This window comes from Lactuca serriola, chromosome 4, assembly GCF_051521515.1.
Source record: "Lactuca serriola cultivar US96UC23 chromosome 4, Lser_US96UC23_V15, whole genome shotgun sequence".
In the NCBI taxonomy this organism is placed as follows: Eukaryota; Viridiplantae; Streptophyta; class Magnoliopsida; order Asterales; family Asteraceae; genus Lactuca; species Lactuca serriola.
Genome location: NC_136411.1, coordinates 64,344,407 through 64,416,495, shown reverse-complemented (window position 1 = coordinate 64,416,495; position 72,089 = coordinate 64,344,407). Strand labels below are relative to the sequence as shown.

Here is a 72,089-nt window from a genome sequence, read left to right as displayed (position 1 = left end):
GCTCAATAAATATCAGTAAATGCGGAATAAACCCTAATCACTTCTTTCACAGAAGAGATGTGTGTGAATTACACAGCCTCCTGCTCTGATACCAATTGAAGAGTTAAGCAACTCTTTGATCGTTTAGATCTTTTAACAGGTTAATCACTAAAGCGAAAACAGTAATATAAAACACAAGAATGAATCAGAATATGTCGAATGATTCAATTGATTCAATCCTCAGCAGAGCTCGATAAAGAACTTCCGCTGTAGAGGATATTAGGGTTACAAAAGATAAAGATCAAATTACTAAAAAATAACTTCCAAAATCTTACGTACTAAGATGCATGCAAGCACCTATAAATACAAAACCCTAGAAAATAACTCTCGGGTGGACAGGCCCATACCGGAGACTAAATGGACTAAATAGCAAGCCCAAGACGCAACACCTTTCGGACCTAACAAATGTCTAAGTCCATAACTATAATTGGTATATACTTGACCCGACCCAACATGGTCCATTTGGGTTGCATGGCATCATGCATTTGGATAGACTAAAATGAGAGAAATAACACTTAAGGTTTATTAATATATTATAAGTTCTAATATATTAATAAGATTATTTAATTAGTATTGATCAAGAATTAATCTAGAATTAATTAAGTGATCAAAAGAAGACTAATTAAATATATGGGTTGATTGTGTAAATCATCCATACTTATATAATGGGCTATTGCTCCATGGATTATCAAGTTGGGCTAAAACCCATAGGATGCTCCATGGTGTATTTGAACCCATGGATCCAAGGAAATAGAAAGCCATGACAATTAGGGTTTACCCTAATTGTGACTAACTATATAATGATCTTATTGTTGAAGAAATTGGCTACTAGTGAAACAAGTGAGGGCAAGCCGATTTTGAAGTGTTCTATTTTTCTCTCTAAGTTATTCCAAATGCATTTGATGTTGTGTGAACCATTTGAGGTGTCACACTTGGGGCACTAGGCTCTCAAGCTACATGGAATCAAGCACCAACAAAGAGGTATTTCATTCTACTAGATTTTATATTATTTGTACTTCATAATATGCTAGTTAGGATAAATACCTTGGAAATTTGATATTTGCATGTATAATAGAGAAAACATAGATCCAAGGTATTTGCATGTACACCATAGGAGTGTTAAAATGCTCAAAACCCAACAAAGGCTACCCTAGCCTATGCATCACAATGCGCCACTCACTGACCACATAACCATTCCAACAAAAACCATGATCCAAAACATCAACCCAAACGGTCTCTACCAGGTCCCACCTGTATTTCCATAATCACACGGGCCTTGCCCACGGGTCCCACCCAGTGTATACCAATGAATGGGCCATGCTCACGGGTCCCAGCCCTACTAGAGCTAAATAGGCCCAACCCTGCCTCGGACCCCAATGGTCCTCATCCTAAGACAGATAAATGCTCTTCGGCAATCCTGTATATCCTGCCCAAGGCACGAACTGATCCTCCTTCATACTCTTGACCACCTCAACGACAGTCTACCTCAAACTGGTGAATGTTACTATCCCATCGTAGAATTACAACACTTTTATCCTATTTTTCAATCCAGTGAATGCTACGGCCATCCCGCAGTCTTACAATCAATCTAACCAACCATGGTTACCACCCATGGTCTTACTACACCTAAATCATATCAAACATAATCTCACTGAGTCAAACCTGCATCTGACTGAATTCCAATCAGGTGTTCGGGTCATGCTTCGAACCCCAAAGCCTTCATCAAACAAGAACGGGAAGCGAGGCTCTAACACAACCCTCAACCTGGATCCATCCACAAGACTGATATACATCACAAAGAAGACATTGACCAGCTGTTGGAAGTTTCATAAACTTCTAGCTTACACAACTTCAATCCAAACGGCCACTTGAGTCGTCTCTCCTCCATACTGGGATGTGAAACTTACCCTAGTTCTCCAAAAGATCTAGCTCCCATAATTTTGAACGATTCTCCCCCAATTGGATTTATCAAAGCTCTCCCATCCCACAAAATTTGAGGATTCCCAACCCATCTTACCTTCACATTATATGAAACGATGATGACCTGCGCTTACCAATACTAACATTCCATTATTAGTGAATCTCGATGATCGCCCAACTATTGAAATCCGGATGAATACTCCCCGAACTCTTAGCAAGTCCGATAACCCCAATCACTTTCCTTGATACCACACCAAATCCTTAAGTCCCTTATGCTGGTAACAAAGACCATAATCATTTCTTTGAACTGGCGAATCTTCACCCCAACTCCTCATCCTCTGTAGAATCTCGAAATTCTAACCATCACCAACCCTTGTGATACTAAAATTCCCCTGGTACTTCCAATGAACCAACAAGCTCATGCGATTTCCACCTTCATCTTCTTGATACCATTCCTGCCCTAGCAATGGTAGTGATTAGATCCAAAAGTCATGTCGAAGTACCTGAGATGGAACCTGAGCTGGCCCAACCACTAAGCATGGACAATTCGCCCTGGTATGACATGGCTGATAACAACGATAATACAATTCTACCTCCAGAGTGCATTCTTGGCGGAAGCATAATGTGATATAATATCTTCATAACTAGTAGCAGTTCTAGCTAATAGTTGCTTAATCTTTTAATGAAGGCTATTGTACTTTTATCAACTACCTCGACCATCTCTTTCTTCAATCTTTCGACTGAAGTTTCGTCGCTACACAAGACATGGTTCTCAGAACCAATCAATTCACTTCGCATATTTATATTAATCGGACTCGATTCTTTATGACCACTAAGGTTTGAACAAAAATCAAATTCTTAGTCATCACCGAAACGAAGGTAATGACATATTCGGAAAAAAAAACTGAATCAATTTCTGGCTTCTTGGTAACCTTGTGACTTTCCCTGATCCAAGTGTGCTTCTTGTGCTTCCAGTAGTATAGGCCCCTACTACTATTCACACCTACTCATGCTCGTCCCAAGTTTTGTCTCGCAGTTTTCCAATTCACCATTCAAAAGTTTTCACAAAGCAACTTTTCACACCTGAGTGTGTTCAAACAAGTATATACAATAATTTTTTCCGGGCTCAACTAGGGATTTCACATTTTTATCAAATATCTTGGATTTCTTAAATTCACCTTCTAGAATTCTTTTTACGCATATGATTGATCTAGAATATCCTAATACTTTTCCTAGGTCGATAGGAATTTTACTTCCAAATTCTTCATATAATTTCTTTCTCGAGTAGTGTCTATTCTACAAGACACACTATACCAGAATTTACTCTAGTAGTGTGGACACAAACGGTCTCCAATTATCTGCATCATCTTCTAACTCATGCAAGTCACCATGCACATTTATTTATTTCATTATCCTTTCATGACATCGTCATTCCTTTATATGGGAAAATTTTCCTCTCATGGGTGTATCTTTTAAGTCTACTTCTGTGACAACCCGAAATTTCTATTCTGTACAATCCTTCAATACAATAGAAGTCAGAAAGGTTGCTGCTAAGTTTTAAACTTTTTGGAACAAGTTTGGGTATTTTAGGATTTACACTTTAGGGGATATCAGGAGAGAGGATGCCCTAGAGTATTTTGTGCATCTTAAAAGTTTCAAAACTCCATGATTTTGGAGTTTACGGCTCAAATGATATTTTTGGACCAAAAACTCAACGGACTATATAAAGGGCACATAGCCATTCATTTCTTCCATTTCATCTAGAGAAAAGCCCGAATTCTCTCCCAAGGATCTTCAATCTTTTGCTCTGGATTGTAAGTACATCTACCCTAGAGTGTTTTAAAGCTTACTACATGTATAGATATGATAGAAATCACTCAAGAATCACAAGAAGAAGGAGTTTACGGCCCAAGATCTTCTTGGACCGTAAACTCTATTTTGGGTGACAAAGTGCTCCCAACTCTTCTCTTATGCTTAGGAACTTGTATGGAACCCTTCCCTGATGGTTTTAGCACATGAAAAGCACCTTAACACCCCCTTTTTTATGGGTTTACGTTTTGGGGATCTCCCAAAACCGTAAACACCCCTAAGGTGTGTAAAAATGGCACTAGTCCCTTCACAAGCATAGGAAACTAGTCTAGAATTATTCCTTGAAGTGTTTAGGACTTGAAAACATCATAGAACCATGTTCCATAGGAGTTTACGGAAGCAAACTCATGGAGAAATGTTCCATGGGCCGTAAACTCCATTGAGGGGTGTTTTGATGCCACAAACACTTCCATAGGCATATACTTCAATGTAGAAATGATTCAAGAGACTTACAAGACTTCAAAACAACTCATGGTTAAGAAGACATGAGTTTACGGCCGTAAACTCAAGGGTTTACGACCATAAACTCAAAGGGTTATGGTCTTTAGGGAGTAAACTCATATTAGGGGTTCCCTTGAACCCTAAGCTCAATAGCTTTGTCCTACAAAACTTAGATGCACTCCTTAGCACTTATAACACTTATATAAAGTGTTTAACATGTCTTAGGATGTCTTAACTTTGTTAATTAGTTGTTTAAAAGCTAATTGGTTACATATATGTGATATTATATGTTAAATAGGATCATAGAGTGTGTACAAGTCTTCACTTGACACCTAGCATCCTATACAGTCCGTTCATCCCAACCACTTGCTACAGGTGAGTTCATACCCCTAATCAATGATTTAAATATTTTTAAATGCTTTTATGGGGGGATACAAGTTGAATCATGCTAGTTGTTATATTAATCACATGTGATTAATAAGTAGCATACAAAAGGGTTTACTACTCTTATAGCTGTTTTACCAAGCACTTTACTTCAAATGGCTTTCCAAAACATTTTTACTCAGTTAAAACTCTTTGTTAAACTGTCTTGCATACTGAGTGTACCTTTTCAAACCCTGCTATAGTTGTGATTTAAAACAAATGTTTTCCTTATACTTTACACTGTTCTTATTAAACCAACTACTTTCAAATCGTTTTACAATTTGACATCAAGTCATCCTTTCTTAGATACTAAACTTTTCAATGGTTTTACAAACTTCTTTTATGCTTTTATATTGTCAATTGCATGCCTAGATATGTATAGTTATATAAGTAATGTTTAAAGGACTTAGGAAGGCTAATCCGCTTTATTTCCTTTTCCCCGTTGGGATGTGGTCTTGTAGGGTATCGGGTATCCGTCCGAAGGTCGTTTAAATATCAGTTATATATCATGTGTACATATATAGTCATAAAGGTTCTTCCAGTCAGTTCAATACCCTTGGGTAGCAAGGGTATACGTCCATGTTCATACGTACCAGTTACATTACTAGTAAGCTACCATAGGAGCAGTTCAGGATAATACTAGAACTATTACTAGAACATGGAATCATACAATGAGTCAGTTCATTCATGAGTCTATACATGCTAGATAGAGAGAGAACACACATTACAGCTAGCACACGCAGAACATTACAGTACCTTACTATACATGCTAGACAGAGAGAGAACACACATTACAGCTAGCACACGTAGAACATTTCAGTACATACAGGCTAGACAGAGAAAGAGTACACTTTACAGTTAGCACATTCATTACATGTACTTTCATGCAGTTATGTGAACCATTAAACGGGTCATGGCACTTCCTGCCATGACCGTTTTTGTATCCCGAATCTCCTTAATTGGGGAGTGTATGAGTTTGCGTATAGATCTATACTGGATTGACTATCCTACACCTTGTTGCTCGCTACAGTGGGACTTGGAAGTCTACGGATGCCAAATGTCATTTCTTACGGCGTCTTACATCGTCGTTTTACTAGAGTCGGTAGTAGGATACAGGTCGATCACATGTTAGTTTAAATTACAATAGATTTAAGGTAATTAGTACGGTTGTAGTTATTTGATACTACACCATAGTACTATTTCATTTTCCCATTACATTCACTTCGTGAACATTCACACGATGCACGGTAATGTGGAAACTATATTTTTGGTTAATGATAGTCAGATTTGGGAAAATACACACTCTTACAAGAGACACACACAGATACTAGATGCCTTGGCAGAAGGCTACTTTCAGTAGGAAGCATAGGGCTTTCTAGGATGTTCAAGAGGTTTTCATACTTATATTTCATACGTACAAATACTTACATTTCATACATAAAAATACTTACATTTCATACGTACAAATACTTACATTTCAGACGTACAAATACTTACATTTCATACGTACAAATACTTACATTTCATATACGTACAAATACATTCTTACAAATTAAGACACTAAAATACTTATGATCTCACCAACTTTAAAGCTGACACTCTCTTTCAAAATAACTTGTATCCTCATGTCAACAGTAGACAGGTACCGATGCAAGGTTTAGAGAAGATGGAGATCTTTCAAGACTCATCTTTCATTTTGATTTATACTTTAGTTTCTATTAGAAATATCAGAACACTTGTATTAAAATTATATTATTAATGCAATGGATGATGTTGTTGCTTGTTTACTACTATTCATTGTTGTGATACTGTACATGACGTCCTCCGCCCTAGAACGTTTCCGCCGTTCATGGTTTTGGGGTGTGACAACTTCATAGAAATCTATCCTAGAAAGTCTGCATTTTAATTGCATCTCAGTATGTTCTACTAGCTTCGACTTGGTTCCATATCATTCCTAACAGCAATATCTCTTCTCATACAACACTATGAGTGTATATCTTCTTCAACTATATATTCTACCTTACTCTGACTAGTAAGTCATTCAGTCTTTCATAACCATCCTAATTATGTATGTTAAAGTCGGCTTAACACACTATGGAACTTTTATAAGAATGTGATAGAATTCAATTGTCACTCGGTATTATTGAATACTAAGTCTGAGCATCTTGTATAGGGTTACATATCAGCTCTTACCATACCACTCGAACTGCATACTACATCACAATGTTAGGCAAGATCTTGGCCTATTGAGTCTGAAGACTTTGTTACCCTTTCCTTTGATCTTCATTGAATTCTTCTAAATCTTGCACAACATCAATTTCAATATTGTCGAAGTATTTGTCACCATCTTCAACTCTTCTAACTCTGTAAGCAATCACTGCTTCAATCTGGTCAGCGGTGGAACAACTTCATGGATTACACCAAAACATTCATCTCGTCCGAATGTACATTGAACACTAAACATTCCTCTAAAGGTGTTATTATTTCATCAAACATAATTTAAATGTACATCCCCACTCTATAGGTATTAATACACTATTTATGGTATTACTTGATAGGTTTTATTTTACGATATCCCTTGACTGTTTATTGATGTTAACTATCGTAAGTCTCCTTATCACTTCGAAAAAGTTTCATGCCGATGGAATAGAAGAAACAGAAACAGTTATATCGACACGTGGATGCTTTGGAAGAGAAAGAGTGGCACTACGTATCTCCAGGTCGTGCTCGCACTTTTGGGTATTTTATTTATCTTTTAGTACATATTAGCATATAATGCATCTCCCTTAAAGTATGCTAGTGCACACTATAGTATGTGAGGTATTCAACCTAAAGTATACTAGGCACACATCGTAACATCATCACTTTGTAATTCAAGTTTAAGCCTAGAAATCCTTACAATTCCTAGTTAGCTTAAACTAATGCTCTAAAAATTTTGAAGTAGCTCAATACCTTAAAATATTAAGATTTATCATTATCCAATACTCCCCTTATTTCTTTCTTATGGTTTGTATCCATATACTCCTAATGAATCCATTCATATATTGAACTTCTGACGGTTTAAGTCTAAATACCAATCCATGGTATTTAGTTCACTTAAACTATTGCTTTGATACCATGACTGAAAGAACCTTTTTTCATACTTAACATTATTACTGCAAGTTACTCCAAAACATGCTATGTGCATATTTATAAACAATATTTTACATTGATAGTTTAATTACAAAAGACTGGATACAAACCGACTAAGTTTTAGTGTATTACATAACTACCCAATAAATTATAATGTTATACATACACGATCACTAAATACAAAAGTAATATTATTAACTATTCTAAATCTTCCAACAGTATGTGTCTATATTGGATCCTTATTACCTGCAATAGTTAAACACTAAGAGGGATAAGCGGTGACGCTTACTGAGTTCAAAAAATAGATACAATATAACGTTATGCCATATATATATATATATATATATATATATATATATATATATATATATATATATATATACCAATATGACAGAAGCAAAGAGGAACAAAGAACAACAAATGCATATGTGAATCATGTGACAAGCTTTCCATATCAATTGATGATTTGATTCAAAGATATATAATCAATGAGACATAATAATTTCAATACTTGACATACATCAATAAAGCTTCGGCCCAAATGGCACAGAATACATACAATTTCTTATTAACATTTTGATAGATTTTGCAGGCTTTTAGCCCTATCTAACCTTCTGCCAATGCCATAGTGGTAGAAGTCATTCTCTTACGAGACATGCTCTACACAGCCAACAGCTACATACAAATACCACAGTGATACTAGTCCTTTCACTGATCACATGGTCAAAGGTATAGCTTTGCTATCATAATAATACGGGATAATAACACGGAAAAACACATAGCACATATAACACACAACATACAATTGTTCCTATATATTGAACTCGCCATGAAATAACCGGAGGTTAAAATAGTAATTTAGGCAGCACTTTGTTTCTATAATTAACTTTCTTCGATGAAAACCGGGAGCTTTATTGAAAACCGGGCCTTGCAAGGGTTGAGCTTCAAACTGAAAAGATAAATTTCTCAAGGTCTTCGGGCACTTCAGGACGTTTTTCAGGTGTTAGATATGATCTCGGTGCTTCGGGGGTTGTAAAATAGCTTAAAAGAGGGTTTAGGGGTGAAAATTGTAAAATTTGGTAACACTAACCGGGAGGGTTCGCACCTCCCTTATATAGGTGCGAGGCTCGGATCCGAAGGAAGGAGGAATGGGACATGCGGGAGCTTCGCAGGCGAGGGGGGTGGGAGGCGTCGGAGGCTCGCAGGCGAGACGTAGCTCACTTCGGACACGCCACGGATGCGACACGCGTCGAATTCTCACTGGGCCGCGCTTCAGATGAGTCATCGGGTCGGACACGGGGCAGGCTCACTAGGAATGGGGCGACGTGGCCTATTCCGAGCCATGCATGCGAGATTTCTCGGAATTTGAGCCCAAATCTTAAAAAACTCATATCTTTTGCATACGAGCTCCGTGTTTGAATTTCTTTATATGCACGCGTAGGTGAAATTATTCTCTACAACTTTCGTTTAGACTCTGTCGGCTAATTTTGACTTTATTTTTAATATTATTATTTTTAACAGACTGAGAAAAGAAAATCCGTTAAAAATTCATAACTTCTTCATCCGACGTTGGTTTTCATCTGTCTTTTTACCGTTGTACTACTATTGATGAGACCTTCGATTCTCGTTTAGGTTGTGTCGGCTCAAACTCACTCGATCTTTATTTCAAGTTTTTAGTTGTATACTACTATACCGAAACTTAGAAAAATCGAAACTTCCTCATACGAAGTCAGATTTGGACGTTCTTTTTATGAAAATTCTCGGTTTAACGAATATTACGACTTTCATTTAGATCGCTAAAGCTAATAAGTAGTTTATCGAAAACTCACTTTTTACGCTAAATAGTTTTTTATCGGTTTTGTCGCGGATCTTTGATTGGTCATAACTTCTTCGTTATAACTCGGATTTCGATGAGATTTTCGCCTAAATGTTTATAACGAAATAATCTACAACTTTCAATAACATTATTTTTATTTATTTCCAGCTTTATATTTTCGTTAATTTCAATAGTTGACTTTTGATCGGAATCTCATAAGACTTTCAATATTTTTCAAGTGATTCTAAACATAGTTTTACTTCAATTCTTCATAAACTATCTTGTTAGAACTCAATACAAAAAATCATATATTATTTAATAATATTCATATTTAAACAAAACACGATAACTGAACGTGTATGTTACACTGATATGTCTGAACAAAGTTCTTCAAGCGTCGGAATTGGTAAGACATTTGTCACCCTATACTTATCGGTCTAACTGTAGCGAACAACTTAGGAATGGGGTTGTCAATCTTGTATAGATCTATACACAATGGTCTCGCTCTCCCTCCAGGAGACTCTGGTCATAATGCAGGATTTATGGTGTATGCTAGGTAGTTATGGTGAAGAGAATGTCTCACAAGAGCATTAACAGATTTACGTGAACTATGACTCCTTTTTCTTGTAAAACGAAATAAGTATATCTTTAAACAATTTTATGTATCTTCTAAAATGTAAGTGTGGTTTGTAACTTCCAGACTATACCAATTATAGTTTATCTTGTTTGTTTGAAACTATGTATATAATCTTTTATATTTAAATATGAGTGTGTATTTTGTCTATTATCAAAATATGAAATTAAAACATAATACTTTTGGGTTAAAACCCACTAAATTAGTAAATGGCTATAATGTAATTATTTTTGCTAGAAAAACAATCTTTTAGAAAAAGTTTCCAAAAACTATGTAGTTTTACAATCATAAATTTTCTTATGGTTTTATATCATATATTATGTTTAGTTTAACAATATTTATACCTAAAACTAGTATAAACCATAACTTATGCCAATAATATTTTACTTTTAACATAAAGATCAAAACATGAAATTATTTTTGAGATAAACAAAATTTTACTTGTATCCCCCCCCCCCTAAAACATGAAAAACCTTGAAAATGTGGGGGTGTGAACTCACCTTGAAAGGATTTTTGGGTTGATTGAGATGATGGTGTGAATATCTTCAAGTCTAAGCACTTGAATGGTTTGATGAACTTCTTGGTGATGTTGGTATCCTAAGGCTGTAACAGAGAGTAATATGTTTGATTGATATGAAACTAGCATAAATATGTTATAAACACTAGAGGATTATGAAAATACTTACTCAAAAATCTAAGGATGAACTTGGAGCTTAGATCTTTTGAAACTTGGAAGGAATTCTTAAGAGAAGAAGAAAGTAATAAAAGAGCAAACTGGTGAAATGGTGGAGTTGTGAAGATAATCGCGTCCATATAATAGGGGGTAGAGTTGATGTGATATTTCTTTGGATAACTGAGGGATAAAGGCTTGGAAGTTCGCTGGGTAAAATGGGATAAAGCTAACTCATTCTTCCCAAGGTCCTATCAAATCCTACATAGAAAACCTCACTGGAAATACCTTAGGATGACTAAAATCACGCTACCCCTTGGTGATTTCGGTACTAATTCCCCCATGAAACATGATTTTGGCCTTAGTGGAGTTCTCCTTAGAATTTTAGGCCTTAGTGGATCATTAGTAAGTGTTTTCAGTTTTGGTGGTTGTGATTTCGGTCGTAAAGTGTTCTAGGAATGTGATTTCGGTCGTAAAGTGGTTCTAGGAATGTGATTTCAACCTAAGTGGTCCTAAGCAAACCGAAATCTCAAAGGGTGGGGTACTTATGCCAAAGATTATACAATAATGTTTTAATACGATGATTTATGTTTCAAACATTTGGCATTACTTGCCCTTTAAGTGTTTACTAGCAACATGCTTTTTAAAGTATGCCTATACCCATATATATATATACTTATACAACTATTTGACTATTATTGCTTTGTTAAAACTTGTTTACCTTCAAGAGGTTGTCATAAATATGATTTCCAAAGTATATATACCTATATACATATACTTATGCATGTTTGGTTTTCAAGGTTTTAATTTAAAAAGGTTACAATTTAGACCTTGTGTGACATCCCCATTTTCACGGCCAGAAAAGACCGATTTTTTTATGCTTTGTTTGAAAATCAGAGTAACATTTTAAATAAAAGTGTTGCGGAATTTGTCCCAAAACAAAATATGATAAAGATTTATCAAAAGCATTTCCATAGAAATGTATTTCATTAAAAAGACTCGGGGTGTCATGTTTGATACAGATCATAAGCATAAACAATACAACATAAGCTTTACTACATTATTACATAACTACATGCCTATATCCGTAATCCCTCATCCAAAACATCACATCTATGCTCGAGCGCCACTACCTGTAATACATAAAACTGAGTGGGTCAGGATTGGGAGCCTGGTGAGCACATAGGATTTTCAACCCACAATAAAAAAAAGTTTATTAAATTCATCAATCAACAATAACCCGATTACCGGTTCCCATTATCCTCACTTTTATGTCCCTAAACACCTATCATAAGGGACCTAGCCTAAGGATCATCATCGGGATGGACACTACTGCTAAGGGATTCCTCAGCAATAAATGTCCTTAAGGCAACCATGTGGGGGATGGAGTACACCGATGAACACATCGTTCACAAACACCTACAGGTTGCGAGCCTGCTAGCGTTCCACTGGACTGTCTAGAAGAGTCTGTGGTCGTCATCCATACTCCGCTAGATGACAGAATCAACAACATCAACATCGAGGCCTCTCATCATTTTATCACACATCACCTATTACATCTACCCATGTTTTACCCCCAACATTTTCGTAGATATAAAATACGTATACAGTTTAAATCATTGAAAACATGTATAAAAACGTTCATCCAACATAGATAGCAAGTATTCAGATAATATGCACACATAGCACGTAATTTATATAAAATACTTCATATCTATGTGTAAGCTGAAAGTAACTATGCACTCACTTGTTAAAGTGATGATTCCAAAATCGGACAGCGCTTGCTTCTAACTATTCTATTTTCCTTCGACGAAACCTAGCATTATTATCACTAAATTTTAGTCTAATATTTACCGTGACCAACTATTAGTCTTAGTATTATTATTATTATATAAGCGTTAAACAATATTTTTCCAACTACTATGTACAGACAGGGCCAGACATAAAACACCGGAGGGCAGGACCATTTTGGCATATAGCACTTCTGAAATCCAACAACCCTATGCGGCCCTTTAAACCAGATTCCCCGTACCGCGAGTAGTTAAAAAAAATATTATAACGACACTTATATAAGTTATAATAATAGCTCAAATATTTATTATAAGTTCATAATAACAATACTAATTTTAAATATAAGCTATATTAAAATAGGGTAAGCATAACTTACTTACAAGGGGGTTTTAGCTAGGAGTCGGGCTCTACAGGGGCAGAACTTCGTCGCTGAATCTTTCTAAGAAAGATTCGTGCAGCGCTTCAACGTTCACCTTACTATACTAAACTACAGAAAGAGAAGTCGAATCACGAGGGACCGAAATGCTCGGGGGATAAGGAGAGAAAGACTCTTGAATCAAGAGAATGGTGCAAGAAATATGAGAGCCCAAGGCTCTTATTTTTACTAATTGAATTTTCAAAAACTACCCTCCATAATTACTTAATGACCTTTTAGTTATATAAACAACTAAACACCCCTCTATAATACTATTTTAAATGGATTTAATGATATTTGTACTAAACTAATGTCGAAAGAACTCAACATTAGTCTTATAATGACCGCATCGTCGATACCTTTCTAATGATATATACATATGTATATATATGTGTACGTATGCATGATTTATACTTTATTTTAATACGTAAATATGCTATTATAATTTGTAACTCGTTCATATGAACTCCGTTTTTGACGTTCTTTATATCCATGCGTAGGTGGAGACGTACTCTACAACTTTCGTTTAGACTCCGTCGACTAATTTTGACTTTATTTTTAAAGTTATATTTTTAACAAGCCGGGACAGGATTGGTCCGTTAAAATCTCATAACTTCTTTATACGAAGTCAGATTTGGGTGTTATTTTTATGGACACTCTCAGTATAACATATTATACGACTTTAGTTTAGATTTCTAAGGCTAAAAGTCACTCTATCGTAAGTTCACTATTTACGCTTCGCGATTTCGCGCCGGTTCCGTCGTGAAACTTCGACGGGTCATAACTTCTTCGTTATAACTCGGATTTCGGTGTTCTTTATATCCCCAGAATCCTTGTTTCGACCACTACAACTTTATGTAGAGATATCGGGCTTATCTCACACTTTAATTTTGACGCTTATTTTTATTCTTTATTAATTATACATTTATAATTAAATAATAAGCACATAAATACACATAATTCACATAATACTCAAATATTTCATCTTTATTACTTCAAAAAGAGTTACAATAGTTGACCTAGACTATTACATTGTCAAAAATGCTTAGCCCCGAAACCCAGGCGTTACAATTCTCTCCCCCTTAGGATGATTCATTCCCAGAATCATGCATTAGCAAACCGATGTGGGTAGCGACTCATCATGTCACTTTCTGTTTCCCAAGTGAGATTCGGCCCATTCGAATGTTTCCATCGGACTAGCACTAATTCGACCATCTTGCGTCGTAACTTCTTAGTCTTACGGTCAACGATTGCCCCAGGCTCTTCAATTAGCCTCTTGTTCTCATCCATCCTTAACTCTGAGATCGGGATTATGTCGGGAACTTCTCCCGTGAATTTCCTCAGATAACACACATGGAAGGTGTTATGAATACCATCGAGTTCTTCGGGTAATTCCATTTTGCAAGCTTGGTTCCCAATCTTCTGAAGAACTTTGAAGGGTCCAATGAACCTTGGACTCAACTTCCCTCATTTCCCGAATCTTATAAGTCCCTTCCACGGTGAGACTTTAAGCAAAACGGAATCCCCAACTTCAAAAGTCATTGGTCGTCTTTTCTTGTCAGCGTAGCTCTTTTGACGATCTTGAGCTGCTAACATCCTTTCCCTAATCACTTTTAACTTCTCAGTAGTCTCATGGACTATCTCTGGGACCATAAACTGCTTCTCTCCGGCTTCAAGTCAACAAGACGACGTACGACACTTCTGTCCCTACAAGGCTTGAAAAGGCACCATCTTGATGCTCGAGTGAAAACTATTGTTGTAGGAAAATTCTGCCAGAGGTAAGTGCTCGTCCCAGTTCCCTTGGAACTCTAGGGTACATGCTCTCAGCAAATCTTCCAATGTCTGAATCGTTCTTTCGCTCTGATCATCAGTCTGCGGATGGTAAGCCGTACTCAAACATAATTTTGTACCCAATTCCTCTTGTAAACTCCTCCAAAACCTAGACGTGAAACGACTATCACGATCTGATACAATCATAAGAGGAACACCGTGAAGTCTTACAATCTCCTTCACGTAAGCATTTACAAGCTTATCATAGACCACTTCTCGTTGGATGCTATGAAGTGTGCACTCTTGGTGAAACAATCCACGACTACCCAAATCATGTCGTGTCCGTTCTTCATCCTGGGTAGTTTAGTCACAAAATCCATGGTGATGTCCTCCCATTTACCCATGGGTACAGGCAAAGGTTCCAAACTCCCATACGGTTTCTGATGTTGTTCCTTAACTCTCGCACATGTCACACACTCGGTCACATACTTCGCAACATCGAGCTTCATTGTCAGCCACCAGTAGTAGGGTTTTAGGTCCCTATACATTTTAGTGCTACCAGGATTAATCGAGTACATGGTCTTGTGTGCTTCTTCCATCAGAAGGTCTCTTATTTCTCCCGTCTTAGGTACCCAAATCCGATCTTGGAATACCTTCAGTCCTCGACTGTTTGTACCGAACACTAATGTTTTGCCCAAACGTTGTTCTCTTCGGTAATTCTTCTCTAAAGCTTCTTCCTGAGCTTTCCTGATACTTTCCACAATCGTCGAGACAACTTCGGTTCTCAACGCTCTTGGCCTTTTCCTTTCAAGGTTGACTTTCCGACTGAGAGCATCAGCAACAACATTTCCTTTACCGGGGTGGTAAAGTATCTCAAAGTCATAGTCCTTGAGTAACTCTAACCAGCGTCGTTGCCTCATGTTCAATTCTTTCTGATTAAAGAGATACTGGAGACTCTTATAATGCCTCTATATCTTTAGAGCAAATACTACCGCCGCCAACTCCAGATCGTGAGTGGGGTAGTGAACAACTTGCACTTCATGTCGTAGAGATAATGCCTCTATATATTTAGAGCAAATACTACCGCCGCCAACTCCAAATCGTGAGTGGGGTAGTTCTTTTCGTGCTCTTTCAATTGTCGAGATGCGTATGCTATCACCTTTTCTCCTTGGGTCAGAACGCAACCCAACCCGACTCCAGATGCGTCACTGTAAACTGCGAAGTCTTCAACTCCATCGGGAAGAGAAAGTATTGGTGCTTCACATAACTTCTTCTTTAGCTTCTCGAATGCCTCATTGTGTTTCTCACTCCACGTATACATAGCTCCTTTATGGGTCAAAGCTGTTAATGGAGCAGCTATCGAAGAAAAGCCTTGGATAAATCGTCGATAATATCCAGCTAATCCTAGAAAGCTTCGAATCTCCATGGGACTCTTTGGACATTCCCACTTCATCACAGCCTCGATCTTTGCGGGGTCAACCATTATCCGTTCTTGGTTAACTACGTGACCCAATAACTGGACTTCTCGTATCCAAAAGTCGCATTTGGAGAACTTAGCATAAAGCTTCTCCTTCTTTAATACTTCCAACACTTCCCGTAGATGCTTGCCATGCTCCTCTTGGCTTTTTGAGTAGATCAGAATGTCGTCGATGAACACTATCACGGATTTATCGAGGAATGGTTTACAACCCTGTTCATCAAATCCATGAATGTTGCTGGAGCATTGGTTAGTCTGAATGACATAACCAATAACTCGTAGTGTCCATATCTTGTTCTAAATCCAGTCTTCTCAATATCCTGCTCTCTTACCTTCAGCTGATGATATCCTGACCTAAGATAGATCTTTGAGAAGTAGCTCAAACCTTGCAGCTGATCGAATAGGTCATCAATCCTCGGCAATGGATACTTGTTCTTCACCGTTGCCTTATTCAGCTCTCGGTAGTCTATACACATTCTCATACATCCGTCCTTTTTCTTCACGAATAACACCGGAGTTTCCCAGGGTGATGAACTAGGTCGAATGAAACTGTTGTCCAACAGCTCCTGAAGTTGCGTCATGAGCTCCTTCATCTCCGTCGATGCTAATCGGTAAGGTGCCTTTGCTATCGGTGTTGTGCCTGGTAACAAGTCTATACGAAACTCCACTTGCCTATCAGGTGGTAATCCGGGAAGATCTTTGGGAAAGACTTCCGGATAATCACATACGACCGGTATATTTTGCACCTCTTTCTTCTCCTTCTTAGCATCAATTACGAATGCCAAGTTTGATGCACATCCTTTAGACAAACATTTTCTGGCTTTCATCAAGGAGATGATTCCAGAATTCACTCTGTGTTTGTCCCCGTACACCATAAATGATTCCTTTTCGGATGGGTTTACCCTTACTATCTTCTTTTGGCATTGGATCTCAGCATCGTTGGCGCTAAGTCAATCCATACCCAAAACGATGTCGAAACCGTTTAGCTCTATGGGTAATAGCTCCTCATGGAATTCGTTTCCGTTTAGGTCAATGACGATGTTCCTAATACGATTACTAACAGGTACGAATTTGCCACTGGCAACTTCTACAATCAGGGCATTATCAAGTTTTTCTACAGGCAATGCTAATTTCCCACCAAATTTATGCGACTCGAAGGAGTAGTTGGCTCCGGAATCAAATAGTATATTTGCAGGCAAACCATTTACAAGAAAGGTACCTGAATCGACGCCTGCTGCCTTCTTTCGTAGCCTCGAGCGTCATCTGGAAGGCTCTCGCCTTCGGCTTCGGTGGTATGTTGGGTCTTCCTGCCTCCGTCTTCTTTGGGCAATCCTTTGAAATGTTCCCCTCCTCGTTGCACTCATAACAGACCTTCTTAATGAACGTGCATTCGTTGGCATAGTACCCAGGCTTTCCATACTTGAAACAAGTGACTCCTCCATCACATTTCCCCTGGTGCTTCTTCTTGCATTTGTCGCACCATTTTTCTTCGGTTCCTCCTCCTTTCGAACCAGACTTCGAAAATTTACCCTTCTTACCGGACCTCGAGGATCCGTCAAATTTCCTTTTCTCTCCCACCTCCGCTCTCTCCAGACCCTTCTCTCGTATCTGGGTCTCTACATTTTTAGCAGCCCAGATGGCGGCTTTCAGAGTGGTATATTGCTTGACCATTGGACCAAAGTCCGCTGGTAATCCGAGGGCAAATTTGTTAACCTTAGAGAGTTCAGTTGGGACGAGGTGAGGAACAAGCTTCATTTTCTCAGTAAAGCTTGCAGCGTATTCAGTAACGCTCATTCTTCCCTTCTTCAGATTCTGGAATTCGTTATTAATCTCCAGAAGATCCTGCTCAGAGCAGTATTGCATCTTCAACTGTACCAGAAAATCCTCCCATGACATCTTGCTTGCTTCACCTTTGGGCATTGAATCAGCTAGTAGCTTCCACCAGCTTAGTACTCCAGATTTCAACAGAGGAACCACGAGAGCGGTCTTCTACCTGTTGCTACACTCGCAACTCTCAAACATCATCTCCATTTCAGAGATACAGTTCATGACTTCCACCGGTGTCGGGCTTCCAGATAGACTCGGTGGCTTGGATGCCATGAAATCCTTGTATTTGCATCCACGTCCGTCATTTCCTCCATCCTGGTGGTTTTGCCTAACTATCGGTGGGTTGGCTTGACCAACATTCCCACTGTAGTTTCCTTCCTCAGTCTGCCCTTCGTTCAACTTAGGCTGTTCGATCTGAATAGTCGCTTCATCTCGATTTTGCTGGAGCAAACGTCTGGTTTCCTCCATTTGACGATCCAACATCGCCTGGATCATCGCTTGTACTCCGGCCATCGTTATTGGCTCAGCAGCGGCTTCCACAACCGGTATTTGCTCAATCACTGGGGGTTGGTTTCTGTTCCCATTTGTATTCACGTTTCCGCTACGGGTCCTTGCCATCTTGATCTATACACCGAATAAGGTGAATTTAGATCTCTATTTAGGATAGACGTTTAAATCTTCCTTATCACTCTGAAACGTTTACATGCTAGTTCTAATATCGTAGTCGTACGTTTAGATTCCTAAACACATAAGGTTTCCAGATCCGGTCGGCAACAGACCATAGATCCGAACAATTAACAGCATATCAGACACAAAGCATTTAGCACATAAAAGCATTTTAGGCATAATTCCTAAAATAAGCTAGTGCTCACACCTCACAATCATCGCTTAGCATTAAAAGTTTAAGTCTAGAAATCCTACAAATTCCTAGTTCGCTTAAACTCATGCTCTGATACCAACTGTGACATCCCCGTTTTCACGGCCAGAAAAGACCGATTTTTTTAATGCTTTGTTTGAAAATCAGAGTAACATTTTAAATAAAAGTGTTGCGGAATTTGTCCCAAAACAAAATATGATAAAGATTTATCAAAAGCATTTCCATAGAAATGTATTTCATTAAAAAGACTAGGGATTTCATGTTCGATACAGATCATAAGCATAAACAATACAACATAAGCTTTACAACATTATTTCATAACTACAGACCTATATCCGTAATCCCTCATCCAAAACATCACATCTATGCTCGAGCGCCACTACCTGTAATACATAAAACTGAGTGGGTCAGGCTTGGGAGCCTGGTGAGCACATAGGGTTTTCAACCCACAATAAATAAGTTTATTAAATTCATCAATCAACAATAACCCGATTACCCGTTCCCATTATCCTCACTTTTATGTCCCTAAACACCTATCATAAGGGACCTAGCCTAAGGATCATCATCGGGATGGACACTACTGCTAAGGGGATTCCTCAGCAATAAATGTCCTTAAGGCAACCATGTGGGGGACGGAGTACACCGATGAACACATCGTTCACAAACACCTACAGGTTGCGAGCCTGCTAGCGTTCCACTGGACTGTCTAGAAGAGTCCGTGGTCGTCATCCATACTCCGCTAGATGACAGAATCAACAACATCAACATCGAGGCCTCTCATCATTTTATCACACATCACCTATTACATCTACCTATGTTTTACCCCAACATTTTCGTAGATATAAAATACGTATATAGTTTAAATCATTGAAAACATGTATAAAAACATTCATCCAACAAAGATAGCAAGTATTCAGATAATATGCACACATAGCATGTAATTTATATAAAATACTTCATATCTATGTGTAAGCTGAAAGTAACTATGCACTCACTTGTTAAAGTGATGATTCCAAAATCGGACAGCGCTTGCTTCTAACGATTCTATTTTCCTTCGACGAAACCTAGCATTATTATCACTAAATTTTAGTCTAATATTTACCGTGACCAACTATTAGTCTTAGTATTATTATTATTATATAAGCGTTAAACAATATTTTCCAACTACTATGTACAGACAGGGCCAGACATAAAACACCGGAGGGCAGGACCATTTTGGCATATAGCACTTCTGAAATCCAACAACCCTATGCGGCCCTTTAAACCAGATTCCCCGTACCGCGAGTAGTTAAAAAAAATATTATAACGACACTTATATAAGTTATAATAATAGCTCAAATATTTATTATAAGTTCATAATAACAATACTAATTTTAAATATAAGCTATATTAAAATAGGGTAAGCATAACTTACTTACAAGGGGGTTTTAGCTAGGAGTCGGGCTCTGCAGGGGCAGAACTTCGTCGCTGAATCTTTCTAAGAAAGATTCGTGCAGCGCTTCAACGCTCACCTTACTATACTAAACTACAGAAAGAGAAGTCGAATCACGAGGGACCGAAATGCTCGGGGGATAAGGAGAGAAAGACTCTTGAATCAAGAGAATGGTGCAAGAAATATGAGAGCCCAAGGCTCTTATTTTTACTAATTGAATTTTCAAAAACTATCCTCCATAATTACTTAATGACCTTTTAGTTATATAAACAACTAAACACCCCTCTATAATACTATTTTAAATGGATTTAATGATATTTGTACTAAACTAATGTCGAAAGAACTCAACATTAGTCTTATAATGACCGCATCGTCGATACCTTTCTAATGATATATACATATGTATATATATATATATGTGTACGTATACATGATTTATACTTTATACATATGTATATATATGTGTACGTATACATGATTTATACTTTATTTTAATACGTTAATATGCTATTATAATTTGTAACTCGTTCATACGAACTCCGTTTTTGATGTTCTTTATATCCATGCGTAGGTGGAGACGTACTCTACAACTTTCGTTTAGACTCCGTCGGCTAATTTTGACTTTATTTTTAAAGTTATATTTTTAACAGGCCGGGACAGGATTGGTCCGTTAAAATCTCATAACTTCTTCATACGAAGTCAGATTTGGGCGTTCTTTTTATGGACACTCTCAGTTTAACATATTATACGACTTTCATTTATATTTCTAAAGCTAAAAGTCGCTCTATCGTAAGTTCACTATTTACACTTCCCGATGTCGCGCCGGTTCTGTCGTGAAACTTCGACGGGTCATAACTTCTTCGTTATTACTCGGATTTCGGTGTTCTTTATATCCCCAGAATCCTTGTTTCGACCACTACAACTTTATGTAGAGATATCGGGCTTATCTCACACTTTAATTTTGACGCTTCTTTTTATTCTTTATTAATTATACATTTATAATTAAATAATAAGCACATAAATACACAAAATTCACATAATACTCAAATATTTGATCTTTATTACTTCAAAAAGAGTTACAATAGTTGACCTAGACTATTACATTGTCAAAAATGCTTAGCCCCGAAACCTGGGCGTTACACCTTGCTTGATCCAAATCTTCCGGGTTGTCACACCGCAGTCTTACAACACTTCTACACTAACTACCAACCAAATCCTTACCGCTCACTCATTGATTCGAACACATCCATGGTAGAGCACGCACTTGATCCAACACTCAAGCTAAACTTGATTCATCACTGGAACCCCACCCTGGTTTTCGCAAATCCTATTATCAAGCACCAAGAAAACACAAACCCAAAGTTGGTAAGTTTCCCGAACTTCCTGTTCAAACAATCCTCAATTTAAACAGACACTTGGGTCGCCTTCCTCCCCGGTGGGGATGTGAAACTCATCATACTTTCACAACCGCTCCAACTCCTGAATACCTGGACGATTCTCCCCCACTTTGATTCGACTAAGTTCTCATAGCACACAAGAATTGAAGGATTCACAATCCCTCTTACCCTCCAATGATCGATCTGCTAACAACCAGTACCTACCATTTCTAGTGATCCATTACTAACCTTCCAAATACCGCACAACCCATGAAAAACTAGTTTAATACTCCAGAATCTCAGCAAACTGATAACCCCAAATGATATTACCCTCAAATCTTGTTGGATTCCCACCCCATCGATCACATATAACATGAAATGCCTATGACATGCGCAAATCAAATCTAGCGTTCCATTACTTGCCACACTCAACGATCATCTAACTCCTGAATTTCGAAAGAATACTCTTGAGACCTTAACCAGTCTGATAATCCAAATCACCTCCCGCGTTACTATACCAATTCCTTGAGTTCTTATACAGGTAGCCAGGAACCATAACCATTTCCCTGACTGACAAATCCTCATCCCAACTTTCATTCTCGGGGAATCACTGAATTCTAATCGTCTACAACCCATGCGAACATAAAAATCTCCCAACATTTTCGATGAAAAAACGACTCATGCAACTGACACCACCTTCTTCATGTTACCGCCCCTCTCCTAGAAACATCATTTTTGAACCCCAAAAGCTCCTCCATAGAAAACTGTCGATCCCACTAGATCAAGGATAAAACAACTGAACCCTAACTTTACTGGAGAACTAACTTGCTAAATCCTAGCCATATCCTTCCGCACAATGCTCCTGAACCGATCTCATCCACAACCCAGAATAGCAACTGAACACTTGGATTCTGCTATACAAGAGACGACCCCACACTACACCACTAGAGATTCATAACATGCTAAAGACATAAAACAATTCCCAAAGATATAAACCCACGACAACAGAGCAATGACCCCAAGATAAATCTTACCCAAATCAATATAAAATTCCAAGAAACAAGAAAATTTAGACAACCGAAAGGACCGCAAAAGATAACATACTTGCCAAATCATATGTTAGAGCACGGGCCTACCTTGGCTGACACTGCAATGACCGACTCTGCCTTACTGGGCTCTTTCCCTACCCTCACAACTACCAGAGATCTATAAAATAGTCGGAGCACTCACTGCTTCCCCCTTCTCATCGAACAGACGGCCCACTTGTGGACCACCGGTTGTAGAGAAACATAACGGACTTGCCCTCTAAGGAGAATACATGTTGTCATGATCAAGCCTGATACTCTCGCGGCAACCCAAACCCTTGGAACAACAAACTCCTTCGTGTAGTTTCCCACGCACAATGCACTGAGCCCGGTCCTGCTTACCTCTCAACCCTGATAAAAAAAAAATTTGGGTCTTTTCAGGGTCTTGCACCTTGAAATACTCACAAACTCCTTGATGGCATCCCACAACATGTCATGATACCTTAGCTTCTCCATTTCCTCAATTGTTGCGTACTATGGAACCAATAAGGCCCTCTCCCAGAAATTGGCAGTGATCTCTGCCACAATCTTAGTAGTTTGGCAGAGGTCCTGAAACTCTCGCACAAACTGTTGCACCTCAGTCACTGGTGTGAACTCAGCTCAGAACCTGGTCGAAAAATCATCCCATGACATAGCATCGACAGCATCATCACCCAACTCACTGTTAACCTCTTCCCACCAATCTCATGTCCGGTCCTTCAATAGACAGGAAGCATATCTGACATTCACCTCCTCGGGGCAGAAACTCGTCTTGAATGTGTTAGCCATATCCGCTAACCACCTCCTACTAACAGTAGGATCCCTCACCCCATGGAACGTAAGAGCTCCACAAGCACGAAACCCCCGGAAATAAAGAGTGCGAGCTCCAACAATAGCCATAACCTCAGCACGGAACACGCCCAAGCGCATATCCAAGATCTTTTAAAATACAGTAAGAGATCTCCGATGAGATGAACTCCCGTAACCACTCGCTAATTGGCTCAGCACCTGCGCTTGAGCCAGAACCCGACCTAGATCCAGAACCAAAACCTGAACCACCTCCCTGAGTGCTCACCTCCAAACTGAAATACAACAAGCCAACTATCAAAACATGCCTAAAAATCCTTTTCCCATAAGCTCCTTAGGTTCTCCAAGATTCTTACTGATTCGAGTATGGATCATGTGCTTTCATTAGTACGGGCCCAATACTACCTTCCACACCTATCCATACTTTCCTCAGCAATCATCCCAAATCATCTAAGTCACTTCCCCAAACCAATGCACCAAAACTCACTAAACCACACCACTAAACCCACTGTAGCATATCCTAGGCTCTCCTAGGTTCCCGACCGCACTCTGCGATCATCTACTGAAGAACTCCTCATAATGCCGGTCATCCACCTCATGAATACCATCATATTCACTTAGTAGCTGACTATCATCATCAAGAGTCCCACAAAGCACAAAACAAGCAGCATTCGTAAATTAACGCTCCAATCCATAGAACTATCACATAACAGTCAACCCACACACCACCACTTATGCTTGAAATTCCACCCTTACTGCCTGTTGCCTTATGCATGCAAATTATACACAGAACAAGATCAAATGGACTGTCGAATAACAGACTTTACCCTAGAACCACAACCAGACAAGGAACCGGAAATAAGGCCAAATCAATTATTCTAGGGCTATAGATCTTAACCATACACAATTTTTAAAGCATACACTTGGCAATTACTGATTCCAATAGATATTCCCATCTCAGCATAACATCCAATTCACCCAATGCAACAAGATTTCACATATCATGCCAAACTACCACTAACTAATCAGCGCTAGCAGGCAACTCTACCAGCTCATACAATATACATACAAAGTCATCTCTCTTAGCATTCAATCATGCAAGAACTAAGCAAATCCTTATCCCTAACTAGCATGCAATTCATAGATTCATAAATCAGATCATAACAGATAAAAAGTATGGGTATTCTGGGAAAACTTACTTGAGCTTGGCCGATTGCGCGCATCACACCCCTTTCTTTGATTAGAAACTTCTTTTTAATTAAATGTTCATTTTATAAAAATCATTACTAAACCCTCAGTTTGGTTCATACATACTCAAAAGTATGCCTAAATCCCTCAAACCAAGGCTCTGATACCAACTTGTAACATCCCAAAAATCACAGGGTAAAAAAAATTATTTTAATATAATCAAAACACTAATGAAACTATATCCAGATATTTAAAGGCATTTTAAACTAAAACAATTACCATAGTTAAAACCCAAAATCATGTGTTACGGAAAACACGGGTGTATGCGCTGCTCTCTAGCCAGGCCCTTCCTTTTTTAACCGGAAACACCTAAAACCATAAACCACAAAGTGTAAGCACAAAGCTTAGTGAGTTCCCCAAAACACCACATATCATAAATATCTAACGAGCCAAACATGTCATTCATACCAAACATAACGAACATATCAAACATATGATAGAAAGTGCTATTATCATGCAACGTACATATAGTTTCCATGGGCTCCTCCCATGGTCTTTATCTGAAATGACATGGGCTCCCACGATGGTTTAATATCCATGTGCCACGGGCTACCCTTGGGGTCTTCCATGCAAGCATCAGAAAGACAACTAGCATACCATCTACATTACTTAACTACATAACTGCTAGAGTCCACTCTCTGGTCTTGCATACAGATTTACCTGGAGTCACCTCCGGGTCTTTCATACCAATGCCAAGGGTCACCCCCTTAGTCTTCATATAATACGTAAACCTAATGGGTCGACATCGGTGCCTTCGACCCATAGTTCAGTGAGGAGACTCACCTCGAATACTGAAGTTCACTGCTAGAATGCCTAGCTATTGCCCTGATGACACCTCCAATCTATCATATCAAAATAACACCCAATCAGCAATTGGGTTCCATTCTAAGGCCCACCATCCAAACTTGAGGTAAAATAACCATTTTACCCCTGGCCCAACATGAACCAAAACTAAGGCCCAAATCCATTAACCAAAAGGTCCAAAACCAAAAGATCCATAAAGGCCCACTAATGGCCCAATTTTCTAAATTGGGCCCAACCTCAAATGAGTCTTATCCTAAGCTCATATTTTCCTTTATTACAATTCAGGTTACCTCAAGTACCCCCCTTAGGACAACATGGTGAAAGACAAAAGTCAAAAAGTCAAGGTCAACGGCCCGAGTTGACCTAACTCATCGAGTTGTTCCTTCAAGTAGTCGTGTTTTTCCATTTAACTACAAAGTCGGGTAAAACAGATCCAACTCGTCGAGTTTATCAATAAACTTGTTGATTTCGCTCAAAACCCAAATGCTTAATACAGTAAGCACTCAATCCATAAGGACATGACCCCCAAAACCTAGATCTGACTTCCTTAAGCTGGAAAGCCATGTAAAGTTTCCAACTTTATGTTCATGCGTGTCTAAATGAAGCTCTTAAGCTTAAAATGGACTTAATAATTAGCTTAATGCATGCATGACTCCAAAATCCTCATAAATCTTGCAACTTTAAGCCAAATGAGGCCACAAAATAGCCAAATCTAAAATGACAACCCATGAAACACTCAAATCCTTGGGCAATCCATCAAAGAATCCAATAATCAAAATAAAACCCCAAAAGAAGAGATCTAATCAATGAAGATGTAAGGTAAAAGCTTTATACCTCAAAGAGACTGCAATAAGTGCAGAAGTTCTGGATCTAAAGCCTTTCCACCAAGCTAGACACCTTCACTTCAAGGCTCCTTCAAAAGTGAATCAAAAATCAACACTTTGAGCTCTCCACAAGCTCACACACTCAACTATGGAAGATGATACTCAAATTTAGGGTTTCTGGATAGAGGAGGCTGGTAAGGAGGCCAGCCAAGGGACTTAAGGCCTTTAAATAGGAAGCAACACCCTAAAAATTAGGGTTTCCTTCCCAGCTGCCAACTCGCCAAGTTGAGGCTCCTCAACTCGCCGTGTTGGTTCATTAAACCCGCGGCTAAAATGCACCTCAACTCACCAATTTGAGGCACCCCAACTCGCGGAGTCCCAAAGAGAAACTACACACTTGGCAACCACCTCATGTCAGAAATCGAGCGTTACACTGGCCCCCTCAACAATCCTTCCAACTTGTGAATTATAGAATTCCTAATGGTATCTGAGATACGATTCCCATGAAATTATCACAAAAAATAAACAAATCTTAAAAAATTATACGAATATAAAAAAATAGAGAAAACTTATGCATAACAAATCAATATCTTCTCATCCATTTATTTCATATCAATATTTTTCATTCCAAACGGATTCAATTAATCATGTTGCTTCTCTAAACAAAAAACATGTCCCTTGAACTTCACTCCATCTATATGAGTATTCAAATCACTAATCAAGTAGTATTATAAACCCATCTCAAACACTACAACAGTTCTAACAATTATATCTACAATTGACACACTCCATATGTCATTTAAATAGACAACAAACATCAGATCTAGAGCAACTTAACAGCCTAACCAGTCACAATACATTATTAAGAAACAATAAATTTACGGACATATGAACAACCCCAAATCGGCTGTCACAAGAACTTATAACCGTATCCCAATGAAGCGTCTCTTCCAATCGATTGACATGTTGGCAATGACCATTTACCAAAGGTTGTTTTTCAAAAATAGTGTCACGTTAGACATGCCACATGACCTTGAAATGTGAGTCTTTAAACAACTCAGAAAAAGTATACTTAAGTTATATAGGATATAGATGGTCCATTTGTATATCTAATTATGCTTAACAATTTTATTTTATGTTGCGTGGTGTTTATAATTGCATTACTAGTGTTTAAGAATTTTGATTTTGGTGCAAATCAGGCTAAGATTCTTTTCAGTGGCTAATGGCTCTCTCTAGCTGCTAATGCTTCAAATCTACATTCTAGAATACTCTTGATAATTTAACCTAGTGTTAACTGCTCAAGAGTATCCTCTAATTGGGGCATCAACTAATGGAACATCACTTGATTGTATTATACTCCTTTCTTAAAAACAACATCTACTTTTTTGAGAGGTCATACATGATCATTTAAAATAAAATAAAATGTATCGGGGAGTATAGAAGGTAACATAGATGCATAGTGGGACACCCCTCGTATGGATTAAATTATTTAATCAAACTAAAAGTCAGTTTTCAAAATATTTGTAACATCCGTATCTCATGTATTATTCTTGTGTTTAAAGATTTGAATCTTATGAAAAATATCCCTCCGTGGAGTGGTGGATGGCTTACCACGGCATGGTGGTGCCACGCCACCACGGTGCGGAACTCACTAAGCGACCACGACATCGCGCCGCAATACGCATAAAACCCTCTGTTTCGGGCTTTGGGCCCTATATAAAGGATAATGGGGATAGGTTTTCGACCACCTCCAGCCTCCATCACCCAGAAGAGCCCCATATAAACCCTAGTTCAACTTCTTTTTCATTTTGAACCTTTAGCCCCCATATAAAGGATATAGAGGATAGGGTTTCGACCACCCTCAGCCTCCATCACCCAAAAGAGCCCCATATAAACCCTAGTTCATCTTCTCTTGAATTTTGAGCCTTTGAGTGAAGTTGCTTCACATTTGGATGGAAGAATAAGAGTTTTGTGAAGCAAGGAAGCATCTAGCAAGTTCATCACAACCTTCTTGTGCACTCTCTGGACCTTTGTAAGTATTATTGATCAAATCTTGGTGGTTCTTTTCTTTTTCAGACTTTGAGTATAAAGCTAGTTTGTTCATTTGATGAGTTTTGAGTGAGAGTTAGGAATAAAGTTTGCAGCTTTATTATTCTCTGAGGTCCCAAGAGTAATGTATGTTTTAGATCTGGACTCACAGGTTGTTTTAATGCTATACACGGGGGTTTGACCCTATTTATCACCATTTTGAACTAATTTGGTGTTTGACATGCATTGGACATGCATATCCATAAATTTAGGATTTTTATGGAACATTAGAGTGCTATGAAGTGTTCTGGAAAGTTTGGGTAGTGGACTTAACAAATTAAGAACTTGAAAAGAATTTGGATCTACCAGCTTAACCACAGTGTGGTCAAGTGTGGACCATGGCGTGGTAGGCAAATCCATCACATTTTTTGTTCAAGTCGAACTACGACATAGTTAAGGTCTTGTCACAGTGCAGTGTTCCACAGGGTTAACTTTGATTGTTAACCATTGACTTTTGAACAGGTTGATTTTTGGTCAACTTGTTGTTTTTAGGTGGTAGACTGAGGATTGACCTTTTGATTAAAGTTTAGGTGGTGTGTAGTACCAATCTTTACATGTTACGAGTTGTGGTGTTAGTCTACTTCGATTGTGAGGTAATTCTTCTCAGTATACTATTTAGGATGTTGGACTCTCTTTGTAACTCTTGCATGTGTGTTATGTATGTTGGGTGAAACATCCCAAAATGCAAGACCAAAAATTTCATCTTAAATTATTAAATAAAACCGTAGTTATCAGAATCTTCTCATCAAAATGTAAATCGTAGTATCTCAAACATCATATCAAAAACACATGTCAATATATCAGAGTAAAACATCTCAGGTTGAAACATCATGGTGTGTGCAATGCAGTTATCCCGAGCTCTTCTCCTTGCTACCAGAAGTACCTGAAACCAAAATTGAAAACTGTAAGCATGAAGCTTAGTGAGTCTCCCCAAACTACCACATACCATACACATAATCACATAATAACATATCATGGACCTTGACCGCTTCATCGGGTCCGAAACTAGCATACATATATAGGACGGCATTGGTGCCTTCGACCCGTTCATATAGGAGGAAACTCACCTTGCAAAACTGAATGCAAAATCTCTAACAGCTGCTCCCATGACTCCCCGAGCTATCATTACCACAATGATACCTAATCAAAAACTAATAATCCTTCTTAGGGTAAAATGACTATTTTACCCCTGATCTTATTTGGACCATAACCTAGGCCCAATTCCATAACACCAATGGTCCAGTTCTATAAAGCCTTTCCAAGCCCACTTACGGCCCAATTTTCTAAATTGGGCCCAACTTATCAAATAGGCCTTCCCTTAAGCCCAAGCATGTCCTTAGCCTAATAATCTGACTTCTAATGGACCAATAAGGCCCAATAGTTAAGGAGTCCAAAGATCAGCCAAAATCGAGGCCTAAATTACGAAAACCCATATTCAGTGAGTATGCGTACTCCTATGTACACTAAGCGTACAGCTTGCATGGCTTGTACGCTGCGCGTACGATCTTGTACGCCCAACGTACTAACCTGTTAATCCATAATTTCCAAAAAGGCTTAATCCTTTAAGACCTTAAGCTCCAAACGTAGATTTGAGTCCACTAAAGTTTCTTAACCAATAAACTCGATTACTTGGTGGCTTGCTACCCACCAAATGGACCCAAACTTGAAATATGGCAACTAACTTCCACGAAAATGACTAAAACTCATGCATGGCCACAAAAGACCTTCAAGATGGAAACTATTTTGTTCTTGGGACACATATAGCACTAAGGGTGGCAACCCTAAGCCTAGAAACAGATTTGGACCATAAAAATCCATTCTTGGGACCAAAATGGTCCAAAACACCATTATCATAGATCTAAGCATACATGAGGCAAGTTGTTATATTTTTACCTCAAATGAGTACTAAATGGTGATGATATCTCAAATCCTTGAGCTCAAGCTACTCAAGTTCTTCTTCATCAACTTCTCCTTTCTCCTTCCAAGCTTCAAACCACCACAATGATCTTTACAAGAACAAAATCACACAAAGATGAGGAATGGTAGGGTTTCTAGGGTTTCTGAGTTTGATAGGCTAGTAAGGAGGCTAGGGTTTGAGCATAATGAGGTATTTATATGGCTTAAACCCTAAAAATTAGGGTTTTGAGTCTGCTCGTGTACGCGGTGTGTACGCGTATCGATCCCCCGCATCCAATACTACCACTATGCCATGCGTATGCCAAGCATACGCCCAGCATACATCCTCAGTCGGCCCACTCACTAACAGCCCAACTCAACAAGGTCCAACTCAAATAGTCCAACATTACTCTCATAGTCCAATAATTAATTACACAAATTAAATAATTTAGCATTACCTCGAACCACGAATGTTACATTGGGTGAGGCCCATTAGGTAAGACCTGTTATGCATGTTGGTGAGGCCCGTCGGGTGAGACTCGTTATATTATTGGCCGATGCTTGTTCTATATGTTGGGAGAGGCCCGTTATGTATGTTGGGCGAGGCCTGAATTGGTATGTGGTATCTTGGAGAACTCACTAAGATTTATGCTTACGGTTTTAAGTTTAAATGTTTCATGTACTTCTTGTAGTGAAGGGGAGAGCCAATCTTGATTGCACCAGACCCAATGGAGATTTCTGCACTATCCGTTTTGATGTTTTCACTCTGATGTTTTGAAACTATAACTTATTACTTTGATTGTCTTTGGAAGAAATGACATTGAATGGTTTTAGTTTTTTTTTTAAATAAAAATGTTACTCTATATTTTAGGGACGTTACAATATTAAACTTCAATAATGGATAAAGGTCCCACAATTCAAACTTAAATGTTCCAAAAGTTTTTAAATTTAGTTATATAAATGTATGCAATCATTATCAAAACATAAGTCAAAAAATGAAACTATTACATAGACATGGCCTTATAAATATCATTGCTTTCAACTATCATCCTTCTTTATAATCATCTAATTTGAATGCATATCTATTAACGTATCCCTTAGGTGAACGTCAAAAAAGAAGTCAAACTAACATCGGGCTTGGCCTGGTCAGAACCTAGTCTAAAGTCAAGTTCGGGCCTTCTTCGCCAACGCGAAAAACGTTGATATGGCGGTTAAGGTGCAGAGTCGCGCCTTAACCCCTTCTCCAGGAAATTACATCCCGGAAAATGTGAGATCAATCAGAGAGTCCCACTCGCCATTAGATGATAGCCATGATCTTTGTAAATATTTAGAAGATCTGCTTCCAGCCAATGAGGGAATGAGGCAAAAGACGTGATGGAGGACCCTCCAATAAGGGTCTGCCACGTCGTACCTCATGAGGGAATCCTCAACAGAATCAGTTGAGGGGCACGCCTCTTGAACATGTATAAAAGGATCCTCCTTCCTCACGAGGAGGGGGACAGAATTCTCTCTTTTCTATAATCTTCTACAATCTTTCTCAGATCTCATACTAACTTGATCGTAGGATCTTCGTCCCGCGAACTCCTCCCAGACATCGACTAATGATCATATCTCTCTTTTGCACTATGATAACAGGAGAAGATACCCACACGGATCTCCCCTACAGTTCTGACTCAATCCTCTCCGGCATATCACAACATTTGGCACCATCCGGGCATATCTTTAGAACGATACATCCACGCAGCAAACCCAAAAAGCAACAATGGCAGGTGATATGCTAGTGACATCAGGGGCAATGGCGAAAAGCCCGTTGCACCTAATGCAGTCACTTGATGTCGGGCAAACATCCGTTCAGGAGGAGCACGCTTCAAACCGCACACCGGTCTCACAGACACCGTCCAGTTCTACAGCTGAAATGGCGGCAACTTACATAGCCAATCTATTGCGCCCAAAACCAGCACAACCCTACAAGTAGCAATCGTAACCACAACTCCACAGATCATCGCAATGCAACAAAAAGAGATCCCTGCCTTGCAACAACAACCCTTCCCGCATGCTTCCGGCACCGGAACCTGGATCCCTCATACCATTCAACCGCAGCCACAATATCCCCCGATGGTCCACCCACACGCTGCCATGGCAGGGTTGTCTCATGTGCCGATATTTGCACAACAACTGTCGATCTTCAACCAAATTGTATAGCAGACGCCAGGTGCAACCTCTACACTATCTCAGCCGCAAGTAACATGCGTGCAGACTTCGTCCAGCTAGGGGTCTGGCCCTTATGGATCTGACGTCCAGTTCTCAGTAGCATTTGAATTCAACCCCCTCATGGCAGTCGGTCAACCGTTCAGTTCGTACACACAACAGTACACAGGAGCAAGCCCATATCTGGTTTCTCTGGTAGGGCAATATGCAATCCAGTACTATGAATTGCAGCCAACCCTACAGCAGTATCAACCGTACATCTCGCAGGCAGCCATGCATAACCAGATGTATGTGAGGCCCTACCAGATGCAGCAACACATGGCTTATGGTGGCATGTCATACTCATACATGGACAACCCCATGTGAAGCGCAAGTTCCAACTTCAGCCATGAACTCCTACAGTATGAGATCTCGCACATTGCGATGATACCAAACATGCCAAAGTATGATGGCACTACATACCCATATGACCACATTGACAACTACGAGTGGACGATGACATCTCTTAAGATGGATCGTCGCTTCACCTGCATGTATTTCTTTTGTACCTTAACAGGATACGCAGGCAAGTGGTTCAAGTCTCTAAGGCCAGGCAGTATCTCAAGCTTTGAGCAGCTGAAATACCTTTTCCTCAACAACTTCATGCAATTGAGAAAAGGAAAAGGGGACGCCAACTCTGTGATCGCATGCAAGCAAAAAGAAGCAGAATCGATTCGTGAATACTACGATCGGTTCACGCTAGCTACCTTGAACGTCCCGGGACATGAAGAGTTCCTGGTAACAGACACCTTTGCCGAAGGTCTACTTCATGGCCCCCTATCAAGGAAGATGGAAGGAACAGTTCCTATATCCAGGGACGAACTCAAGTTCCTTGTGGAAAAATACATGCATCAAATCGAGGGGGAAGAATGAAAAGAGACCAATCTCAAATCCATACCTAACGTCTATCTCAAACAGGAGGAAATGGTAACCCGACCAAGTCCAATTCAACAAGGGAATCAAGATGGCAACCAACAGAGACACAACCGCCATTCTAGGCACATGTCACGGTGATATAGACCATTCAACAAGATGGTAGCAGGAGTGGCCACAAAGATGTCAAGGCAATCAATAAGACTCCAGCCAAGGAGAACAAAAACAAGACCAAGTTATATGAGTATCATCGAAGAAAAAAACATGAAACCAATGAATGCATAGTATTGAAACGGGAGATTGATGAGAAACAACTAGTGGGAAATATAGTAGACATAGCAAAAGACCTCAGGGCGAAATTCGATGGGGATAAGCACCGGATCAAAAATCAAAAGGATGGGGGTAAGGATAACGAAAGAAGGGCTGAGATACTTACCATCACAGGGCCTCGCCCATGTACCAACCGCCAAAGCCAGTGCGTGGGCGTACAGGTATACCATCAAAACATTCTCAATATAACATTTTCAACGCACGATCCCCGACCAGAGCACTGGGATCTGAATGACCCTTTGCACATCACCGGTTTCATTAGCCAAAACCATGTTGAACAATTGTACATCGATACCGGAAGCAGGGTCAACGTGATTTATGAACACTGCCTTCAGCAGTTACCGATTGAATGGAAAAGCACATCCAGCTACCATGCCAGGGCCCGTTGGTTGGGTTCACCGGTCATGGCATCTGGCCAACAGGAATAGTCACGATCCCATTTACATTGTTCAGTCATGATGGAACCAAACGGATAACAAGGGCACTCAAATTCTCGGTTGTTGACGGCCCGGCTGATCACAATATTCTACTAGGCCGGCCAACGTTGTTCCAGATGCAATTGATTCCGTCTACTCTTCACGGTGTTCTCAAATTCAGCACAGTTGACGGATCGGCAACGGTAGTGGCAGCCAAGCCGAGTAATGGATGTGACGTCAAACGAGAAAGGAAACGAGAAACCCAATTGTCATGGGGCGAAGGTTTCCAGAAGGAGGAAAATCCACAACGGAGAGTGGCACCATTTCAAGCATTGACCCACGAATCCAGGAAAAGACAAAGAGATGTATTCAATCGGCTCACAACATCTCTTCTACAGAGGGAAGAAGGCGCTGACTCAGAGATGAGTCAGCCAAAGTATGAAGTGAAAATTGCAAAGCAAAGAAGCACATGCTCACAGGCAACGGCACCAACCAGGCCCACAACCGATGGCCGAGCCGTGCCCAGCTAGAGAGCGACTCGAAATTCAAAGTACGTTTTGGCCAATGCAGAATATGCACCAAAACCTCATTGAATGAAGGAAATAGGCACCAGAAGCACCGAAGCTAGATACAGAGTGTCAATCCTCCCACCATGCAAACTTTCCTATGGAAGAACACGAACAGGTGCCCCAGATGCACTAAACGGCATCCCAAGCAATGGTGTGACACGCAAGGTTGATAGGCACACCAGCAAATGCAAGTGGCACTCTCACCATGTCGCAGGGAGGCACTTCCCACGATTGCATCCCGCACTGTCGAGAACAAAGGAAAGTTCAGGCATCCCCCAAGCATGAACATCAAAGTTCATCTCTCTCATGCTAGGCACCATTATCGGAAACAAGAGGAAAACCCAACCTATCAAGAAGCACTTGCAGCAGATGAGGCACATAGTCAAAACAGAAATGAGGTAGCCATAGCATAGCACTCAATCAAAAATAAAGCGAAGGCCAAGAAAAAGGAGTATGGCCAAACTCCGAATAGGATAACCATACTCCAGGTGCCGAAGTGAAAACCGGGCATACGCCCTGACACTTAGACATTCAGGGTCTATTGTCTCATGTATTTCTTTTCCTTTCAAGAAATAATATAATTTGCATTTTGAAAAAGTTTTCCAGAATTTTGTATTGCAAAAACAAAAAGTATAGATGTTGTGCATATTTTCTAAGTAGCAACAACGACTGATCACCTACGCTATTTGAGCAAAAATCTATGCAAGGATGCAACCATAGGTCTTAAAAGAGTCATAATATTTACCTACAATGTGTCAATAACATCTCAGAGTTGAGAATGTATAAATCAAAATTAATGGCACATAACAAGGGGTTCTAAAAGATTCATAACCTTTCCCTTAATGTTACAACAACAAAAGGCCTTGAGGTGACGATCTCGGCCTATGTATTGGCAGATAGACCATACAGTACAGTCCAAAACAGTGACTAACACTTCATGGCTTAACACAATAAGCCTAACAAAACATACAAATCAATGGAGCAAAGCTCAATAATAGCAGCTATACAACGTTTGAACCACACATTAGCCAATTAACGCAAACCATAGAACAAGGGAGTGTGCAGTAAAATAGCATGTCCTTAAAGATACCACATGACAATTCATAGTACATGTGTTAACATGTCACTAAAGTGTGTATACATACAAAAAGAAAACATAAGAGAAGACTTCCATGAAAAAGTACAAAACAAAATACATTGCTTATGGTCATTAACGGCCAACATTTTTTACTATACACATAGTACATAGAAAGGCCACTACACAACGAACAAAAGGGCAAGACACAAATCAGCCCTCGGAGTTTGAGGAAGAACCTCTCGGATTCGTCCTGCGACAAAATTAGCAGAATCCTTCATAATCCAGCTCCCCTAAGCGAAAAAGACCCGCGAAATCCGTCTCAGCTAAGGACGATAGAGCGGCATCCACCTTTTTAGCTCTTCTTGCAACATGACCAGGATCCATAACTTCAGGTTCTCCGGCACTTATGGAGCAACCACTCAGTTGCTTCTCCTTTTCAATCCCAAGGGCCTCAGATGCCTCACGAACACCATGGATCCCGCTGGCAAATTCCTCATTCTCGATAACTTTATCAATTACACGAACCACTCCCTTCTCCAGCATCCATTGCAAACTACCTCGAGCGACAGCACCATCAACACGAGCACGGTCTAGTTGACGTTGGCACCTGTCCAAGTCACTCGCCAGCGCACCCTTCTCCCAAATAAGAGAACTCACTTGGTAGTAGGGTAAGCAAAAACCGAACCGCAAACCGAAAAAACCTCATAAACCGAAACCGAAAAACCAAAACCGAATGAAAACCGACGGTGCGGTTTTTAGTTTTGCAAAAACCGAATATGTTCGGTGCGGTGCGGTTTCTAGTCTTGCAAAAACCGGAAAAAACCTAACCGCACCATATATATATATATATATATATATATATATATATATATTAATTGTTGATATTTGTAAGAACGAAGAACTCATGACAATTAAAATGTCTATAAATATAATTATCTATCTTATAAGAGGATGATTGTATATTTTTAAGCATACATATAGTGATATTTACAAGAAAAAATAATGTTTATTATATTTTTTAACATTTTAATATTAAGAGTACTTAGTATCATTTTTATGAATACATCAATTGATATTATCGTATGTACCTGTGAAAAAATATTATATTTAATTCATATTATATTCAAGCATTAGAAACATGTTAGATGAGTGGTTATATTATTTGATTTCAAACCAAGAGGTGGTGATATCGGTTCATCTCCAAGATATCACTTGGGCTTTAATTTTGTCAGCCTTATAAGAGTATCCATCATCGCATTTGAGATAAAACCTTCACCATTCTCACATTTCATACAAGAGAGTCAACTCTATGACTTGTTACCCACATCTCTGAGGAGTCACACATTGTCGGGGATGAAAAATTTGGCGCTCCTCATCTCTACACAAAGTTTCTCAAAAATTGATTAACACTTCTCATCTGAGTCAAAGTAAAAAACTGACAAAAACCACAAAGAAAAAAACCGAACCAAAAAAAAAACCGCAAAAACCGAACTGCATAAAAATCGAACGGTGCGGTTTCTAAACTTCAAAAAACCGATGTTGCGATTTTCAGTTCGGTTTTGGCCAAAAACCGCACCATGCTCACCCTACTTGGTACTCAAGTCGCTCTTATCGGTCCTCCAAAGTGGCCACTTTATCCTCCAAAGCGGCCTTCTCACAGGCCACAATGCAGTTCTGCTCAACAAGAACTTAGCGTTCCGCCTCTGAATCAAGAACTTCCTCCCTCATGCCTGCCAAGGCACCCTGCAATACGTTCAACTGCCTCTCATTCGCACTAGCACGGCGAACCTAGTCGTCGGCAGCGACCATAAGGGTAGAAGTTTGGGTCGCGGTGTAACAAAGGTCACCAACCATACGAACACTTGATTGACCCGCAAGCGAACTCATTGTAGCCGGAGGATGAGCGCATCTACTCCACTCCTGGGCGGTAGTCTCTTCCGACAGTAAGGAATCTCTAGTAATTGCCCAGCCCAGATCATAGGCCTCGAAAGACTAGGAGTGAGAAGAAGTTCTTATTTCATCGACCAGGGAAGGCTTCTCGCACTGAAAAGAACCTCCAGGTGAACTCGACGCATCCCCAGACATAGAGTCGGAACCAAGATTAACCAAAGGTGAACCAGCGAATGGTGAGGGTGACGCCTCTGGAGAACTAAGCACCACCACTATCACTTCCTGCTCACAGAAAATTGACAGCCAAGAATACCCCTGATACCGCCAAGAAGCCTGGCCACAAATACAATCATATACGCTTTACGAGGACAAAGACCCACATCATCGGATTTTGTCTCCTCATCTGACGATGACACCACGCACAAACTTTGCCTTTTCTGAATAGGAGCATTACCTCTTCCTACTTGTACCCCCACAAGCAAACCAGAAGGAGCAGAAACTGGCAAACGAACTGGGGAAACGACCCCAATGACTGGCTGGGAAGGTGATGCAAGCCCGCTAGAACCAATATTTCCCCTTCCACCAAGAGAAATCCAACAAGCTCTTGCATGCGTCTTTCATACACAGGAGGAGGAAGAGCCTCTACAAGATCAATCTCTCGATGGCAAAGCTTAACCTAATATGGACCACACATGGCCATCTCCAAAGAAATCTCGGCTTCAGCACCTGTGAAAACAAACGCCAAAAATAAGATCTCACAAGCCAATAAGATATCCTATTCTCACTCTTTTTAAAAAAAAGGGGGAGAGAAGGATATGAGTTAATACCGCATCTCACGACAAACATATGTGCCATCTTCCCGCGAGCCCTCCAGGCGGCACTCATACCGGCCGCTGCAATAATGAAATCTTTCCAGTTCTTCCCAATGATAGTGATGTTTCCCAGACACTTGCAAAGAGTCAGATTACTCCCAAACAGCTTGGGAAGACGGTCAGAAAAGTCTCGGGTTCTAAGAAACCCGCGCCCCACAAGGTTTCAGTTAACCAAAAGCCACTGCCATTGCCAATTTTTCTTCGGAGCATCTTGTTCAGAAATCAACTAACAAATGCTTCTTCTCTTCGCTAAAGTGCGGACTCCGAAATTCATAGTCGAACAGAAAAAGTAACTGAAAACCCAGAAAGTTGGTACATAACCCAGAGACCGACAAATCAGTTCAAAACCGACGATTTTATTAACAGCGTTCGGGGTCAACTCGTCGACGGAAAGGCCATAGTGGTCCACAATCATGTTGAAGAAATCGGATGTCAGAAAGTGTAACCCTGATTTAAATAGAGGGATCGGAACTCCCACCTTCTCTTGAGGGTAATCGTAGATTGATGCCCCCTTTGCCAGAATCATTACGCCATGATCCGGTAAGAAGTCGAAGTGGTCTTGCAGAAATTAGAACTCCTCAGCAGTAGGGACTCTACCGTAACGGTCCATTATCAAAAAAAGGATGAACAATCGAAAAGGAAATTAATGGAATACCCGGATTGATACAACAAAGCCAAAATGGGGATGTGAGGATAAAAAGCCTGGGGGAAAAGGAGAGATTTTAAAGGCGAAACTGGCATCACGAACCGTCTCCCAACAGGATTGACACACATTGACGGCGCTGCCTAAGGCCTGTCAAATGATAGAACTAATCTTGGTCATACACGTGTTGAGATATATACTCGAACAGTGACGTTGTCAAGCTGATGCATACACCTACGAGTCTAAGGGACTTGTTAACATATCCCTCGGGGGAACGTCAAAAAAGAAGTCAAACTAACACCGGGCTTGGCCTGGTCAGAACCTAGTCTAAAGCCAAGTCTGGGCATTCACCAACGTGAAGAGCGTTGATATGGCGGTTAAGATGTAGAGCTACACCTTAACCCCTTCTCTAGGAAATTACATCCCGGAAAACGTGGGACCAATCAGAGAGTCCCACTCGCCCATTAGACGATAGTCACGATCTTCATAAACATTTATAAGATCTCCTTCCAGCCAACGAGGGAATGAGGCAAAAGACATGATGGAGGGCCCTCCAATATGGGTCCGCCACGTCGCACCTCATGAGGGAATCCTCAACAGAATCCGTTGAGGGACACGCCTCTTGAACGGGCATAAAAGAATCCTCCTTCCTCACGAGGAGGAGGACGTAATTCTCTCTTTCCTGTAATCTTCTACAATCTTTCTCATATCTCATATTAACTTGAACGTCCGTGCTTCGTCCCGGGAACTCCTCCCGGACGTCGACTAACGGTCATCTCTCTCTTTTGCACTGTGATAACAGGAGAAGATACCCACACGGATCTCCCCTGCAGTTCCCACTCAAGCCTCTCCAGCATATCACAACAATATCAAAATACATGTGTTAGGCTTGGAAAGCCAAGTAATTCCACGGTCAACTCTAGAATTTGTTGGATAAGTAGACAATCCAAACTCAAAGTGTAGCCTCCAAAAATAGTTTAAAAACATCAATGGATAAGATAAATCATTAATTGGTAAGGAAGCATATAAAAGTAGCATTGTTTAATCATCAATAAATCACCAACAATAAAGTAAACACTAAAGGTTATTAACAATGCAAATGCTTCTAAATACAATCCAAGTTAATCTCATTATGCAACATTTTACCATAATAGTTAAGTACTCCACCTCACAATATAGTTAGATGGATACACATCACCATAATAATAATAACTAAATGAGTACACCTCCCAAAATTTGTCCACCTACCCATAATAATAATAATTAATTAAATACACCTTCTTATAATGGACCGATTCCCCATCTAATTAAGTACAAGTGAAATATCACAAGTACCACATAATACGGTAGTTGTCCCAATCATGAAAGTTAGGTATATCTAAAATATCCTTAACACAATAGCACCTTAACACATTAAATAGGTACTCAAGTCCTAATTGTCACATAAGTCTGCCCTCTTATAGTGAATGCACAAGTTTATGAAAACAGAAAATGCAATGCAACAAATTCAATCTCATTGTGAGGAAAACTTATATCAAAACCACCTTATGAAAATGCTACATTATATATATATATATATATATATATATATATATATATATATATATATATATAGTATACTCTTGATATCATAATAAGATATAATACTCATTAACACATCAAAAAAACAGGATAGTTACATGTATTTTTGGAAAAAAAAAACTCACCTTAGTACTTCTAGATACTCTTTACACACTTCGCTTTTGTAACGTCCCAAAAATTACAAAGAGATATTTTATTTAAAACTAGGTTAACCGATTAAAACCTTTAACTTAAAAACAATAAGTAACATTCATTTGTTTGAAATTATACTTTTAACAGAGTTGAATTACATGACAGTGGAAGTTATTAACTTAGGTGCGTATGTACAGTCCTGTCGAGCTCTTCTCACGAACAACCTACAAAACATTTTTATCTACAACTGTAAGCATAAAGCTTAGTGGGTTCCCCACTATACCACATATTCCATCATATATACAATGCATTCACACAAGTCTTCGGCTCTAGCGCCAACCTGCCAACTCTCTTATCAACAAGCATATAACATACATAACAATAACATAGGAAATAATGGGTCTACACCAACCCAAACTGAATGTTATAGGCCAAATCATAGTCTTGTAGTCACATCTTGCCATTGGCCAGATCATCGTCTTACCTGGCCATTGTTTGGGGGCCAAATCTTGGTCTTACATACAAGTATCAAAGGCCAGATCCTGGTTTTTTATATAATTGTCAGGGACCAGATCTTGGTCTTCTATATAATTGGCAGGGGCAATATCTTGGTTTTTCACACAACTCATAAAGTCATATATCGTCAGGGATCACATAGACAGTGGAGTAAAAAGGTCCACCATAAAGCAATCAATCAGAAAAGAACCATGCAATAAGGTTTCAGACCAAGAGTTCTCAAGCTATCCAACTTAAACTACATAAAACCAATACTATCATTATCGCATAATTATGTAACATATACACATAACTTATACTAGAATATTACATACCCTTGATAAATAGCTCTCCCTAGTTACCTTGCCCTTTATCACTTCTCAAATAAGTCATTCGCTAGTCAATCATATAAATCCTGGTAACTGGTCTTCCCCAGTTACCCTAACCAAACATAACTCCTAACAGTATCATACGATCAATATGCAAGACCATGCCAGTCTAACATATCATGACACCAAGTGTCCTAAACTGCACATGCATAACAAGGAGTTATCCTACTCAACTAGCATATTGTACTATAAGAGTGCCTCTATCCTAGCATGCAAAGGATATACAATGTCATACATGGCATAGTGAGAAACTTACCTGAATAGAAGAACCGGAGAACCACAGCAACATTCTTACTCCTGACACAGATCAATCCCACGAACCGCCTAACACCAAATAGAGATCAATCCTCAATTAACAATCTAAATCCTTCAAGTTTGATCCAAGGTCAAACTAATCAACGATCAACATCCACCACGACGTGGATACCTCTTGGCCACATTGTAGGCATGTCGGAATAGAACAGTCAACATATAGGACATCACCATGTCATGGGCCCTCCTTGGCCATGCAGTGGGCATGTTAGGATAAAACAATCATGAGTCAAATCTCCACCACGTCATAGGCCCTCCATGGCCACGTCGTGGTTACTGGCAAATGACTAATTTCTTTATTAAGATCTTAATCCCTATAGATCAAGGCTCTACACTTCAGATATCCTTTTCATTGACTTAATGGATAAAGTTTCCAACTTTATCCATTAGGACCCCACCCCAAAGCAAGATCTACAACCCTAAGTCCACAATGTGCTCTATCAAGGCCAAAACTTGTGAATGGGACCAAGAACACTCAAACTAATTACTTTTTCTTACTTAATCAGAAATCCTTTAGTACAAAATGTCATATTGTGCTCTAGAGTACCTCAAACTCCAAGGACATCCATGAATGGGACCAAAATCAACCAAAAAGGATCATAAACATGAATCTCAAAAGAACAAGGTCAAGGTGCAAGCTTTATACCTCTAAAGGTTCAAAAACTTAAAGAATATGATGGATCTAGACTTGTTATATGCTTCTTGGCACCAAGAAGGCGTTCTCTCCTTCACAAGCTTCATTAAATCAAGAAAACAACCTCAAGATTAAGCCACCAAGATCATAATCAGGAAAAGGAGGTTAGGGTTTCGAAATGGGGAGATAGAGGCTGGAGGAGGTGCCCTAATCCAAGAGTTAAGGTGCTTAAATATGGGATGAACCCTAAAAATCATGGGCTTGGGTTGCAACAACCACCACGCCGAAAAACCCAAGTCAGGATGGCCGAGTGGTCTAAGGCGCCAGACTCAAGTTCTGGTCTTCGAAAGAGGGCGTGGCTTCAAATCCCACTTCTGACATTGCACATTTTTGTTCTCTTTCAAAAAAACAACCACCACGCCGTGGTATCCCTCGTGCCACATCGTGGTGTCATCGCGACACGCGTTCCATTACATGTCATGTCATGTCGTGGTCATCCATGCACCACATCGTGGATGAGCTTTTCCCCAAAAACCTTATCATTGACCCCTTAAAGTCTTCAATTGATCCATTCTGCAAAACGGGTGTTACAACTTTCCTTTCTAAAGTGGTTAGAGAACACAATGGTCACTTAAGAATATCAATAATTGGATAAAATACCCCTTCAATAGTCCATTAAGTCACTTATTATGTTCTTAACTTCGAATATAAAGTTTTGTTTGTTCTAAATTTATCCTTAAGCAAAAGGAAGGCATAAAAAAAATGGAGCATCATTTAGAGATTGTATGCTAAACTTATTAAACAAACAACTTTAGGTGAGCTTTTAACTCGGTTAAGTCCAGCTTGACTCGACCTGGATTGATCAAGTTAATAGACCTCATAACCAAAATCTTGATTTTGAGCTCTGAATGCCTTTAGATCATGCTCAACTTATACATAAGCTCAATTCTTTCATTTCCAGTTACGACTTAGTAAGGGTAAATATCATCCAAAAGCCTTTCAAAATCATTAAAAATAATTAATTACACATAGATAAAGGATTCAAATATCATGAATCAATTATTTATGACAACTAGAACTAAATTATATTTAATGTGAATCACTTGAACTTCCAAATGAGTTATAACTAGTACATCAACATTTGATCATCACCAAACTTGAACTTAATTCACATTTTAAGTTATCTTAATGACAATAAATGAAGTTTACACCATTCCAAAGCTAGATCATGTCATAATCACAACTCAAAACTTCATTAAATCTAAAAGTGTCACACCCCGAAACCGAAGGCGGAAACGTTCCGGGGCGGAGGACATCATGAATATCGCAACCAATATACATAGTAAGCGTAGTAAAACACAAAACATTGCATTACATAGAATTATTACATTTGTTTGAAACCAAAGTATTACAAGTGTCATACATATATATCATATGAACAAAAGTAAAGACGTGACTTCTATGCTCCGTCTTCGCCAAAAGGATCGCTGGGTACCTGTCTAATGTGGACCTGAGAATACAAGCAGTTTGAAAATCAGCATAAAGCTGGTGAGTTCATAAGAGGTTTGTTTTCTGAAAATGTACAAGTTTTCTTTGGTTTTCCAAAAAGTTTGTTATCCAAGAAAATCCCATATTTTCTTATAAGTATAGTTTAGTTATCCATTTGTTACACGATTCGGTTATGTACACTTTGTTATCCCAGGAAAAACCCTTATTTTCCTAAAAGTAAAGTTTAGTTATCCATTAGTTACACGGTCTAGTTAAGTACAGTTCAGTTATCCCAGGAAAAACCCTTATTTTCCTAAAAGTAAAGTTTAGTTATCCATTAGTTACACGGTCTAGTTAAGTACAGTTTAGTTATCCCAGGAAAAACCCTTATTTTCCTAAAAGTGTATAGTTGGTTATCGGTTTCTGAAAGTAATGTACAAGTGTCTACCATACTTTATGTGTTTGTGTGATGTTTCCTGAAAACTTGTTTATCCTAGTAAAGTACATTAGTTTTAACACGTATATAAAACTAATAAGTAAGTATAAAAGTATTCATAATCTAAATTGCGAGTTCCATAACCATACTATAGATTGGATAAAGCTCGAAACAGGGTCAGTATCTTTTTATGACTTTTGTCACCCTTGAACCTTTCGGTTCGACTGTAGCTAGCAGCCAGGTGTGGGGTTGTCAATCCCGTATAGATCTATACACTCAAGTCACGTTCTCCCTCCAAGAGATTCTAGTTACGGGGGTAGTCCTACACTCTCGTAAATAGGGGGAGTGTTACAAGGACGTGTCTCCAATATTAAGATTAATGAACTAAAAGACAATAAAACGGGAAATTCTGATTAATTAGTCCTTCACTCTCGTAAATAGGGGGAGTATTATCAAGGACTTGTCTAAAGTTCTATGTTTAATGTTACTATTCCACCACTCTCGTAACTAGGGGGAGTGGTAAGGTTCTAAGATTAATGTTATTATTCCTTCACTCTCGTATCTACGGGGAGTGGTAAAGTTCTAAGTTTTAATGTTATCATTCCTTCACTCTCGTATCTACGGGGAGTGGTAAAGTTCTAAGTTTTATGTTATTATTCCTGCACTCTCGTATCTACGGGAAGTGGTAAAGTTCTAAGTTTTAATGTTATCATTCCTTCACTCTCGTATTATTCCTGCACTCTCGTATCTATGGGAAGTGGTAAAGTTCTAAGTTTTAATGTTATCATTCCTTCACTCTCGTATCTACGGGGAGTGGTAAAGTTCTAAGTTTTATGTTATTATTCCTGCACTCTCGTATCTACGGGGAGTTATATCAAGAACATTATTAAGGTATTAAGATTCATGCTTTTAACAATAATTATATGGAAATTCATTTGTGAAATATAAAATATACCATTTTAAAACGAGTTTCACAAATAACATGACGGTTTACTCTGCAAGTTGAACGATTGGTTAATACAGTTTTCCGTGTTAAAAGCATACGAAATATGAAATAGATCAAATGAAATCATAAGTTTGAGTACAAGATTTCCTTGTACTTTTGCTTGTATTCCCCCCTGAAAACATTGAAAAACATTGAAAAATGGTAGGGGTATGAACTCACCAGTCGAGAAGTGTGTCTGTTTGGATGCTAAACGTCAGTTTGAGGCTTGATTACACACGAGGTTCCTATGTAATATGAAAAGTTACACATATGTATCTAATTAGACTTTGAACCACTATTCAAATGAGAATATACACTTCGAGACGCGAAAACACTCTATTTCAAGTGTTAGGATTGACTCGGGTGACATCTAAGGGCGTATATGGCTTGGATATGGAGTTTACCCTTCAAGAGTAAACTCATAAGAGAGTTTACGGCCCTAATGACCAACTCCCCATGAGTTTACAGCCGTAAACTCATGTTGGGGTGTTCTATGGTGCTAAAAGGCCTTATATCACTTGGGAAAATTAGTTAGGATCAAATCTAGGGTATAGGAATGGATTAGACCCACATATGGACCATTTAATGGAGTTTACGATAGTAAACTAAGAGTTTACGGCCGTAAAATCCCCCACACACCTTCCTTTGATGTTTTGGTGGTCCTAGGTCATTACAAGTGTTTCTAGCTAAATCTACAAGCCATGGAATGAATTTAAGACATCATTTGACCATGTTTTAGGAGTTTACGGCCTGAGAACCCATTCTTGGGGGGTTTACGGCCATAAGCTCCTATGGGGGTAGTTTTAGCATGTTTAAGGCCCTTAACTTGATTGTGGTTGCTTCTAGACTTTATTCCAAGGCTTATGGTGTGTTTAAGTGGCATCTTAACACTTTAAAATGAGTTTACTCCCCATGAATAGGTGTTTACGGTACAAGCATGTGCTTGGCCCGTAAACTCATGGTTACACCCTAAGTGATGAGTTCAAGGTGTTCTAAGTCCATGCAAATAAGTCCTTAGGTCATTTCCAAGCTCCAAAAGTGATTTGGGAGGGTTTTAAGGCTCAAAAACCCCTTTTGCATGTGTTCACGGCCTAAGGATGTTCCAGGGCCGTAAACACATGTTTATGGTCCTATTTCTCATATAAATCACAAATTTGAAGGCTAAGGATGTTATACTAGGAGCTAGGATAGTTACATTGATGATTTGGAGCTTGAAATGAGTATTTTTGGATCAAGAACTTGGATTTGAGGAGAGAGGTTAGAGAGAGTAGAGAGAGAGTGGAAAAGGCTTCAAATGAGGCTCTCTCAACTTTATATATGCTTAAAGTTTGGGACACGGTGGAATTCTACCCGATACTGATGTTAAGCGAGACTTTTGGTCATACCTAATTTAATTGTTTTATAACTCGACGGAATAAAACTAAAATTTTTCCAAATAATAATTTGGGGCATTTTCATGAGTTTCTAACGTGTTTGGACAACCATTAAGTCATAATAGCAAACTCAAAATTAATGACTTAATTTAGAAACGAAACGGAAACAATTCAGGACGACGAATTTTTAATGACGGAACGGGTTACGACGACGGAACGAACTTCGGGTTGTCACAATAAGCTAACTCGAAAAGCTTCATTAATATGTGTAATTATCACATATTCATTTGTTCAAAAACTAGTTTGGAAACCTAAAATAAAGTGCAATCATGTATCAAACACATATTATATATATATATATATATATATATATATATATATATATATATATATATATATATATATATATATATATATATATATGAATCAAAGTTCCAACATTATTAGAGTTTGAAAACGTAAAATGACATTTAAGCTCCAAATCAAGCAATGAATGGGCAATTTGACTTTGAATTCAGGAACAAATGGTTAAAAAATGCTAGAGACTCAGATGAACTCTCCTAACATCAACAACTTCGAATTTGGGGAAGATCCCCCAAGCCATTTTTCAACTCTAAATGAAGAAAAGTGATGGATTATAATGATTCTAGCTTCTAATCTCCCTTCGAGCTCTAAATCTCATTTTCTTCATCCGAATGAGAGCAGGGGATTAATATGACCTAATCTTTGCTTACTTGTCAACTTAAACCCCTCGGCGTTCATTTGTTTCTTTTTTACCACAACTAGACTTTTACCAACTTGATAACTTCTAATCTTGCTAAAATTGCCCCAACTAACTAACTCTTGACATTTAAGTCCCTAAGATAAGTTAATGTGAGGTAAAAGCAAGTGTTACTAAATCGACACTTTTAATCCTTCTAACTAAAATTTATAAATTAGGCCAAATTAAGCTTTCTAATAAACTTTGAAACTTTTAACTCTACCAATACATATACATTTTTTTTTTTGAATTTATTTTATATATTCATATTTAATTTAATTATTATCATTTTAAAAAGTCTAAAATTTTTAAACCCAAAAACGGGCGTTACACATGGATTCACCCAGATACTATCCACGAACAAATGAGGTTGTAGAAGAGGATCCAAGACACTTTATAAATAGAGTTCAACATTCGAAGCTAAAAATAAAAAAAAAAAAAAAAAATAAAAAAAAAATAAAAAAAAATAAAAAAAAATAAAAAAAAAAAAAAGGAATATTTTCCTAAGTGATTATCCCTAAATCCCATTAGTAGATAGAATCTTGGTGTTTAATTGTAGTTTTCATTTTCTTATAGATTATATATTGGTTTTACTCTTGTCGTTCGTTTAGAACATTTTTTTATATTGTACAACTAGTTTGTTTTTGGCTTTTTCCGCAAAAAGTAGAGGCTGATTTATTTATAAAGACTAATTATGTCAAGTGCTGTATGATTCTAAACGGCAATTGGATATTTGTATTAAAGTATAAGCCCATTACTAGGTATCCACGTCATAATGAAATAGAAATGGAATTTAAAATTTAGAATTGTTATTAACATGGTAATTGTTAAATGAAATTGAAATCGGTTTAGAGATTTCAAGAAATGGCAGATTTATTCATTTTATCAATAACCGAGTCGAATCTGGTGTATCATAAGAGATTTGCCGTTTCTATTGATTTCTATGGATTTGATCCAAAACAATTCTTGAATGGGTATTCAACTCCAAATATGAATGGAAAACGACATATTTATTGGTTTTAATGGTTCTACTTCCTATTTTTTATGAAGAGAATGAATCTTTTTATCGAAGGATCAGAAAAAAAGTGTCCGGATCTCCTGCGAGAATGATTTGGAAAAGCCAAAACCAAAAATAGTGGTATTTGCTAGCAACAACATAATTGAGGCAGCCAAACAATATAGATTGATCCGAAATTTGATTCAAATCCAACATAGCACCCATAGGTACATAAGAAATGTATTAAATTGATTCTTTTTAATGAATAGATTCGATCGCAACTTCAAATATGGAATTCAAAGGGATCAAATAGGAAATGATACTGTGAATCATAGAACTCTAATGAAATATATGATCTACCAACATTTATCGAATTTGGAAAAGAGTCAGAAGAGATGGTTTGATCCTCTTATTTTTTTTTCTCGAACCAAGAGATCCATGAATCGGGATCCTGATGCATATAGATACAAATGGTCCACTGGGAGCAAAAATTTCCAGAAACATTTCGTTATTCTATCTTTTCTTTCTATTATTAGATCAAAACAAGTATCAAACTTAATAAAAAAGATTAAAGAAGAGAATTAGTGAATTCTACATGTCATTGTTTTATAAAGTAGGAAGATAAATATAAACAAATAATAGGAGGATATTTAATTTTTCAATAAATAATGAGAAGTTAAATATCCCCCTACAAAATCTTCCTGCTTATTGGATTATGACAATTGTTACAATCAAAGGATAAGACGAGAAAAAAAATAGTGGATTATATTTGGCAATCAATGAATACGTAGGAGGATTAAGTAAGAATCAATTTATTTTTCCATAAATAATATACTAATATCCACTCTAAAATTTAAATCTCAATATCTTTCTATAATAATACCAACATAATCTTTCGCCAAACAAAATAGAAAAAATAAAATAATGAATAGTTTCCCTGTAGTTTAGGGTGAAACAGATTCAAACCCGACCTGATTGGACCCGGAACCGAAAAACATGATTTAGTAGAACTGTAAACCGGTTTCGGTTCAATTTTATATACGGGACCAGATAAAGTGGATATAGAACCAATAATGGCAAAGTGGGTATGGTGGAATTGGGTTTTTGGGTTTTGGGTTTTAGAACCGAAACCGGAATTTTTTTTTTACTTTCAATTTGTATAGGGGGTATTTTGTACTTTTAACTTGTTTTCAAGGGTTGTTTTGTCTAATTTCTATAATCGTGGGGCTGTTTTGGTACTTTTGCAGTGGGCAGTAGGTTTTTTTTGTTTTTTTTTTATTCCATGCTGGAATACGATCGTAAGCAAAAGGGCAAACTTTTTTTTTCTTTTTTTATTTTTTGGAGTACCTAATCGGCATGTGTGGATGGTTATTTTATTGAGTCCATTAAAATTCCAGGCCCGGTTCTTTTTACCTACTTTACCCAGACCTAGTATACCCGATACACGGTTTAAGCTTATATTGATACCCGGCCTGGCCCACTTTAACATATAAGGGTTCTAACTGGTTTTGCAGCTCATCTGCTCATGGTCCCTACTCCCTGGTCATAATGTAGGGATATACTTGAATAACTCATGTCTTCTCGAAGGTTCAAGCCTTTTGAATGAATGGTCAAACACTTATGAAGCTTGACGGAAAATTAAATTAAATTTCTTTTTAACTTATGTTTTCGAAAATTTCTTTTGATATATAAAAAGTTTGATGTCACATTTAGCTCCTAGTTGCTACGCAAAATAACAACTAACAAGTTATAGCACATTTGACTGATGTCAATAGAACAAAAAACTGTTTTTTTTCACTCAAAAATATGAAACAAGATGTGGAGAGGAGTATATGCAAGACATAAATGGCCTTTCAAAGAAAAGGGTGTGACAAGGCTACAAAAACATCGATCTAATTACAGACCCATTAAATGTATTTCATAACCCAAACTCCAAAGTTCAAAACGGTTCATCACTTTCAGAAGAAGAAAAAAACAACTGGCTAGCCCCGACTCATGACTCTCCTTTAATTAAACGTCTCGCTAACCATCTCACCCCATCGGATGTCGTCTCCTACAAAATATTTATAATAATAATAAAAAAAAAATTAACATTTTATCCCAAACCTGGTGACATGGCACCAGATGATGCCATGTCAACAGACACATTAAGTAGGTTGGCATGTGTTTACCTCTTGGATCGGCGGTCTTCATCATAATCCATTACTCCACCAGGTTCAGCGAAAAGCCCGTGCCCTCGGAAGTCCATGTCAGCCTGCTCACAGTTTGTAACTTCTGCCACATGTAAGTAACACATATCGACAAAAATATCCAAAGTATCAAACAAATCATTCCTTCCTTCCTTCCTATTTTCACTCTTTCACCTCCCCCCCAAAAAAAACTATTTGTTTCATTTCAGACACATACAAATTATTAAAATACAATTAAAGGAATGGTGTTGTGCTGTGCTGACCTTGAGAGAGAGAGCATTCTTGACTTCTTCCAGTCTTTCTTCATTCTCTTTTTTATGTTTCTTGTCCAATTCACTCATCGTGTCTGCCCATTTTATCTTGTCTTGAATTGAAATCAACAAATTATCTGATGTACCCAGCCTGTGAAATACCATAAATGCCCCCAGACACGATTAGAAATATTGGCAAAAAAAAATGTTGGCATAAAGAATATTACGGAAAAAAATGAAAAATGAAAAATCAATATGGTGAATTCAATACCAAATGCGAGAAATAGATGTTAATAATTTGAGATTACCAATCTGATAAAGTGTGAATCATATTCCCCAATTGTCCAGGCCTCAGATCCCTTCCTGCTGCAAATTGCACCTATCGAATCCCAAATTATTTGCACAAGATTAAATTTTATGAAAAAAGAAACTAATATAATTCCAAGGTAAATTACAAAACAAAAAAACATTATATTTTTGTAATTTTGCAGTTTTACCACTAAAAAAATCAAACCATAAAAGTTTCCGGCATTTTTCCAAACTAACCATTTTGACCTGTTATATCAGGTCATAAGGGTTAATTTTGAAAAATGTCTGAAACTATGATGGTTTAGTTGGAAAATATAAAGTATAAGTGGTTAAACCGCAAAATTTGCCAAAAATATGCTGGTTTTTTTTGTAAATTCCAAGAGTGAAAAATATAGACAAGAGATCACACCTCAAAACATCTTCGAAGCTGATCTAGCTTGCCCCTTACTATACCCTATACAAGTGGAAGAAATAATACACAGAATTAGCAAGAGATAACAAAAATTAGCAAAAAGAAATCTTTGGAAATATAATTTTTAGAGGTTAGAGGTAAAAGTGGAGAAATGAATCCAAAAAAATAAGAAATGAGTTTTGATTTGACTATTTTCAAGTAATTCCATTGAATTTGCAAAAGTATATGTGGGAAACACATACCACATACATGCACTCGTTGATGAGAAAATCTTCAAGCTCACGAACATTTACAACATCCAATTCATGCATCAACACATCATATGAGAGTACCTACATTACATAATAAAAATTATTAGATTCTTATTTATTTAGCTTGATTGAGAAAAAAAAAAGAATAGAACGGAAATAAATTATGAGTTTCTCCATCCACATTTAGTGCCTTTTTCCCTATCATCTTCCAATATTAAGTGGAAACAAGACTCCTTCCTAAGTTTCCAAGATTCCCCTTACTAATAGGTCAAAAAAGCAGCAAGAATTCTAAATTAATGTAACTATACAAATACCTAGATACATGAACATAAAACTAAGTCTTCTTTCCCCAAGTAAACACAAAATAAATAAAATTGATCAAACATAATGTTAGAGAAAAGCTAATGGACAAAGAAGTGCATTAAATACATGTTTGATTAATAGAACAAATCAAATATATAAATGATAATACAGCTTTACAAACTCAGCAATTACAAATGTTCTCAATAGAATGAATAATAACAATTTCACTGGAATTGTAAAATCAATGAAGATATACAAATACCAATAAAGTTAATACAAATAACAAAGCATCTGCTAAAAATAAAACAGAAGCTGAAGTTTTTTGGTTATATTTCATGCTTTAGATTTGTACCAAGTACTTCTTTAGTTGTACATACTTCATTAAATTTTTTGGTTATTGTATCTTTACAAGTTTACATAAACATTATGGTTTTGGTAAATTAATATTAATTGTATTTAATACATTAATGCACATACATTAAAGATGGGTTTATACATTTTTTTTATTAGTCAACATGTGTATGTACCACACTTATTTGTACATAAAATTGTCAGCAAAATAGTGAACATTTTTTTTGTTTTGAGTAATCTTTAATAAATGAACCCATTTTATCAATTGATTTTTTATTAAAATGATCATGTCAGCAGCTTATGATAAAAAATTGTTGCTTGGATGCCATGTCAGCTGTGTATATCAAATTCTGATTTTTACTCAATCCCATAACCACTTCCTTTTGTGTATATCATGAGTTGATGATTATCAGATAGATCTACACATCAACTCCAGCAGTGTTTATAATATACTAAATTGATAAAACCAATTCAAAAAAGCAACCACACTGCTACCAAATACATACAGGGTAAAATAGTAAAATACCTTGTTGGCTTCAGCAAGTGTGAGCATAGTGAGTTGCTTTAACTTGAGGATCTGATCTGGTGTCAACTGTGGAAGATTACTAGCACTACCTAAAGATCATAAACAAAAAATTTAAAAGAGAAAAACTTGACTCCCACATATAGCCTTCTTTCTTATATTGATTAACTATCAGTGCTTACAAAGTTACATTTACTTTGGAGTCAATATGCATAAATCAAATCGTATTTATATACATGTTAACTAAAAATAATCAAAAGAAATTATTTTGAATAATATTGGAAATATGGTGTGTGATAGTGCAACACATGCAGAACCTATGTTGATTAGCTATAAATAAATAACCATGTGCAGTGTTGTAAAGTATTGTAACAGAAAGAGGTTGGAAACCTACTCTTGTATTCACTCCATGTTCCATGAGCAAACATCTGAAGCAAATCCAGGTATATAGAATGCTCTGTTCCTTGAAGCTGCATAAAAATTGCTTCATCAGGACATGAAAAAAGGGAAGAAACATCAAATAGCTTGCAACAGTACTCCAGAATTAAACTGATTGGAGGAGTGGAAAGAGACCATGTAATTTACTGGCCAACAAAACTACCCCCAAAGTGTGATAGAACAAACTTAACAGCGCAAGTGTGAGAAATATTATGGGTAACCTAGGCCTTAGAAGATAAACAATCCAAACTTTTATATATCAATAGGAACATAAACAGCATCCAAAACATAGTTTATCGAAGTACACAAAAACAAGTTTAATAGAAAATAAAGCATTATGGATTATGGAGTATGGTGGGAATCAGACATCAAGTAACTTAGAAGACTGAATGAAAATCTATAAGATAGAGGTTATAAAAAAACTACGAACCCACCCAATATCGATAACAATGGTGGACTGTATGTGTGTATCTAATTCCAAACCCTTCGAAGAAAGGCATTACATACACGTAGTAACAATAAAACACCTGAAGTATATCTAACCAAATAGAAACCGATATCTAAGGATCACTAAAGTACACAAACGCAAAATTGGTAGCAAAAAGCTAAAGCATATTGATAATGTCAAATATACAGCACAAAGACCAAAATTCAGACCTCGAGAATATTAGGGAGAGAAAGAATCTCGGAGAACGCAAAGAGAGAAGGGTGTGAGGTGGCTTCCACGATGACATTTGCGAGATATGATGATGAACCCTTTATGGTGGACGCTTGTTTGACGAAGTGGTCGATGTGCTCCGCTTGCTTTTGTTCGATATCCATGACGACGAAGACGATCTCTACAGTGCGAGATCACACCTTAGTAGAACTAATTATCGGAATCAATAGTAGGTCTAGAAAATTCAAAGAGTTTTACCAAATTAGGGTTCGAAATCAGAAGTGGTTTTAGGGGTTTTTGGGTGCCCTTTCACTCTCCTCTCTTTACGGTATCTATTGGGATTTCCTCGGTTGTATGTCGACGTTGCAACCGCAGCCCTCAGTTACTTACAATAATCACTCTATACTTTAGCAAAATGTTACAACTTACCCCAAGGTTTGAGTACTTAGGTGATCCTTTGTTTCATACGAAAAAGTGACATCTTAGGTACATTTTGTTTTTTATAAAAAAACATCTTCAGATTTTTTATTGTTGCACGGCGCACCAAATGCGTAGTATTTTTAATCTCGCGACTGTTTGTATTTTATAAGTTTTCAGAGTAAAAAACACATGCGCGTGTTCTGTTTGGGGGCAGTACTTGTATTGCCTCTTCCAACCTCTTCTTTTTTTTGCTGAAATTTTGATGAATCTTGATTATATGTTGCTGAAATCTTATTTCACCTTCTTTTTTTCGTTTTTTTTGTTTATTCTTGTTGATTTTTTTTGTTGTTTTTTTATAATGAATAATGATATTTTCTTGATGAAATATCATTATTTTTTGCTAAAATATCTTTAGTTTTTATTGAAATATCATTATTTTTTGCTGAAATATCATAAATTATTGCTGATATGTCATATATTATTAAATTTTCGGTATTAAAAACTATTTTTTATTTATAAAATCAGTTTATTTTAATTTTTGAATATTTGCAGCAACATGCATATATTAAAAAACAAACTCGCTTCTTATTACAGTATGCAGTTGTTTGGTCCACCTTTTCTGCTGCAGAGGGTTATAGAGATTGTCTGTAGACTTCATGAATTTTTGCTTCAAAAAAACAAATAGCACCAATAGTTTTATTAACAAATTACTGAAATCATCATTATGCTTTGTCAAAATTATATTTTTGGTCACTAACGTTTTTTTTACACTCGAACTGTCTCTATAGTATGATTTTATTACGTTTTTCGTCTCTAAACAGCTTTAAATGACCAAAATACTCTTATATTATTTTATTTGTGTTTTTTTATTATTAAACTATTGAAAGAAATACTTTAATATCCGTGGAGCTTACCTAACATCACAAAGATAAACCTAATCAACATCTTCCTTCTTATTCTCCTTCATTGGTCAGCCCTCCTTCCTCTCTACTATGGGAGTTGTTGCCTGATCCACTATCGGAGCCGCTGCAGGTGCCATCAACTTTGTCACAACACCGCCACCCAAATCCACCTCCCTTCTGCCTTCTACTACTTATCATTCCTATTGGTGCCACCTAATTCAAGAAAGAGTCAGGTGTCAGCCCGATCTACGCCTATCTCTGCCACCATTAGAGTTATAGCCCACCATCGGAGTTACAATCGAAGTTGTCGTCTGTCACATCGCTGCCACCACCACCATCTGCATCAAGTTATGATTCAAAAAACACAGATCTGGAAAATGGGTTGACAATGGAAGGTGGTTCGAAGGAGCAAAGTAAAGATCTGATTATGGATCTTAATTGAGACGAGGTTGGAGCCGACGTCGAAGCCGATGACCTCACTAACATGTGAAAAAAAATCGTTTGTGACCTCGCTTACGGAGCCAGTCACCTATCCCCTTTATCTCTTAAAGGTTATTGCAATCAAAACCTAATGACTCGATTTTTGAAACCTAAAGAAAAATGAAGACATTTTTAGACTCTAAATCGAAGTGCATGTTTCAAGTTCAATATTGCTTTCAAGTTTTTTTTTGGTTTTGGTTGATCTTTATTGATCTATTCTGTTAAGGATTTTATTTGGTTAATGATTTCCGTTTTCACAAGATATGATTATGGTTTGATTTTCAGAAGGGTTAGTTGTTTTTTCAGGATTTCAATTAGATTATGGGTTGATAATTGTTTGAGGTTCGATTATGGTGGTTGTAACGCCTACAGATTCGGGCTAGTCAATTTAGAGACAATAAGCATCAAAAATAAGTTTTTGATGGAAGATTATTTAGAGGGAGTAATCTTAACCATGTTGTAGTATACGTTACAAGGGTTCCTTACATATAAAGAACGCCGAAATCCAAGATATAACGAAGAAATTGTGGCCCGTTGAAGTTTCGCGACAAAACCGACATGACGTTGTGACACGTAAATAGTGAACTTACGGTAGAGGACTTTTTAGCCTTAGCAATCTAAACCAAACTCGTAGTATACATTAAACCAAGAGAGTGCATAAAAAAAACGCCCAAATCTGACTTTGTATGAGGAAGTTATGATTTTTCTAAGATTTGGCTTAGCAGTGCACAGTCCGGAACTCGAATTTTAGATCGAGCGGTTTTTGGCCAATGCGACCTAAATAATAGTTGAATATATCATTAATAGGGGCTCAACTGTAAAAAGACAGACGAAAATGGAGTCCGTATGTAGAAGTTATGAATTTTACGCGATTATTTAATAGTATAATCTCCTCTTACTGTTAAATTTAAGATCCGTCGAGAATTAGCCGACAGAGTCAAAAGGAAAGTTGTAGATCTTATTTTTACCTACGTGTGGATATAAAGAACGTCGAAAACGGAGATCGTATGCGAAAGTTGTGAAATTTTGAAAATCGGTTGTTTTACCCCATGTGTGCGATGCCACGTGTCAGCACCAGGCTTTGCCTTGGTGCCCAAGCTAGCTCATGACTTGATCACTACTTCCTCACGACATGAGAGTGCTCCTGAAGGCCTATAAATAAGATGCGAAACCAGCCTTCATTCCTCACCAGTTCATTACTTCTTTCCCTCTCTAAACCCTCTCTCTATCCCCCTAAACCCCCTAAACCCCCCAAAAAGCCTAGGGAACCCACCTAGCACGAGGCGGAAGCCCCGGAGCGCTCAATAGCTCCAAAAAGAAGAGCCTTCGGCTCAGAAACTCTGCTTCGGCGGAGCCCGGTTTTGAGAAAAACTCGTTGTAAGGGAGATACATCTACCATACTTTAAATATAGCTTATATATAAATATAATATCTTTATTATGAACCTATAAATAAGATTTATCAGTGATTCAAACTCGTTGTACTGATTGATCTACTTACGAGATTGATGTCTAGGCTGTGATTTAGTGAGGTGTTTAAAGTGGGATTTCCAAACAGTATACTTCGTATACCAAACGAACCCTACCTCCGATATGATCCTACCTGGTTGTTCCTTACTTGATAGATCATGAAGTAGACTTTGAGTTAATGATGAATCTAGACTAATAATTAGTCACAATAAAGATTAGACTAAAATCTAGTGGTTATAATACTAGGTTTCGTCGAAGGAAATAATATTGTTAAGAAGCGAAGAGCTGCTCGAATTTCGAGTCGTCACTTTAACAAGTGAGTACATAGTTACTTTTATCTTACACATAGATATGAAGTATTTAATATAAATTACATGCTATGTGTGCATACTATCTGTATACTTGTTATCTATGTTGGATGAACGATTTTACACATGTTTTAAATGATTTAAACGGTATACGTATTTTATATCTACAAATTATGTTGGGTAAAACATGGGTAGATGAAATATGAGTTGGATGATGAGGTGAAAGGTGATATAGACCATGAGATAAGGGCGAGAGATGAACAATGAGAGAAGCCTTTTTCCCAAGTGTTGGACCCGTAAGCTAGCAGAGTATGGATGACAACCACGAACTATTCTAGACAGTCCAGCGGAACACTAGCATGCTCGCAACCTGTAGATGTTATGAACGATGTGTTCACCCGGTGTACTCTAAACCCTGGCAACTATGCAACTTAGTGCCCACTGTATAAACCCTGGCGACTATGCGACTTAGTGTTTGTTGTATAAACCCTGGCGACTATGCGACTTAGTGTTTGTTGTATAAACCCTGGCAACTATGAGACTTAGTGCATAAACCTTGGCGACTATGCGACTTAGTGTCTGTTGTATAAACCCTGGAGACTATGAGACTTAGTGCCTAAACCCTGGCGACTATGCGTCTTAGTGCCTGTTGAGTAAACTCTAGCAACGATGCATTTTGTGCCAATTCCTTCAGATGATCCTTAGGAATGAATGAATGAGGAATAGGTAATTCTTAGGGTAGATCCTTAAGAGTAAAGAAGATAATGGGGATGAGTAATTTGGTTGATTGTTTGATGTTTAAACATAATAATTATATTATCGTGGGTTGAAAACCCTATGTACTCACCAGGTTTCCCAACCTGACCCCCTCAATCTTATTTGAATCGGAGGTGCCGATACGAAGTTACATTACACTGAGAGATTAAAGAGGTGTAGATCACTAGTGTAAATGAATGTAAGTTATGTTTATGCTTATGTTTTTGTATTGACAATGACATCCCAAATGCTTTAAAATGAATAAAAATATATTTATTCGGAAAAGCTTTGATAACGTATTTATCATGTTTTACTGGGAACAAATTCCGCAACATTTTTATTAAAAGAAGTACTCTGATTTTTATAAAGCATAAACAAAATCGGTCTTTTCTGGCCGTGAAAATGGGGATGTCACAGTGGTGTTGCAGGTTTTAAAATTATTTTCTGGTGGTTGTTGGCAGTTTGTCGGTGGCTGATGGTGGCTTACTAGTGGTGTGAGTGGAGATGGAGTGGGAGTGCAAGTGGGTCTTACTTGTTAATAAATCAGTTAATTTGTTTTCTTTAATTAAAAAACTGTTAAATAAAATAGTAAGGGTATTATAGTCATTTCCTATTCGGTGGGGACTTACAGTGTACCGAAATCAAAATCTAGGGACGATCCGAGTGCATAAAAAAGATAGGGACCAACACGAAATTATGGTAAACCACAGAGACGATTTTAATATTTTGTTCCATTTTTATTTTCTTATTTTCTTTTTTTAAGGGAAGTCTTTTAGTTTTTTAATTAATAAACAAATTTTTAAATTTTTAAATTTAAAATTTTGACAGTCTTTTAATTTATTGTTTTTAATTATTCAGTAGTCTCTTAATCTTTAAGATAAAATTTTGTATTTGAATAAAAAAAAAAAAGACGAGTGTGTTTCAAAAATACGCTAATTTTTCAGTAAGCCTTTTTTCCCTCATCTCTTTCTATTTCACATGAGCGCCTCCAATTTCCCTCATATTGTCGTCTTCGAACTCCTAAAAATCCAAAATCTCTTAAAAATTTAAAATCCAAATCTTAAAATTTTTGATTCTGCCAAATAGCATCTTCCATATGGGAATGCCCAACGGTTGTATCTTGATGTGGGGTCTCTGATGTTCGGTATTGACTTTCTGATAAGTCAAGCACCACTTTACATACCAAGCTATCTCCCTCTTCATATAGGACCACCAGTAGCTAAGTCTCATATCCATGTACAACTTCGTAGCGCTTGGATGGATTGAAATCTTGGACTTGTGTGCTTCCTCCAACAATTTTTGTTGATATGTGCATATTTAACTATGTATTTAATGCATATTTCTAATACTATTAGATACAATTATGTTTATTTTGGAACAAAATATAATTATTATGTTTGAAATATGTTTTGTAGCAGCGAAGACTTGCTCAGGATGAAAAGGAAGCAAATGAGGAACTGGATGCAGGAAAACGGGAGCTATGACAAAAGAAGAAGACAAAAGAACTTGAAGATAGAGAACCACGTCGAGGTGATCCTCCAACATGACATGGTGAAGGGAAGATTCTCGACCAATGAGCTGACTTGGAGAATACGAGATAAACAAGAGGACCATGACGTGGTGGTGTCTAACCACGACGTGGTGAACCGATATAAGTAAATTATAAATACTCGAACATTAGGTCGAATGAGATAGGATGTAACTGGTTTTCTAAGGAGAATTATGAGTAAAGACCCTTGGAAACTTAGAAGAAGATCGAGAATCAAGTGGAGCTCAAGAATTGAAGAAAATTAGAAGAGTTCTACATAGATCCATTTTGCTTACTAATCATTACTTATGTCTAGCTTAATTTACATGGAATTTGTGTATTTTTCTGCTACCATGAGAGGCTAAACACCTTTTACTTCTGTTTGGTGAAGATGGACCTAATCTATATGTGTTGATTTTGATTATTAGATGATTATTATTGATTTTAATTGTGTTTGATTATTAAACCCTAACATGTTTTACTTCTAGTTTATATTGCCTATTAATTAGATTTTGTATGTTAGTTGATCATTCTAATTGCATGAATTTGTCTCCTAATTGTTTATGATCATTAAATAATTAGAGTTAGGATTAATCACATCTTAGATGAAGTAATTAAAGCTAGTAACTTTAACTGTGTTAGAGAGCATAATTAATCTTAATTTGTGTTTGGTTGTTTAACTTGATCATAGGAAAGTAACTACTATCATTCATAGTCCAATTTGTGCATATTATCGATTTGGTGTTTAACTTGTGCATGATCATTGCTTGGTAATTCACAAATTGGCAGGCCTAGATATTTGATCATAGTAGTTAGTTAAAAAATTAGTAATCAATATAATCCATCCATTGGAAATCAACCATAGGAGAAGGTGAAATCGGATCTAAGCATAAGCATTCTTTTAATTCTTAAAGTTAATTTGTTTTCTTTGTTTGCTTAATTTTTTAGTTGATAGTAGGTTCTTATGATCTTGCAAAATCAGTAAAAACCCCTAATCATAGTTTGTTTCTTAGCTTAATTAGAAGTAGTTATTTTATTTAATTGAATTATGTTCCCTATGTTCGACACCCGACTTACCTAAGTTATTCTACAATCTGACTAGGTACACTATCTATAAGTCAACAAACCTCGGCTATCAGTGATAAAAGTAAATATCTGACCCTTGATCTTCTCATTCTTCCTATTCTCTACCTTTAACTCTTCAATTTATACCCCTTTGATCAAATTCAACAACGGTGAAGTGATAGTCACCCTCGAGCATAGGTCTATGATAGGAGCACTAGTAGCCTTGTGACTCAAGGCATCGACCACTACATTGGGTTCCCAGGATGATACAAGATCTCATATTCATAATCCTTTAAAACGTCCAACCACATACATCGCCATATATTCAGGTTCAAATTGTCCGTCAAATATCTCAAACTCTTGTGGTTCGTGTAAATGATCCAATGGAATCCATACAAGTAGTGTCACCAAATATTGAGGACGAAAACCAACGGCCCCAACTCCAGATCATGAGTGGGATAATTCGCCTCATGAGGCTTCAGTTGTCTCGAAGCGTATGCGATCACATGACCCCTCAACATAAGTATTGCACCCAAACCTATAATCGACGCATCAAAATAAACCATAAAATCATCCACACCCTCAGGGAGGGTCAGTATCAGAGCCTCACACAACTTCTGTCTCAGTGTCTCAATTTCCATTTGTTGCTCAGGCCCCCACATAAAAGTAACATTCTTCTTCGTCAAACGGGTCAAAGGAATTGCAATATTGGAGAAATCTTGAATGAATCTCTGATAATACCCTGCTAAACCAAGGAAACTATGAATCTCAGATGGTGACTTTTGGACCTCCCATTACTTCATAGCCTCGGTCTTGGTCGGGTCACCCAAGATACCATTCCGGTTAACGAAGTGTCCCAAAAACTGCATCTCGCGCAACCAAAACTCACATTTGGAGAACTTTACATAAAGTCTCTCCTCCCTCAAAGTCTCAAGACCTCCCACAAATTCTCCTTATGATGTTCCTTGGTCTTAGAATAAACCAATATATCATCAATAAAAATTTATATCGTTCCTATTTTCAACCTAAATTTTTCATTTTTATTTATTCAAACATATCAGAGTATAATTACATTATGTGGAAAACATGATGCGAATACGCTTGTGTACAATCGAACCTTGCCCTTCTCATGAATCAATAAAGTACCTGAAAGACATTTATATTCAAATGGGTAAGCACGAAGCTTAGCGAGTTCCCCAAAATACCATATACCACAATATATACATGCATACAAATAATGGCTCACGATCTGCCAATAATATGTGTATCTTTGACTTACAACCCTGCCATTTCTTCTTCAACACGAGTTTACGTTTACTTATGGCCTACATACAATTTTGTTAACATAAGTCTATGTGTACTTACAGCCTACACATCATTTCGTTAACACGGTTCTATGTGTACTTACGGCCTACATGTCATTTTGTTAACACGGTTCTATACGTACTTACGACCTTCTCACCTTTTCGTTAACATGCATGCCTATAGGCTCATGACTTCTTTTTCGTTCTACCATCATCCCATAACCAAATCTAACATCATATCAATTACGCACATAGTGGCTACATTTTAGATCCTACTGGTACAAGCACATTTATACTTTCTAGTCTACCAGTTTACACTTAAGCACATAGAGATCATACTACCACCTCTAATCTACTAGCTCTTTATCCTAACATATATGGATATACATTGTAATACATAGTATAGTGAGATAACTCACTTGGACACTCAGACGACTAACGACTATCTTGGTGATTCTACTAGAGATCCAACTGGTGGATACTGTGCTTAATTAGTATTAACTTATAATTTTATTACTTATTAATCTCAATCACAATCCGGTGATGAAAGCTAGATCTTTCACTAATCCCAAGGAATACTTAGACATTTATCAAATAAGGACCAGCCAGGCAGGACAGTTGGAAGGTAGGAACATTTTGGCATATAGACTTTCTTAAATCCAACAACCAAGCCAACATGACCATTCTAAACACCTCTCCTGTAAGTAGATCAACCAACATTATAACTAGAATTACCGATAAATATTATTTATATATCTATAACAACGATATGAATATAAATATAAGTTACACTTGAATTAAGATAAGTGCAACTTAACTTACGGAGATTTTCTAGCGAAAAGTCGGAAATTGTACTAGCAGAACTCTGAATCGAGAGCTTCTACCTTTTGGACTCTTAAATACTTCAGAGCCTAGCTGAATACCCTAAATCCTATGGAATTTTTTATATTTTTCCTCTAGAGAGTTCAGAGAGAAAGATTGTGGATTGTGAAGAGTCAATGAGGGGGTTGATGCAATTTATAAGCGAATTTTGAAGATGCGCGCCATGCACTTAAGGCGACATCTCCTTAGCCGTTTTATGCCACATGTCGGATTCTCTATGGTATGTGTTTCCACCTTCTAGAATCGCGTTTCTCACTCTCTGCGCACTGCGCAAAACACAAATTTTGTAAATTCTTTAACTTTTCATACGAGCTCAATTTTTGACGTTCTTTATATTGACGCGTAGCTACCGACGAGGTCTACAACTTTCATTTAGAATCTTTCATATAATTCTCACTTTATTTTTAAATTTATATTTTTATAGTCTTATACTGTTAAAGTCCGTATAAAAATCATAACTCTCTCATATGATATCTGTTCTCGACTGTCTTTATATCGACAGATAGGTATTGACCAGATCTTCAAATCTCGTTTAGATCGTTTTTCCTAACAATCCACCGATCTTAATTTTGGTTTCTGTTCACATGCTATTGTGCTGAAACTTCTAAAAAACATAACTTCCACCTATGAAGTTAGATTTAGGCGTTCTTTATATGCACGATTTTGCTTTCTCAATTACTACAAATTTTATCAAGGCTATTTATCCTAAATAGCGTTATATCAAAAACACATATGTACATAACTGGTCTTTTATACTATAAGGCAAAAAATGGGGTGTTACAAAACATAATCACCGATCAATCCAAACATCGGTCATGGAAACTCGGTTCATGAGGTCCATGAATGTTTTCGGTGCATCGGTGAGCCCAAATGGCATCACCACAAACATATAGTGTCCGTAAGGAGTCATGAAGGCCATCTTCTAAATATCCTCATCTCTGAACCTTGTCTGATGATAACACGGTCTCAAATCAATCTTGGAAAAACAAGATGTTCCCTTCAACTGATCAAATAAATCATTCATACTCGGGAGTGGATTATCGTTCTTTATCGTCAACATATTTAGCTCCCTATATTTGATGTTCATTTGATGGGACCCGTCCTTCTTCTTCACAAAAAATAAGAACCCCCTTTATGGAGAACTAATTGTTCGACGACTCCCGAAGTTGTGTTGATAACTCTTGCATGTCAGGAGGTGCAAGACGATAAGGTGCCTTAGCTATCAGAGCCGCAATCGAAAATAGATCAATCTAAAACTCTGTCTGTCTCTCAAGAGGCACTCTCGACAAATCCTTGGTAAATGTATCAGAAAAATCCCGAACAACGGGTACATCCTTAATAGACTTCCTTCTCTCGGCCCAAGTATCAACCATATAAGCCAAAAATCATGAAAATTGGTGTTGTGAGTATGTCTTAACTCTCGCAGATGAACAAATTGTTGGATTTCCTCGTGCTCCCTCACCATGAATGATCAGTTCTTCCCAACTTAGGTTTCAAAATCGCACTAGTTGATGTTCGCAGTCGATCATAGCCCCAAACCGACTCAACCAATACATGCCCACAATGATCCTCACCCCTCACAGAGAAATAGGAACAAGATTAATAGGAAACCGAAACCAAAACATCTCCAATATACAATACATGTAAACCCTCGAAGCACTCACAATGCGGTATTCAGTGATCTCTACCTCTAATAGGAAACCCAGCGTCCTCGGGACAACTTCGAACTTCTTGCTATGTAACATCTTGTTTCGAGAAGTTTCTTATTTCGGGATTGTGGACAAGAAATGGACCAAGTAAAGGCCTTGGGCATCAAGGGAATAAGGTTAGACCCTATTGGATGTTGATAATATTGGTTATGAGATCTAATCCCATGTTTGTGTCTTGGAGTCAAAGGGTAAAATGGGAAAAGTGATGTTCTAGACTTCTTCCATGAATTAAGGATTTTAGTTTGGTGTCTTTTAAGTCAAAAGTAACTAGACAGAATTGTGGGGGGTCAATAACTTTACATGGATCTAAAGATCGCCGAAAATGGAGTTGAAATGAAGAAGTTATGGCTGATTGAAGCTGAGGTGGATGTGGATGAAAATAGTTGCCACGACATGGCGAAGTGTAGCAATGAAACGACGATTAGTCAGGCCAAGCCCATGATATTTAGGGTTTTCAATGTATTTAAACATAAGGTTATGACTTTTTGGCCATTTTATCAGCATCCATCACCTCTAGGACCCCTTGGGAGAAACCCCAGCCTCTACTTTCAAGATTTGAGCTTCTCTTCTATCCTCACTCTCCTCTTTGGATGCTTTTTATGTTATTTTGATGAAGTTTAAAGATCAAGAAGGTTATTTTGGTTGAAAGAGTGAAACTTCAAGTTTGGATTCATCAAAGACACTACATTTCTGGACTGTTATATGTATAAAGTTCCAATCTTGCTATCTAGTTCTTTAGATCTTGTTAGTTGGGTTTTGGAACTTATGGTCCATTTTTTGGGTGACCTTGGAGTTGAGTGGACTCCAACATCTTTTTGACAGTTTAGAATGTTTCGTGGACCTTATAGACTAGGAAAGTTGTGATCTTTTGCCTTCCCTTATAGCCATGCAAGTTATCTTGGTCCTATAGTTCATTTTGGTGTATTAAAGTTTAGATCTTGGAAGATTGATACATTGTTATTGATAAATTTGGAAACTTTATCCATCTAAACATCATGTTGATTCAGATATGAAGGTTGGAGACATGGAGTTAATGGATTGAGTTAAGAAATATGTATTTTTGGGTCCCTTTAAGACTTAAAGTCTACATCTTGATGGTTTAGACCTTCCTAATGGATAAAGTTAGAAACTTTATCCATTAAGACCTTGGAAAGGATCAAATCTAAGCTTTGGAGCTCCTAAAATCAGAAGAAAATGGATTAAGCTCGTTTGAGCTGTTTAGACCGGTCCCCACAGCGTGGCCTTACGCTACCATGGCATGACGACTAGGGAACCATTGACTATTTTGGCATTTTGTGCCCACGATATGGAGGGCTGCTGTTGGCAATTTTGACCTTAGCTTTGACCGTTGACTTTTTGACCGGTTTGACTTTTGGTCAAACTTGGGTATAATTGAGTATTTGACTAAGGATTGGTCTCGGTTTGGATTTTAGGAAGCTTGGGTGGCTGTGTTGTTGTTGAGGTAGTTGTTGAGCTTCTGTTGAGTAGTTCATGTAAGTCTTCTCACTGTACTTGTGGGTTGAAGGCACCAATATCGACCCACTAGATTATGTTATGTAGAATGTTAGTTACCTTTGTGACTCTTGCATGTTATGTATGTTGGGTGGGGCCTGTTAGCCGTGCGGGGCCCGATGTATGTATAATATGCGTTATTTTGGGGAACTCGTTAAACTTTTTGCTTATGGTTTTTGTTTATGTTTTAGGTACTTCTGGTTCCAGAGGGAAGAGCTCGACGTGATTACATTGCATCTACCGATGTTCAGCATTTTATGACTTGGTTTGTACTCTAATAACTATTTTATCATTTCTATGCTTTTATGGGCTTTTGGAATGAATGAATGGTTATTTTGGTTGACATAAAAACAAAATTTTTACTTAGTATTTTTGCGAGGTTACATGCTAAGTGCAAAAGACACAAATGATCGAGTAGCACCCAAATAAAAAAGGAAAACAAGCAAGCATACCATTGACTAGGAACATCCCTAATAACATCATGAACAAACATAAGCATAAATATTGAAACAACAATAAATAAATAGGAATACATATCAGTGACAACATCTGGCGTTGCTCTGGCCTCCTTGACTGTTAACTGAAAAGATGTGCTCTTTACCACAGGAGCCTCCACTTTGCCCTGGCGGCAATCGGTGATCCTCAAAGTAGCTAGAGTGGGTGCCCTCACCGCTCCTCCTGACAATCTCTAATAATCGATATTTTATGGTCCACCTGATTGCAATGAAAGCAAATAAGTCCTGATCCATAAGTATAAACCTTGTTAATATGGTCCGTCTTGTATCAGCCATAACCCCATTATGCATCGTACTTGCCGCAACGGCCCCGATCTACTATCTCCTAGATCGGAAATGAGAAGTCTTAGACGTCTTCGTTGAACCTACTGTTATCTAAACCTGTGTCGGCTTCCACTTGTTCCGAAGCTCCAACTTGATCTCCCGATCTCCGTCTCTATCAATCATCTCCTCCAAGGTCTTGCAACTCAAAATACTTACGAACTCTATGATGTCGTCTCTAAGCATATCATGATACCATGTCTTCTTCATCTCCTTATACACTGCGGAACAAGCAAGACCCTCTCTTTGAACTTGACGGTGATATCCGCTACAGTCTCTGTAGAAGATCTTGAAACTCTTGCGCCAACTGTTGAACCTCGATAGCAAGCATGGGTGAGTCAAATTAACCTTAAGGTAGGTCACTTGACCTATCTAATTTAAGTTTTTTATTACTAATTATACATAACAATCATTTGTGACCTATCTTAATTGTTTTAGTGACCTAGCTAATAAGAATTAAAAGCCCACATGTTTTATATTTCATTTATTCATTAGCCCAAAAATTGAATTCATTTGGCCCACTGTATTTAAAATTAGATAACAACTAAGGAAGAATCATGCGTTGCGGGTGTTGAAGTTGCAGGGGTTGGAAGGTATTTTATAGTTATTTATTAACAAACTGGAAATAGCAACAAAGTTTACAATGTGTTACATATAATGGCTCTAATTTTTCTAAATTTAAAGAAAACATAAAAGGAAAAAAAGAAAACAAAATGAAGAAGCATACGTATGACTACTCAAAACATGAAATGGTGATGTTAGTTTCCTCATGTGAAAAAGCCCCACCGTTGTATCCGAAGATGCTATTGCCTAAACCCAATCATTGAATGGATTAAAAGATAAATAATTGACATGGAAATGATTATAAATTTCATTAGAAACTAAAAAACAAAAGCTATTAATATGAAAGTCATAAAAAAAAGTTTCACATCTTTCTCATTTCAGCTTTCAAGGGTTGAAAATGCCTACACTACAAAGGTGAACGTGACTGGAAATCTAAAAGGTTAATCTGTTATTATAGCAAATAGATCCTGCAAGCAAACTAACAACATTTTAATCAATCATGTATTGCCAAAATTTTTATAAAAATGATTACTTCACTTACAACAGCTAAATCCATGTGCTTACTTGACATTTGATTTATTGCATTTTCCATAAAATACTTCACAGATCTCCTCACCTATAATTAAATGGTTAGTGGTTTAGTTTACTATAATGAAACATTTTCAATTGAAAAATACGGAGTACATACTGCTAAAATCATTAATCATGATAGAGATAAGAAAAAATAAAAAACCAAGCAACATACAGTTGGACTGGTGAGATTATTTACCTCACTTAATGAATGATTAAAAGGGTGTTTAGCTTAGTTGATTTCATGCATGTAATATAAACACCTCTACATTGCTGGAAAGGAAATAAACCACTAACCATTTTTGGAATGGAATATTTATGTAATCTACATGAATAGGATCAAACGCAATAAGCACAACGGTTATCTGTATGAAGTAAGAAAAATATAACCACCTGAAAAGATCGAAAGGATCACAAATTGCATATGCAGTTATAGCATGCACAATATAGTGCTTTATCTTAAGTAAAACCAAAATAATCAAAAACCAAATGTTCGGGTCAAAGATTGGAAATTGGAATTCACATCTGGAGTTGGAGCTGTCTTTCGCTGCCCATTCAACCAACATACCTATTCAGCTACAAAGAAAATCATACAACTCTTGAACATAAATACACAAAGTAATATAAGATCATTTCAGGGAAGCAGACTCTATTGAGCAACCACAAATTCAGAAACTTTAAGAATTTTCAATGCATAACAGGTAAATAATTAATATATGTTGTATATATTTACCTGAAATTGAGTTCGGATTAGCACAATTTGATGTGTTTTGAGTTGGGGGATCAAGAAAATAGAAGGTTCACCCGAAGCCATGACAGCGCCTCCCCATATCAAATCCCACGACTGGATTAAGCAAACAAAATTGCATTTGAATTCTTGAGCTACATTATAAATTATAATGTTTGAGATTGAAATTAGTCTTTAAACTAAAAAAAAGTAAAAATTAGACATACAAATTCGGCATTGTAACAAAAAAAAAAAGGAAAAAAAATGGAATGCAAAGTAAACCGTATGACAGGATCTTCTGGTGTTCTTTCTTTTTGTGATTTTTGAGATTGATCACCAATCCATTATCTTCTGCTCTTATTTCAAGCAATCAAACCTACAAAATCAGATAAATGATCTCAAAAAGGTATTTGAGAACAGAGCAATGGGCTTTCTGTATTAAGTCATGAAAGAAACACCCACCATGGTTAATAAATACAATGTTGTTACTTCCTTTGTTTTCTGGATGCTTTCCTCTTTCTTTTACAGATGTAGACCAGATAACGATCAGGTACCCACATGTGTTGAAGAAGAAGGGCCACTGGGACACCGAGCAAACTGGATAAGTTGATTTATCAAATGTGAATATAAAAACGCTAAATGGAAAGAGTTCAGAAAATTGTAACGAAATCAATTTCAGATAATAAAAAAATAAGAAGAAGGTAGGAGATGCAGTTACTTGGAGAAAGGTAGTGGAAGCGTTGACTGTGAAGAATCAGAAGGTGTTGTCGGATGTGAGTGACAAATAGGTTAGGATACATGAGGTAGAGGCGGCAACGGTGGTGGTGACGGTCGCTTCTCGATGAAGACATCCTGTTACAATTAAGAGAAGCCCTAATCAACGATTTGGAGAAGATGGAGATGAACCGGAGGGATACACTCCGGATTTCTTTCAACCAAAAACCCTCTTTGCCCTCTTTCCTGCTTCGAACATCGACAACCCACCAACAAAAAAGAAAAGATCAAATAAACGTCGATTAGCGGATGGAGAGACTTTTTGGGAAAGCAGAATTTGACGATTCATACAAATATTTCCCTTCTACTTTGAGTGAAGGTTGAGATTAGAGGCGACATTTCCGACTGGATGCCACCGCTGCTCTCTTCGGTGGTCAGGACCATCTGATTCATGGGAGAAGGCGTATAAGAACGGATAGATGAAGCGGTGGCAATGGATAGGATGGTTTTCTGGTTCTGGGGTGAAGAAAATTCAAGAAGAAGCTTAAAGTCGTGGATTTGAGGCGGTGGAAAAAACCATCCTGAGAAAATCAATAGGCGGTGGCTTGTGTAAGGAGATAACACGTAGTTTGCCACCAAGCAAGCAAAGAAAAAAAAAAAAACTAAAAATACAAAACCCAGCGAAAAAGGACAAAGAAAAACCAGTCAATCACAATCAAGTACCGTTCACTAAGTAGCTTCAAAATTCGTATCATATATACTTATAAAATTAGATTTTTTTTTTGAATTTCATGCATTTGAAATCCCATTCTTTTTTCCTTTCATCATATTCATTTGAAACTCCCATGACTTTTCAATTTCTTTATAATAATAATAATTATAATTCTTTTCAATTTCTTTATAATAATAATAATTATAATTTGGTAATTAGGTTAAATAAATATCAAATCTAAAGTGTATTCATATATAAACTAAATTTCAATACTAAAATAATATCTTTAATTCTACTTATAAGATTATGTTTTTTAACTTTCAATATATTATACTTAATTTATTAGTTTTAATATATTGTTGGATGCAAACCATTCTCATTTTAAAGGTATAATTTTTGAGCAATTTGTATAAAATACTTAAATTATTAATTAAAATATAACATTATGGGCTCAACTTAAATATAAATTTTATTTAACTTAAACAACCCAAATATTATTTTATAAATAGTTAAAAGTGATAAATTGTAGTGTCTTTCTAATAATGATTGTAAGTTGGTTAATAAGGTTAAATAAATATCAAACCTAAAGTGTAATCATAAATAGACTAAATTTCAATTTTAAAATAATATATTTACTTCTATTTATAAAGTTATGTCTTTAAATTTTAACATATTATATTTAATTTATTATATTTAAAATGTTGTTGCATGTAAACCATTATCCGTTTAAAGCTACAATTTTTGAACAATTTGGACAAAATACTTAAATTGTTAATTTAAATATAACATTACAGTGTCAACTTAAA

At 37.5% G+C, this 72,089-nt stretch overlaps 2 protein-coding genes, 1 long non-coding RNA gene and 1 other non-coding gene across 12 annotated transcripts; 2 read left to right on the top strand and 2 right to left on the bottom strand.

Moving 5' to 3' along the window:
* Positions 1 to 33,271: 33,271 nt before the first annotated feature.
* Positions 33,272 to 33,760, top strand: LOC145098448 (uncharacterized). The gene has a single exon (XM_079036084.1). The coding sequence runs from the start codon at positions 33,272 to 33,274 to the stop codon at positions 33,758 to 33,760; it is 489 nt and encodes a 162-aa protein (XP_078892210.1).
* A 9,637-nt stretch (positions 33,761 to 43,397) lies between these two features.
* TRNAL-CAA (transfer RNA leucine (anticodon CAA)) lies at positions 43,398 to 43,481 on the top strand. Its single transcript has one exon. It is a non-coding gene; the product is annotated as a tRNA-Leu (tRNA).
* Positions 43,482 to 50,971: 7,490 nt separating this feature from the next.
* FUS5 (Proteasome component (PCI) domain protein) lies at positions 50,972 to 55,177 on the bottom strand. 2 transcript variants are annotated; one of them, XM_079039019.1, is made up of 9 exons: positions 54,825 to 55,177; positions 54,124 to 54,199; positions 53,733 to 53,821; positions 52,544 to 52,633; positions 52,299 to 52,343; positions 51,889 to 51,959; positions 51,593 to 51,731; positions 51,312 to 51,414; positions 50,972 to 51,193 (listed from the first exon to the last, which is right to left on the bottom strand). In XM_079039019.1, the coding sequence occupies exons 1-8, from the start codon at positions 54,987 to 54,989 to the stop codon at positions 51,343 to 51,345; spliced, it is 747 nt and encodes a 248-aa protein (XP_078895145.1). In that variant the 5' UTR covers positions 54,990 to 55,177; the 3' UTR covers positions 50,972 to 51,193; positions 51,312 to 51,342. The 2 variants fall into 2 exon arrangements, with proteins under 2 accessions (XP_078895145.1, XP_078895144.1); XM_079039018.1 differs by having other exon boundaries at positions 51,312 to 51,394; positions 54,825 to 55,176.
* Positions 55,178 to 68,582: 13,405 nt separating this feature from the next.
* LOC145101738 (uncharacterized) lies at positions 68,583 to 71,259 on the bottom strand. Of its 8 annotated transcripts, none has more exons than XR_013705797.1 (4): positions 70,576 to 71,259; positions 70,320 to 70,454; positions 69,102 to 70,233; positions 68,583 to 69,027 (listed from the first exon to the last, which is right to left on the bottom strand). It is a non-coding gene; the product is annotated as an uncharacterized LOC145101738 (long non-coding RNA). The 8 variants fall into 8 exon arrangements; XR_013705795.1 differs by having other exon boundaries at positions 68,583 to 69,176; positions 69,330 to 70,233; XR_013705796.1 differs by having other exon boundaries at positions 68,583 to 69,176; positions 69,428 to 70,233.
* Between the last annotated feature and the right edge of the window lie 830 nt (positions 71,260 to 72,089).

Bases quoted from the DNA above. Each gene is read 5' to 3' on its own strand.
- LOC145098448 (XM_079036084.1), top strand. From the start codon at position 33,272: ATGATACCAAACATGCCAAAGTATGATGGCACTACATACCCATATGAC.
- FUS5 (XM_079039018.1), bottom strand. From the start codon at position 54,989: ATGGATATCGAACAAAAGCAAGCGGAGCACATCGACCACTTCGTCAAA. The intron at 51,732-51,888 runs GTAATCTCAAAT...GGTATTTCACAG, and splicing joins ATTCACACTTTATCAGATTG to GCTGGGTACATCAGATAATT. The intron at 51,395-51,592 runs GTCAGCACAGCA...AACTGTGAGCAG, and splicing joins AGAATGCTCTCTCTCTCAAG to GCTGACATGGACTTCCGAGG.